The 72,089-nt window shown below is 38.7% G+C and overlaps 2 protein-coding genes across 3 annotated transcripts in view; one reads left to right on the top strand and one right to left on the bottom strand.

Annotated features, from left to right (window-relative positions):
* myl4 (myosin, light chain 4, alkali; atrial, embryonic) overlaps positions 1-8,282 on the bottom strand; it is a 10,397-nt gene extending 2,115 nt beyond the window's left edge. The window contains exons 1-2 of one of the 2 annotated variants that reach the window (XM_079827182.1): positions 8,158-8,282; positions 568-834 (exon numbers count right to left, since the gene is read on the bottom strand). In XM_079827182.1, the coding sequence (XP_079683308.1) occupies positions 568-672 (105 nt within the window). In that variant the 5' untranslated portion in view covers positions 673-834; positions 8,158-8,282. Of the gene's footprint in view, positions 1-567; positions 835-3,951; positions 4,353-8,157 lie in introns of those variants that run through there. The other variant, XM_079827181.1, reaches the window with a different exon arrangement.
* A 17,696-nt stretch (positions 8,283-25,978) lies between these two features.
* scn4ab (sodium channel, voltage-gated, type IV, alpha, b) lies at positions 25,979-55,798 on the top strand. Its single transcript, XM_079826938.1, has 25 exons — positions 25,979-26,086; positions 33,357-33,681; positions 33,793-33,913; positions 34,204-34,291; positions 34,830-34,958; positions 37,455-37,546; positions 37,651-37,914; positions 38,095-38,158; positions 38,339-38,480; positions 38,975-39,172; positions 39,280-39,490; positions 39,597-39,835; positions 39,966-40,139; positions 40,719-41,075; positions 42,455-42,802; positions 44,919-45,036; positions 45,829-45,986; positions 46,072-46,245; positions 46,819-46,941; positions 48,720-49,004; positions 49,093-49,146; positions 49,301-49,442; positions 49,526-49,626; positions 49,772-50,042; positions 51,794-55,798. Exons 1-25 carry the CDS (start codon positions 25,989-25,991, stop codon positions 53,029-53,031), a joined length of 5,514 nt encoding a protein of 1,837 aa, XP_079683064.1. The 5' UTR covers positions 25,979-25,988; the 3' UTR covers positions 53,032-55,798.
* The last annotated feature ends 16,291 nt before the right edge of the window (positions 55,799-72,089 follow it).

Raw genomic sequence — 72,089 nt, 5'->3', positions numbered from 1 at the left:
CAGAGGGAATTACAGTGAAACCCCATCCGCTCAAACAAGACGAGGACCGGAATTCTAAGCTATAATATGGGAGACACCAGCGTGGAAGGCCATATGGAGGCTCTTTCAAACTGACCTCAGGCAAGCTTCCACTCTCCAGACCCCATCTCTGACCATCAGGATAGTTAAGTTGCCTATGTGGTCTTCAATCAGTTTGAATAATGTCTTCACATACACACTCAGCTGAGGTGGGATTAAAGTTTGTGTGAAACCTTTTAACCTTATTCATTGGTTTGAGCCATGATATTGTTTAGGGCACATAATATCACATATATAACATGTTTAGACCAATCAATATCTGAATGTTCCCTTTCAGTCGGTCACATTCGATGTTACGCCGATGTCACCAACATACTGGGATCCCAATATGTCGGTTGAAAAAAAAGAAATTAGAAATAAGCTCTGTGTACTTTATTATTATGATTTTAGACAGTTACTTGGTTTTCCCTATGTTTACTCATTATGATCATCTAACACTGACCTGTTAGTAAAAAATTGCAATACAGACAAAACCATAACTGTACGTACCTTGATGCTTTTCGGGTCAAACTGAGGCTCCTTGGGTTTCTCTGGTTCAGGAGGGGGTGCTGGCTTTGCTGCCTCCTTCTTCGGTTCAGCTTTTTTAGGAGCCATTCTTCCACCAAGATGACGAGCAGGAGGGAATGAGAATGAGAATGAACTTTGAGAGGATTTATACCCTCCTCAATGCTTCCCAAATGCATCAAGAGGGTTGGTCCATCCCATCATCATCCTCCAAACAAGGACAGGAAGCTTAAGTGTTCGCAAGCCAAACCCCTAAGACAGATGCATGATGGTATTAGCATGTTAACATTGAGGAGAACCAGTAAACAGTTTATAGTTCATAATTATGCTCTCAAACTTTTCATCTAGAGATTTAACTAGTTAAACAGAGCAGGTTTGGCACACTTTTCTACACTATTTTAAAAATAAAGTTTCTTTATTACATTTACATTTGGCAGACGCTTTTATCCAAAGCGACTTACAATGCACTTATTACAGGGACAATCCCCCTGAAGCAATGAGGAGTAAAGTGCCTTGCTCAAGGATACACTGGTGGTGACCGCTAGGATCGAACCAGCAACCTTCTGCACATTAGAATCTATGTTTCAATGAAGAACCGTTAACCTTTCCATTGCACAAAATTATTCTAATGTTCTTTACCCAAAAAGTTGTTTTAAAGAGTTTGTTTAAACAGGGGTTGCAATAGTCTTTTCTTGCTTATTGTGACATATATCCATGTGAAATGGATTCTCATACAAGAAAAAAAAAAGTGCAGTACTTGATTTTGTCCAGTGGGAATTGAAATGGTTGGATCATTGGGGAAGAGAAGAGATGTCGTTACAGAAGGGGAAGGAAGTTACTTGATTAAATATTACAAGGGCACATGAATTTAAACAAAACGATGTGAAAGATGTGCACGGATAAATCATTTATTTATAATAAGTACTGCAATATTCCATAAAAAAAAGAATGCTACATTTTGATTTCATGGTTTCACTTTAAGAACTGTTCACTTAACGGATCTTTGCAGAACCTAAAATTGATCTTCTATAACATTGTTGGAAAAACCTACTTAAGATTGTATAAAGATCTTGTTTGTCCATGTCTCTGTCCATGTCAATTTTCTTAAAGCTGTTGGTTTACAATTGAGGAGTAGATGGAGGGAATTTCAGAGGGAATTCATTCCCATGGATAAATTTGGACACTTCTTGAAACTTGTCTCATTCACAAAATATACATGTAGATATACACAAATATAAAATATTTTTTTGAGGTAAAGTAATTGGCACGGCCTTCAGCAAAAAAAAAAAAATCCTAAACTCCTGCCATGTGGCTGGTCTGAATTCTCAAATAAACACAGCAATGTTTTGAAAGCCACAGTTTTAAACTTCAGATGAATCAACTTTAAAATGCCTTAGTTGTCTCTGCATATTAACCTGCGATGGGAGAATTTAAAATATTACACACTTCACTTTTAGTTAATCACCAACTACAATGATCAAGTAAATACAACTGAAATAATTCCATAAATCCATTTTCTCCGTTTCATTGGTCTGCCCTCTCTGTCTTTGTGAGTTTCAAGAGATCAATGGAATTATTAAGGATAAACACCTTTTGTCTTGTTTTGCTATGAACAGCAACTGCTTGCCATTCTTGCTTTTTTAACCCCTGATGCCTGTCATTCAGGCGCCTGGAGTAGACACCAGTAACAACAGTTTAAAAGTGGAGAAGCATCCACCTGTTCTCTCAGCCCTCTGAACCTCCTTGGAATATGGACAACAAGAGTGCGTGTAAATATGTTATGGGAAGTTACTTTTAAAATGAATGCATTACAATATTGCGTTACTCCTTAAAAAAAGTAGCTAAATTTTTATAGAAAGTAATGCATTACGTTAATTTTGGGGTACTTTTTCTCAGCTGGGCTGGGCTTGCTTGCTTGTTTTTTAAATAAAAAAATGTATGTACATTTTTTTTTTTTTAGTTATATTTTTTTGCAAATGTAAAAGCCCTTTAGCTTTTTCACCATAAGTGAAATATCAGTCGATAAATGTCAGTCGATAAATGGGAAAAAGTAACTTGCATTACTTATTTGAAAAAGGAATTTAGAGATTTTTGTTGTGAATTTTAAAGTAATGCATTACTTTAGTTGCTTGAAAAAAGTAATCTGATTATGTAAATCACGTTACCTGTAATGTGTTAAATATGCTGCATATGACCGTTCAAAAGTGTAGGTTTGTAAGTTTTTGTAAGAAATCTCTTATGCTCAACAGGGCTGAATTTATTTTACAGTAAAACAGTAATATTGTGAATTATTATTATTATTTAATTGTAAAATATTTTAAAATCTAATTTATTAATGTGATGGTAAAGCTGAATTTTCAGCATTGTTACTGTCACATGACCCTTCAGAAATCATTCTAATATACTGATTTGATGCTCAATAAACATTTCTTTTTTATAAATGTTGAAAACAGGTGTTCTGCTTAATTTGTTTAGGAAATATATATATTTGTGGTACATTTGTTAAGATTCTTTGATTAATAGAAAGTTAAAAAAACAGCATTTATTTTGAATTGAAGAGTCTTTACTATCATTTTAATGCATCCTCGCTGAATAAAAATATACTTTTTTTTAAAAAATACAGAAGTGCAGTATTTGCCATTGTTCACTAATTCTTATTTTGTTCCAGACTGGTATGACTTTCTTTAATCCATGGAACATAACATTTTGAAGAATGTTCATGCTGCTTTTTTTCCCATATGACAAAAGCATACGGTGACGAGAAACTTTAAATGGGCAGAATTATTCTTAATTTTTTATAATATTTGTAATAATTTTATAAAGTTGTTTTTGTTTTGCACAGGGCCCAGCTCAACTTTTCACCCTAAAATCTAAATTGTCATTATTTATTTTCCCTATAAAAAAAGACAAAAAAAAAAAAGTACAAAAGAAGTAGGCCTACTATAAAAGTGTTCCAATATCACATGTACACTATATACCAAGTTGTTTGAAGGTATATGATAGTTTGTGTGAGGAACAAACTGAAATTTAAGGCATTATTCACTGGTACTCAGCTCTCAAATCTCGTTCACCTTTGGTCACAGAAGAAAAAAAAAGAGTAATATGGGTTTGGAACAATGACAGTGAGAAAATGGTGACAATGTTTATTTCAGAAGAAGAAGTTCAAAACATTTAATAAAACTTTCAGGTACCACTTTTTACAATTTAACTGTGTACTAATTTGTGCATGCCCATAACTCCAGTGAAAGCTCAATATAAACATTCAGACGAAGAAAACTCATATACAGAAGGTATACAGAAGTGAATTAAAATCAAATCCAGTTACCGCTTTCTGACCTACAACTGATAAACTGTCTGTCTGAACCTCACCTTCCAGATTAAATGTTCAATCTAAATTCCCCTTCCACGCTCCGTCTGTCAGCTCTGGTGTAAGTCCCAGAATCCTTTAGTCAATCACAGCAGTAGTGGTGTATAGACTCCTATAACTCATCCAGTATGTGTTTGCACCTATGGATCACCACGGTTGTGACACGGGACCCCCTTCTGTTGCTGTGATTTCATCCCCTCTAGGTCTCTCTCTGTGGGATGTCCATCTCCAGACAGAGAGATGCAGGGCTGTTGGGAGTGTCTGGTTTCATGCTGTTAAGCCTCTGTGAACTCTTACGTCATGCGGGCGGTGCACGAACGCGGACGGCCGAAGTATACCCGGGCCTTTACTGACAGCGTAGGAGGACAGAAGTGTTTCCAGGATGTATAGGCCTTTGTGTTACTTCACCAAAGCAATAGAATAGAATAGAAAAAACACTATGATTAATAAAGATACTATAAAATTATCTTCTGTGACAAATCTGGACTTCTGAATCAAATCTCATCATTGGCAGACAAACAGTAGGCTATATGATTCTATTATCTACATATTCTGTCTTTCTGCCTGTACTCCACACGAGGGCAGCATTAACTAATTGTAGAAGCTGCAGTTTGCTGTTGATTATTCAACTGGAGAAAGGTTATTTTAACAGTTGAAAATCTTTAAAACTGGTCAAAAATACAACATTTGTATCACATCATGTGCACAAATTTCATATTTTGCTCTTGATTAGTTTAACTGTAAAAGTAATAAATTAGAAGTCGACATTAGGGACTTGCCTTGTAAGCATTTCAGCACCATAAAATAACAAAATAATACATATACTTTTAAGTGTTTTTAATCACTGTATGTAAACTACATTGGCATAAAACATCGATCGAAAAAGTAATTTCTAACAATTGTATCCCTTATTGCATCTTTAATATTTGCTTTTGTTGTGGGTCACATGAGGGGCTACGGAAAGGGACATGAGATAGGAAGAAAACTGAATTGCGTTCTCTCACAAATGTTTTGCATTCACTAAGTAGTTCACTCTCAAAACTTTTGCAAAAGCATTATATTATATTTTTTTCATCACCATGTCCCTTTAGTGACTCTGTAGGGGTCTGAAAAATCTGTTTTGGAAGTGCATATTTGTTTGCGTACACTCTAAAAAAAAAGGCTCGTAATCATAGGGGAACCTTTTTTAGTGCTATATAGCACCAATTTTGGTGCTTCAGTGGTTCTTCAGCAGTTCTTCAGAGGTGCTATATAGCACCTTAGTCAAAGAACCGCTGAAGAACCTCTGAAGAACCAAAATTGGTGCTATATAGCACTAAAAAAGGTTCCCCTATGATTACGAGCCAAGAACCATTTTTGGTGCAATATAGAACCTTTTTTTTTTTAGAGTGTATGTTGTTTTCTTTCTCTTTAAATAAAAAAAATGCCCCACACTGACTCTTTTCCCTTAACATCCTAACAGCCCTACAATAACAACCTACAATTGTGAAATGTACCCCATTTGGAGCACTGGTAATCCGAATTTTGTAATCTGAAATGGTGTAGGGGAGAGCTGGGCAACAACGCTTTTTGACTTTCTCAGTTTGTGTAAATCCACTTATGGTTCAGAGTATTTATTTTTTCTCACATTAATTGCACACGTCTACTACAATTATGCGGTTTTGTTTCATTAATACAGTGCATACTTTTTCTTGATTTACCCCGAAAGAATGGAAGTGAAATGTGACAACATGCACCATATGTGGGGTACATTGTAACATGTGAGGATCACACTGTAACATGACCAAATGGCAGCTCAAAATGTTACCTGATATAATAAAAAAATATCCAAAACAAATTCAAATATGTTGTCAATAAAATACAATTATTCACTTTTTCAAATAAAATAATGGCATTTTTTAATCATTAAAAATAAACACATTTTTGAGTTTGACAACAAACACACCTCAAAACACAGCTATACAGCATAGTTAAAAAAATAATGAAGCATTCATGAACATTGACTCTCAGTCATTATTCACCTTTTTCTCATGGTTTCTCAACAGAATTCATAAAAGTATAGAATATAATAGCATATTTCTAAGAGGGGCTCATTGTAACGCAGTGTTACAACATGCCCCATCGGAGCAACTGGGATTTAACCCCGGCTTGTGTCTTCTGCTGGTTAGATCATCTCAACTGTTAAATAACAAATATAAGATGACAATAATAAGATTTGTCTTATTTTAAATAAACACCAAAAAAACAGAGATGAAAAATTATGGAGCTCAAATTGTGTATTACTACAAATGGCCAGTAGGTTGAGACGTTGTGTTGCCAGTAGGCTATTTGAGATGCAATGACAGGTGTTGAGACAGGTGAATTGACAGCTTCTGTCTGGCAATAGAGTTCAAGCTCAAGTCTGTTAGTCATATCTGAATATACAAATTAAAATAACTATTTTAGTTTCCTTTATACATTGTAACTTATACCAATCTGATTATATTATATTATATTATATTATATTTTGCATAGCAAAATTCACAGTACGATAAACCTTACTTGTTTTTGACCTCTCAAGTAATATTAAATTAATTCTGAATAGCAATACATCATGTCATGGACTACTTAGTGTCTCTAGTCCATTACTGAGTTTTCATTGTGATTATGAATACAGTATTGTTGTGTATGTCTATTATCTACAAAGCCCTTTTGTAACGGCACAATCCTGAACAGATTTATCTTCTTTCAGAAATTCTCTGGAAATACACACAAGACCAAATGAAGAGAGCGAACAGAGGATCTCGCCCTATGCATGAATGCAGTCTATTCATTTAATTTCCTGTTTTCAACTTCAGATATTCTGAAAACATGACTTAATGCAGTTCATCAGAACATTGCGAAACATTTGAAAATGTGCTTTGTATTTCCAGTGGAGTTTCATCGGTTTCACCAAGAGCCACTTGGCACAAGTGAACAGAACTCTTCTATTCTAAAAGACAAATTCTTTAAAGCCTACATGGTGTAGGCCTATATACTGTACACTCAATTATAGCCCACATATTTGTATTAACACATTACATTGCCTCCACATCAGTTATGGTCAGCATTCATGAGACCTGTTTCTCAAAAGTTTTGATTCCCTTTACGAAAAATAACCATGGTTTTACTATAGTAAAAGTGTAGTAACCATGTTTTTTTGGCTAATTGATTACCATTTATATAACCAGGCCTACCACATGGTTAAACTATGGTTAGAGTAGCAAAACCATGGTTAATTTGTGGTTACCATGGTTTAACTACAATAACCATGTTTTTTGTTTTGTTTTTTGTATGTAGTAAAACCATGCTTCATTTTCATCTCAGTGAGTTGAACCCTTTAAATCTGTTGACCAAATTAATTCGTTCGCTGCCTTTTTGTGTCCTGTGTGAGTCTTTGAATCACTCACTCAACCGAGCATGACCAAAATGTCATCTGTTATTAAAAAATTGCGTGTTTAATTTAAGAGACTGCTGAAAAAAAGTTGCTGAGTTCATTCACGAACGAGATGGCTTATTTGTAAGTTCGTTCACAATGAAAACATTCTGTTCCTCCAAGGGTTCAGACCGGGCTATGGTTCAGACTCAAAACTGCAACTAGTTCCAAGTCAAGGAACGTACAGTAGGTCCTACCAATGAAATGCTTCTATAAAGTCAGCACTTGTTGACAACTTTGTAAGGATTTGTTGGAAACACCGACTTGTTCATGAACAACACCACCAGACACCAGAGAGTCATATTGGCTGTTTACGCACTTCAGGGATTTCATAAATTAACACACTTTCAGAAAGCATTATTGGTTACCTCATATCCAAAACAGCGTGCTCATGGGCAAGGAGAAAATCTACATCATGTCAGGTCATGGTGTTGTTGCAATCATTTGGCAGATTGCCTGTGAAGTAATACGTTTAATTTTAATCCATATATTAAGCAGTGGTTACTTTGTTTAATTAAAGTTATCTAGATGATTTCGTGCATTCAACAACGCAAGAACTGCCGTTTAGAATTTCAAACTTAGAAATGTAGCCTACTCCTGTCAACGTGTTAAGGTGAACGTGACTGTATTATCCATCATCGTGTTTCAAATCTACCGTTAGGTTGGTCATAACCCAATTTTTATCCCTCAGGAGTGTGACAGTTGCGAGAAATTGGCAGAGTGTCACAAGTTTAAGGCGAAGTGATGATCCTACCTGAGGCGTTTCTCAGGTTTCATACAAGACACCCGTGCGTAAGCGACAGCTGCCCCGAGCCTGGACTTTCTCCCAGACCAGCAAAACTTTCAGCGTGGATTTGAACGAACACTAACCTTCGGACCTAGGATACAAGAAAAACCTTTTATCCTTGCTGAGAAAGGTAAAACATCGGCAATTTTGATGGTCTTGTACTGGCAATAGCTTGTATTAAGTCAGTTGGAGTTGAAAGTAGGCTACTCTTGAATGTATTAGCTTGACATTAGAGTTTGAACATAATATAATCTGGTTGCTTTGTGCTTTTATGCAGCATAAACAGTTGAAAAGGCATTTATAGATATTATGTTGGTCCAAAACGTGAACTATAGGCTACATGGGGTGATACTAGCCTACTTTTATGCCTTTATAACATTTTCTACGTATCATTCGTCATGTCAGTTAATTTTTTCTTTCTTTCTATGAAGTACTGAGCATAGCAGTTTCCTCACACAGAGGAAATAGTGGCTTTGGCAGGTGTCTCAGCTGACATTCCTATACAGCTCATCATTACAGACTATTTGATTTGTATCAGAGCCTATAGAGGAGGGCACACACACAGAGTTTGTTATCAATGTACAGAGGCTTTTTGTTAGTGTCAGAGTAAACTATTAATATCTTTGGATTATGCATATGCCGATTCTTGATAAAATAAGCAATTTGAGGAGACAAGCTTGTTTACACTATTGTTTTAAAATAAATGCTGTTCTTTTAAACTTTCTATTCATCAATTAATCCTGAAAATAAATGTATCACAGTTCCAGCACTGCTGTTTTCAACATTGATAACAATAAGAAATGTTTCTTGAGCATCAAATCTGCATATTAGAATGATTTCTGAAGGATCATGTGACACTGAATACTGGAGTAATGATGCTGAAAATTCAGCTTTGCATCACATGAATAATTTTTTTAATATATTCAAATAGAAAACAGTTATTTTACATTGTAATGATATTTCACAGTACTTCTGTTTTTGCTGCATTTTTGATCAAATAATGCAGCCTTGGTGAGCATAAGAGATTTGTTTCAAAATGATTTAAAAAACCATACTGACCCCAAACTTTTGAACAGTAGTGTAGGCCCTATTTATTTTTTTTACGTGAATTTTATTTTTATACATATTATTATTATCCTTTTTTTTGACAGTATAAGTTGAATGTGAAATCAGCTTGACTCAAAAATCTAAAGATGCATTCGCCACTGGATTTCCAAATATACAGAGTTTCCAAATATACAGAATCCAGCTGTAATTTAGTTTAGCCCCTATTTATTTATTTTTTACGTGCAATTTTTTACACATATTTTTTAATTTTACAAATTAAATTACACTGTTTTTTTGTGGGTTTTTTTACATATTATTATTTTATTATTTTATACCTTTTTTTTGGCAGTATACAAGTTGAATTTGAAATCAACTTGACAAAAATCTGAAGGTGCATTCGCCTTTGGATTTTCCAAATATACAGAATGTATATACAGCTGTAAATATATATATAAATATTAACCAAGTGGAAATAGGTCATTAAAATAAATTGCTCTAGAGCAGTGCTTCTCAAAGTGTGGTACGAGTACCGATCCCTTTAGTGGTACGCAGAGGAATCACTAAATTAAATCTTAATTAATGTTAAAACACAATACATTCTAATTTAAATGTTTACTTGAGTAAAGTCTTTTTTTTTTTTACATTTAAGTATAGTACAGTTTTTATTTAACTTTTAGGTACAACACATTTTAATTTAATCATTTTTTTTTTATTCATTATAACTCAATTTTTTCATTTACCTGTACGTAAGCACAGTGCAGTCTTAATGTTCAATGTTAAAGTGGCTGACAACAATAAATATTCTTATTAGGAATAAACTGCCTCGTTTTTTAACTGTGCAGAGCTGTAGCTGAATAGTTAGGCCTACTACGCTACTCTATTTTAATGTTGGTTATTATGGTGGTACTTAGAGAGCTAAATATTTTCTGAAGTGGTTCTTGGTATAAAAAGTTTGAGAACCACTGCTCTAGAGAATGTAAAACTAAGACATTTTTGTTGAGAGTGTTATTAAGAGTTTGTGGTTCTTCACCTATAGAATTACTTCGTTTTGTGTGTTTTTTTTAATGGACAAAGTCTCAAAACCTTTAGAGCTGTAAGCTACTAGGGACCATATGTTACAGTGATTTACCCACGGCCCAGAGATGATGTTGGCCTGACGCTAAGCAAAGTATAGGCTGTTTACTGTTGCCAAGCAACTTGGTGCATGAATATAGAATTCATCTTTTATAGCCAAGCTTTATTTGTGTAGACACTTTGAGATGTTGAACTGCTGACCAGACCTGTATATGCATATACTATCTCTCCCTGCCCTTAGATAAGGTATTGAGACTCAGATTCACATTTCATTTCACTGCATGGCTAAGGCTGTTTCATGTCACTGCAGGATGTCCATGTAAAACAAGTGGCGGGAAGTTCCTTTTGATCTGTCCATTAGAGCCGACATTCTGTCTCCCCTTACGTCTCTCAGCATAGATATTCACCTCCGGAGACATCCGGCACTCTGTACTATGTTTACAGACATGCTGAACTCAGATGGTCTTATGTAGGCCTACATGTGCAAGTGTGTGTGCAGTCAAGCACAAATGTCTGAATATATATTGGAGTGTCAGTGTGAACATGTTAAATTACTGTAAGTGTTTTTAAAAGTAATAAGCAGGTAACCCTAAGGTCGTACCTTTAAACCCCAAAAAGGGATAGTTGTGTTACAGTATCTACTAATATATACTAGTATATACTTACAATACCACCATTTTGTATAGTATTGAAAGCATAATCTCAATTCTTGTCATTTTGACTGTATTCTCAAAATATTTCTACTTTAATCTTGTAATGTTACAACTTTATTCTTAAAACATTATGACTTTTTATGTTTATTTGAATGTGGCTCTAAAATGTGGCTCTTGTCGAATACAGTATGGGCTAGGAGTAATCCTGCGTCACTACTGTCCAATGTTTTTTTTTTATTAATACTTTTATTTAGCAAGGATGCATTATATTGATCAAAAGTGACAGTAAAGACATTTATAATTTAGCAAAAGATTTCTATTTGACATAAATGCTATTCTTTTGAACTTCCTATTCATCGAAGAATCCCAAAAAAAATCTATTACAGTTTCTACAAAAATATTAAGCAGCTAACTTTGCTAACAATAATAAGAAATCTTTCTTGAGCACCAAATCAGGATTGGCCAAATACATTAGAATTAAGTCCGGTGACATAGGACTGCGTGTGACTTTCCAGTTCCTGCTGGATTTCGTCCTCCACATATAAACTTAATAAAGCCTAAACCTCATCGTCGATCCATCTGTCATATTTTTCAAACTCCATTGTTGATTTGAGTAGCAAACAACTCTTACCACACGCACTGCAACAGACTTTTAAAAATGATGGTTGAAATAAAATGCTGCATGAACTCAACATGTTCAGCGCCCAAGTCCCACTCCCGAAAGTTCCTGAACTTTGAAAAACTTTGACATTTTGAGGGGGACATTTTTACCCAGAACTTCATTTAGACCCTGGTTCCTGCAGTCGAAACACACAGAGTACCACCCCAATGTCCCTAGTTCCTGGGGAAAGTTCCTGCGGTGGAAATACGGCTATAGATTGTAATATTGTGCAACTGAACTTGAAAATGCTCATTGGAAACAAAACAAGTGGTCAGGAGTTACAATACATGGAATAAAAACATTTTAAAAGCTAGCCTGCGGTTTTATTGTTTGCTATGGTATTGAAACTAGAGTCAAAAATTGTTGAGTTCCAGTTGTAGTGGCAGGTATTCTGATATCGTAACGACCATACTATGCAAGCATCTGTTAAATGGTCACCTGCTATCTTGCAAGTGAGATGGTGGGCCGTCTGGTCTTTAGGCTGTCGATGGCTTCATCTGCTGCTTTTTGGAAGTGAGAGGATCAAATGCATGCTCTCCAGGCCCTCCATTCCCAGATCAACTACTCTCCTGCTACTCATTGCCAGGCCCCACCAAAGCTTGTAACATCTCTGCCAGGCTTACGCCATAAGTAAGAGAGCAAGACATCTCGGGGGGCCAGGTCACCTCCTGTCCCGCGGGCCTTCATTAGACACACAGATCAGGTTGGAGTCTCTGTCTCGTATTAATACCTGTCAGCAGCCCAAACTCCATTTAAGTCCCGACTCTGCTTCCTAGAAGAGACGCCTGCGCTACCGTCAGACTACAGGCTCGCTGGACCTCTGTGTTGACTCTGAAAGAGTATGGCAGCTTCTCAGGCTTGGTTGTGCATGGGAATGGAAGGTTTGACAACAGATTCATTGTTTAGAGATGTTTCCCTGGTGAAATCGTCCCCTTGGAATTATAAGGTTCTATCTGACGTTTTTGTCAAAATTGAGTTATTCACATATTCTTATTCTGTGACAACTTATTTACATTATGTGATGTTTTTTTTTAAAGTTGTGTACATTTTGGGAATTTTTATTGAAAAACAAAAAGGTTCTATCTACAAAGTCGAACTCTGACTTGGCTCTATAAGGTTCTATCTGCGTGAGCCAATCAGCACTTCGAATGCACAGAAGAGGACCAATCAGGATCAACTTTATAGGTTGTGTCGCCGGCTTTTTCCTTGACAGGAAAGATCGCAGACACACAATATCTGTGAGGATTATGGCACACAATGCAAAGTTTTTAAGAAACCTCAAGATCGACAATTTTATTGACGATCTTGTCAAGGACAGCAGCCCGAATTCCAGGCATCACATATAGTCAGTGAATCATTTTTCAATGATTATTAAACTTTATGAATTAATTTGCTGAAGCATGTCTGTTTTCTTGCAGTTTTTAAAGTCTTAAAATGTCTTAATTTTTACAATATTAAGCCTTAAAGGTCAAATAGTAAAAATTTTAATTGATGGGGTCTTAATTACAACAATAAACGTTAGCATGTTATTTCAGCCATACTGATATCTAGAGAGAAAGACATTTTACCTGGCCCATTTTAGGTGGAATAAAATCCTGCTCAGATGTATTACAGTAGCTGCTTTCTGTCTAAACAAAAGAAAGATGAACAATTTCTGCAATAATGTGTTTAATTACCCACCAAATTGGTACCAAAAATTTACATCTGCACTGGACAAAATATTTAGACCTGCCTAGCTTAATTTGAAATGTCCTAAATACATGGAAGTGCTAAAAATATGAAATAAATGTCATAAGAAAGGATACAATTTTACAATCCAACACATGTTGAGACATTGTTACAACATTATTTTTTATATTTAATGTTCAAATAATGGTTTGGCAGATATAACCTTATAATTCTAAGCGAAAAGTGTTTTTTTAGAATTAGAAGGTTCTATCTGCATTTGACCCATTCCAAAAATCCCCATTTACAATTTTGAGAGGATTTTGATATTGTATATTTAGAATACATTTAGGGTCCCTGTTATTTTCATGTTTGAAAGAAACTTGTTCCCCATATACATTTTCCTATATGTAATGCAAAAACTTTGAAGCTCAATATCTCAAAACTGCTCAGAACGCAGATAGAACCTTATAATTCCAAGGGGACGAAATGTCAGGCCATCGGCTCTGTGATATTTAAAAGATGTCCAGAATTTTATCAGTTTGGGAGCACTAAAGCATGTCAGGGACACTGGGTCATGAGATGACGCCAATAGATGGGCATCTTGAGATTGGGGCACAGGGGCGATGAAGTTTCTCACCTCTGTATTGAATTAGTTTGCCCGTTCAACTCAGACGCATGCCTAGCACAAGGCAGATCATCACTTCCTACGCTGCCCTTCAGCACTGGAAATGTATACCATGATTACTTAATGAAGATGCATTAATGGTATACATTTCCTACTTGGAAGCCTCAGATCTTATGCCCACATATTTTTGCCTCTGCTGACATTGAAGACACATTTATCTGATGGTTATTCATTTGGTTGTCTATGAGATCCCACTCTACATTTATACCACTATGAAAACATCTCCCTGCAAAGTCAGAGGCCAGTTGTGCAAGTACTAATATTTTCTCATTTAAAGCTGCTGTCCGTAACCTTTTTTGTGTTCAAGATTTACAAGAATTATATGTACAACATGAATCCATTTTCCAAATCGTGTTTTTGTCTTACCCTGAATCAATATGGTACACTTATAATAAGTGTTTATATTGGGACTATTTCAGACCGGTCTGGTAGGAACCGCTGCGGAGGAGCACAGTCCCTGCGTGACTCGCCATAGACATAAACAGAGAGAAGTAGCTCCGGCTGCAATGTTCTTCTGCAAGACACCTGCAGTTCTGTTTATTAACCGCTAGCTTTAACACAATTTTTTTAAATGTTATTGTTAATTATGTTATCAGCCTAACATTTTGAGTGAAAAGTTATTTTTCAAAAATGAACATGAATTTAAGAATGCCTTAGTATTTGGTTTGTCCCTCTGCTTTAGTAACAGCAACACTCAAGTTGCATGAACTCCACAAGTTTGTGTAAAACCCATAGGTGTAATTTGCGGGTGGGACATGTCCCCAACACTTTTTCCAGGGTTGATATTGTCCATCTCGTGGCAGGGATAAACCGGAATAAACATACCTAATACAAACAAAACTTCTCCAGTTAACTAGCAGAACATAATTTGGTTTGTTTGTGTCAGTCTTCACACGGACGAGTGCTTTAATCTATCGCTTAATGCCATTGTGGAGACTTTCTTTTTGTTCCAGTGAAATCACAAAACAAAATGCACAAAAAACTGTCACTGCTCTTGATTTACAATCACTGATGATATTAGGTTTTGATGAGGAAAATACATCAAAAGTTTGACCACCAGACCATTAGGGAATACAAGCAAATTTTGTGAATCTGTATTTATTCACATGAAAAATCTCAGCACTAACAATGTACTAAATTAAACATGAGCTCTATATCGATAAATTAAACCCAACGTACTATTGAAATCTGCAATTGTTTTGTACATATAATGATTATAATGTGTAACGATATAAGGATTTCTGAAGGATCATGTGACACTGAAGACTGGAGTAATGATGCTGAAATTTCAGCTTTAGCATCACAGGCATAAATTACATTTTACAATATATTAAAATAGAAAACAGTTGTTTAAAAAACAGCTGTTTTAGTTTGTAAAAAACTGCAGGTCTGTTCATAGTATGTGTACCTGTGCGTCATCATCTGTGACTGTGTAATGGCCGTATGATTGAGATGTTTTGTCCTTTTCGTCATTGGAAAATTAAACTCTGGGTTGTACTAGACCGCACCAATGGATGTAAAGTGATCCCTGCTTGTCACAGCAGTAGAGAGTTTAGCTTTAGAGTTTAGTGTGTTCTTGGCTGCTTGGGTAAGGTCTTGATTCTCATGCTTGCTTGGCTGCTAGAACTGAAATTGGAGAAATACAGTCCCGGTGGGTCTATCAGAATGATAAGCCATTGAGACATTTGAGTGCCTAACCCTGATAACATTTCTGAAGAGACAAGGTTGTGTGTGTGGGGGGGTGGGTGGGTGTACAGGTTAATATTACATTGTGGGGACCAAATGTCCAAATTATGACAAGCAAATGGATTAATCAATGGATTGTGTGTGGGGGCCAGGTAAACTCCACATTATGTGGACAAAATGTCCCCACTAAGTTGACAATATCCAAAATCCTTGTCTGTATGGGGACATGTTTTGGTCCCCATGAGGGAAACAGCTTAGAAATCATACTAAAATGTTTTTTGAAAATGTAAAAAATACAGAAAGTTTTCTGTGATGGGTAGGTTTAGGGTTAGGGGATAGAACAGTCTGTACAGTATAAAAATCATTATGTCTATGGAAAGTCCCCATAAAACATGAAAACACGTGAGTGTGTGTGTGGGTGTGGGTGTGTGTGGCACCAATTAAGTTGTGAAACGAAAACCACATTCTAGAACAGTATGTTATGTTATGTAGTTTTAAGACTAGATAAAAACTGATTTCATAAAAGATGTTCAGCTGGTCAGTGATTCAATATTCTTTTGAAATAATGAATGTTTAAAAACGTTAAAAAAATTAAAACTGTGGTTATTGCAACAAAACTTTGCTGTTTAGAAGATATTTAGAGCTACTGATACAAACGAAGAGCTACCATGTTGGTTTCACTTTATTTTGATGGTCCCTTTAACACATTCTGTTGACTATAAATAACATTGCACCTACATGTCTACTAATTCTCATTAGAGTGTTAGTAGAGTATTAGTAGACTGGTAGGGTTAGGGTTAGAATAAGTTGACATGTACTTGCAAAGTTACTTATAGTCAGTAGAATGTCTGTTGGAGGACCATCACAATAAAGAGTTAGCAGACATTAAGCAGACAGTCTACTGATAATCTAATGAGACTTAGTTGACATGTAGTTGCAAATTTACTTATAGTCAACATAATGTTCAAAAGGGACCATCAAAATAAAGTGTTACCAAGATGTTCATGTTTTGGTGTGTGATTGATGTTTTACCAGCGTTGCCTTGCCACAGAGAAAGATGAGAAATGTAGTGTGGTGTAGTGTAGTTGCATAGGTCTGTCACATCATAAAGCAGCTACATGAGGATGATTTGACATAATCAGAAAGAGCAGAATAGCTGTTGTTAAGGGTGGTTAGTAATGTCAGAGGTCACATGAGTTGAGAGCGGGGATACTGCCATATCCCTAACATTGCTGGAGTCCTTTCTTAGTATCAGTGTAGTGTTAGCAGAATTTGCCTGACGCTGTTGATCTTGAAATGGTTTCGCTTTCCTCATTAAATCAAGAATAGGATTTGAGGACATCGACTATAGATCAGAATACATATGTGGAGTATTTAGCTCCAGCACGTTGCAATCACACAGGGTGAGGACAAGAGGCGATCGGCAAGCGTCAGGGTGTTGAAGTGTGCTGGAGTAGAAGTAAGATATGACGCCATGAGAGAGGAAAAAAAGAAACGAGAACACAATGCATGCATGTGAAAGACAACCAGAAGATAGAGAGTGACATTAGTAAAAGCTGTCTGTCCAAGGCCCTTTAAAACCACGTTATGGCGTCCCTTTATCAGAGCTACGAGTGGTTTTATGACAGGCCACTGATGGATGAACGGTACTGTATTTTATATCTGAGAGACCGGTTGAGGCTGCGTGACCCAGCGGCGGCGGGGTGATGGGCTAGTATAGCGCCCACTTGTAGCTGTGACAAAGTGTTGTCATGAACACTGTTGTAATGCTTGCTCAAAAAAGCTCCCATCGTCATGACTTGAACAAGCGGCGACATTATTCATTGTAAGAACACTCTCTGAACACTGACTGAACTGATTCATAGTAGTCTTTAGTATTGATTTAGTCAGTTGCTTCTCTTTTATTTTCTACTCATCATCCATTAAAGACAGTTTAGTGGCTCTTGGTCCTTGTTTGTTTGCTTTGATGCTATGCTAGTGCACTCTTAAAATGTCTTTCCCTTGACCAAAAATATTAATGATGATGACTCATGATGCACTACACAGACTTTTGTCCAATCACATGCTTTCTATAGTGAGAATGCCCCTCATCCAGCAACTGACTAGCAAGTAGCAAATTCTGGTTAAGATGAAACAAAATCCTTTTGTCAATAATAATAATATAAAAAATACACTACTGTTCAAACGTATGAGGTTGGTAAATTTTAAAGTCTCACCAAGGCTGCATTTATGTGATCAAAAATACAGTAGAAACAGTAATATTGTGAGAAATTATTACAATTTAAAATAACTGTTTTCTATTTTAATACATTTTAAAATATTATTTATTCTTGTGATGCCAAAGCAGAATTTTCTGCATCATTACTCAAGTCTTCATTGTCACATGACCCTTCAGAAATCATTTTAATATGTTGATTTGCTGCTCTTATTATAATCAATGTTAAAAAAAAGAAGTGCTGCTTAATAATTTTCTAGAAACTGTGATACATTTTGGAATCTTAGAAAATTGCGAAGAACAGCATTTATTTGAAATTGATTTTTTTGTAATATTATACATTTGTTTACTATATATATATATATATATATATATATATATATATATATATATATATATATATATATATATATATATATATATATATATATATATATATATATATATATATATATATATATATATATATATATATTTATTTTTATCTTATTGGCCCCAAACTTTTAAACTGTAGCAAATGCCTCCCCCAAACTTCTTGTTTTAATAGTAAATATGTCGACACTGGACAGAAAACAGTGCCCATCTTTTACTTTGCTAACATTAAGGCATGTAAACTGTAAGAGCTGAGTATTTTAACTGATAGAGCAAGGTTTTCACTTAAAAGAAACGAGGACAGCTATTTTAATTGTAATGGTGAACTTTATTGTAGCAATTTTACTACAATACTACAATTTTAGCCATATGTTGTTGCTAAATACATAAATGTAAATGCAGATTTTATTCAGTTTACACTGTCATTCACTGCTATTTTGTTGTTGTTGTTGTTGTTAAAAATAGCCTTGTAGAGGAAACGGATATAATATCTATGCAATTAAACAATTCACTCTGCTAACAGAGTCTTGCAATATTGTTAGTAGACTGCTGCTCCTTTTTGCTTATGTAATATGTCTTATTTGTGAGAGACTGAGAATGTGAGAGGCTCAGAAATATGGTCTGCCGTCAGTCCTCCACATGATACGGTACATCGGCACCTCTCCACAAACATCCTGTTTTGAAACCTCCCCTCTTCCCCCCACTGCCACCTCTCCCGTTGAAATGGTACATGCCTGTGGTTTCCTTCAGTGCCTCTCAAATGATCCTTGCAATGGAGCCAAAGACCTAAAGCCATGCAACTTTGTTTCCGGAACAAAATAGCCTGATGTTACAGTGACACCTGTTTCTTTGAGAGAGTCTTGTTCACCTCGCACTGTAGACTTTCACCCCGTTGCCCTGCTCTGCCCGCCCTCATGTGGCACCACGTCCTGAGTCAGTACAGATCTGTCAATGTGAATGAAGTACTTCATATTTCGTAGGCTACATTTGGTATCTCCTCAACTCATCTATATGTTTTGCTTATCTGCTGTATGTTCATTGAAGTTCTTCTGTGATGCATACAGATGTAGACACATGTAGTTATATGGGCTGATGTTTATGAACAAAAAAAATGCAACTTTAAAAAAATTATTTTTTACGAGACCGTAGTCATTTATTTTAGCTATTTTTCACAGGCACACAATTTACCATTTACCTTATTATAAACATCCATCATAAAAAATATTACAAGTTTAAACTAAGAAAGCATAAAATATACAACATTTAAAATGTCATTATTTATTGGATGAAAATACTTATAATAATATTCATATAAAATATAGTTATTTAAATATTAATATTGAATTTTTTATTTAGTTTAATTAGTTTTATTTGGTAATTTAATATTATTTCATTATTTAATATTGTTTTGTTTACTTTATTAGTTTTATTTATAGTTTTTATTTTATTATGCTTATTTATGTTATTTCCACCCTTTTCCAATTCTTTTTTCCTTACTTGTTTACTAAAGACTTGTGTATATTTATACATTCTTTAAAATGCTAGCTATAAAATTAGCCTAAGCAAAGGAACTGGCAAAACATTTAAAAAAAAAAAGTAATTTCTATGCATCATTTGAAATATGGTGGTAACGAAACTGTGGTGACCATGAAAATGTATGTGACTTTCATAAAAAGTTAAATTGATTGAATTCCAATGTTACATATTATTATAATACATATTATCCAATGTTACAACTTACATATTATCCATTTCCACTTTCCCTGTTTTATTAATTTTTTTCCCCCATCTATCGCTATGCTCAGGTTACATTCGCTCCATCCTAGTGAAGATGGCATTTCGAGCCTTTACACTATGTTGACTAAAATCTAAATGTTGTGTTGAGACCAGTATGTTTCTCCAACAGCTTTTGGAATTGGAAGGCCATGATGTTACACGGCAAAACACTAGATTTTAATACGGACCCAGTTTAGACATGTGCTCTTGTGGCATTGTCAGCACAATGAGGAGTCCATGACTAGTGTAAATCCTCATTGACCCTACACTGGCCCTACATAACTAATGCCTTGTTCTGCCGTGTGAAAACACTTGTTGAACATGTTGCCATGTAGGTCTTCACTCCTGTCTGTTTATTGTTAGGTTGGATGTATCAGACTTTAATGGCCTGTTTGGATTGCGTCTGTGTCAGGGAGGCGCTAGTTCTCAGGTCTCATCTCAGGCCCCCTTGCCTTGCAATATATGGTGCAAAGCGATTCTGCACAAGCTGAAATCGTGTCTCTGACCTGCTGACTGTGACCTCTGGTGGCCCGGTTGGCTGTCACTAAGTCTGGACATTCTGTTATTGACATTCCTTTAGAAGAGATAAAAGGAAACTGCTATATAACACGATTGTCATCTATAAATATATAATTTATATATATATATATATATATATATATATATATATATATATATATATATATATATATATATATATATATATATATATATATATATATATATATATATATATATATATATATATATATATATATATATATATATATATATATATATATATATATATATATATATATATATATATATAAACAATGGCAGTAAATCATTCATAATTTATTGATTCTCCCTAATTCTTCTTTTTAATGTTTTAAAATGTCCTTTCTAAAAAGTACGTCACTTATATAGATTCAGTCTTAGTTGTTATTCAGACGCTGTTGTTGCCCCACTAACTCTCGATCTCTCTTTTGAAAGCGGTGAAAGCGCAAACCCAAGTGTGCGTGATCAGAAGCAGACCAGATTGGCGCAGTGAAGCCCAATAGTTGTGGGAAAATATCAGTCATCATCAATCTCTGGCAGCCTGAGATGAAAAATAACCTGACAGGAGCGTGTTTGGAGGAGGGAACAGTTGAGGTGGCTTGCAGTCCAGTACATGTAACCCAATCTAATGGGTTTACAGTCCCTTCGAAAGCCCTGTCCCAAATGGAGCACTTGATGTGCATTTGCAGTCTTGCAAAGGCCTTCACAGGTCTGAGAAGTCCACTGTAGAACACTGTAGGGTGTCCCATTTGACATTTTAGGTTTCAGAAGGCCAATAGATAGATATAGTGGTGTACAGTTGTGTTCTGAAAATGAGTAGGCTAAGTCCAGATTTATGCTCCAGTTACACTTAATGTTGCAAATAAACATTATTACTCAAACTAACATAAAAGTAACACATTTCAGATTACATCTGTTTTATGTTCAGCTGTTCTTTTTTATAGTCAACTTATTTTTAGATAATCAGTCATCAAAGCTCTGTAAACACTGCAGGTGTCATGGGTTAAATTTAACTAAGCGAATATCTCACTGAAAAACCTTCACAGACCACGTTTTGAAGTCATTTCAGGTGATTTTGACATGACATAAAGTGGGTGAGTTGTTTACTTTTTTAGTTAGTCTACCAATTAACATCATTATTTGTCCATTCAGATGGATGTGGAGTGTGCACGAAAATAAGAGGCCGGATTTATTTCGTGAACAGCCAGTCATATTGCAATGGAAGCATTTCCTTCTTTTTTCTCATTCATTCTCAATTCATTCTACACACACACACACACACACACACACACACACACACACACACACACACACACACACACACACACACACACACACACACACACACACACACACACACACACACACACACACACACACACACACACACACACACTCAAATATACACTATATTGGCAAAAGTATTGGGACACCCCTCCAAATCATTTAATTCAGGTGTTCCAATCACTTCCATGGCCACAGGTGTATAAATCAAGCACCCAGGCATGTAGATGCTTCTATAAACATTTGTGAAAGAATGGGTCGCTCTCAGGAGCTCAGTGAAAGGTACAGTGATAGGTTGCCACCTGTGCAATAAGTCCATTAGTGAAATTTCCACACTACTAAATATTCCACGGTCAACTGTTAGTGGTATTATAACAAAGTGGAAGCAATTGGGAAAAACAGCAACGCAGCCACAAAGTGGTAGGCCACGTCAAATCGCAGAGTCAGCGCATGTTGAGGCGCACAGTGCGCAGAAGTCGCCAACTTTCTGCAGTCAATAACTACAGACCTCCAAGCTTCATGTGGCCTTCAGATTGGCTCAAGAAAAGTGCATAGAGAGCTTCATGGAGTAGGTTTCCATGGCCGAGCAGCTGCACCCAAGCCTTAAATCACCAAGTGCAATGCAAAGCGTCAGATGCAGTGGTGTAGAGCACACCGCCACTGGACTCTAGAGCAGTGGAGACGTGTTCTCTGGGGTGATAAATCACACTTCTCTGTCTGGCAATCCGATGGATGAGTCTGGGTTTGGCTGTTGCCAGGAGAACAGTACTTGCCTGACTGCATTGTGCCAAGTGTAAAGTTTGGTGGAGGGGGGATTATGGTGTGCGGTTGTTTTTCAGGGGTTGGGCTTGGCCCCTTAGTTCCAGTGAAAGGAACTCTTAATGCTTCAGCATACCAAGACATTTTGGACAACTTTGTGGGAACAGTTTAGTGACGGCCCCTTCCTGTTCCAACATGACTGTGCATCAGTGCACAAAGAAAGGTCCATAAAGACATGGATGAGCGACTTAGTGTGGAGTCCTGATCTCAACCTGATAGAACACCTTTGGGATGAATTAGAGCAGAGACTGTTAGCCAGGCCTTCTCCTCCAACATCAGTGCCTGACCTCACAAATGCGCTTCTAGAAGAATGGTCAAAAATTCCCATAAACTCACTTCGAAACCTTGTGGAAAGCCTACCCAGAAGAGTTTAATCTGCTATAGCTGCAAAGGGTGGGCCAACTCCATATTAAACCCTACAGATTAAGAATGGGATGTCATTAAAGTTCATGTGCATGTAAAGGCAGGCGTCCTAAACATTTGGCAATATAGTGTATATATACACACACTAGATAGATAGATAGATAGATAGATAGATAGATAGATAGATAGATAGATAGATAGATAGATAGATAGATAGATAGATAGATAGATAGATAGATAGATAGATAGATAGATAGATAGATAGATAGATAGATAGATAGATAGATAGATAGATAGATAGATAGATAGATAGATAGATAGATAGATAGATAGATAGGATTAGATCTGATTGATTGATTTGATTGATTATTGGGCCTAAGTAAAAAGCCAGAGTGACCTTTGATAAATCATTGAGCAGTGGGCGGGAGGAATTTAGCAGGAGGCGGGACTTGTTTATCGGCACAATGTAAGCGAGAAAACGCACGACAGGAATGAGTGGAGTCACCAGTAACCCGATGCCGTACGGGGTGACGGCCTACAGCAGCTGCTGAGGTACTGCATGAGTCTTCGCCTTCGGTCCCTCCGAACTTCACAGAACAACACTCTAAATCATAACAAATTCATAAAAATTCACTTCAGCACAACCCGAAGAACCCAAACACCTGTTTGCCAGAGGGCGACAGCTACATGAATCACCGGCAGTCATTCCAACCATAATAGGCCTCATTAGAGACTGTAGGTCGTATCACATTCCTGTCAGAACAGGTGAGTCTGTGTTATGTAACAGTGAAATGACCCTGACCAGCGCTTTAAGGAGCAGCATAAACACAGGTCTCAACACCCAGCACATGGATCAGTGGGCAGATTCCAAAGTGTGTCAAACGTGATCCATAAATGTTCTGAGTACATTTAGTGACTAAAAGATTTTGGTATCACAAAACATTGACATTATGTGTTAGTCACACATTGTGCGAAATGTAGGTTTTAATTCTGTTATGAGAATTCTGCATTTTGCAATTATTGAATCAGCATTTTTATTTAATATTTTATATATTTAATATAAAAAAATAGTTTGGGTTATTTTTGATGGGGTTCAATTGCATTTTTTAATATACAGTACAGTAGCCTATTTCACAAAAGTGAGTACACCCCTCACATTTCAGCATCCATTTTAGTATATCTTCTCAAGGGACAATACTATAGAAATTAAACTTGGATATCAGTGTGCTGCTTGTATAGCAGTATAGATGTACTGTCCTCTGAAAATAACTTAACATAAAGCCATTATTGTCAAAGCTGGCAACAAAAGTGAGTACAACCTAAGTGAAAATATCGCCGTCAAACCATGCAAAGCCACATATCCTATTCATCACGTTCATGTTTTTGTTTTAAATCTACACTGCTATACAAGCAGCATACTGACTACTCTAAAATATATCCAAGTTTTATGTTTATAGTATTGTCCTTTGAGAAGATATACTAAAATGGTTTCTGAAATGAGGGGTGTACTCACTTTTGTAAGATACTGTATATTGGTCAGACTTTTGACTTTCAACATAATGACTACGAATGCATAATATGTATAGTGAAATATGGCGATAAATTACAGCCACATGATCATCATGTGGGGTACATTATTTTTAGTTGACCTTACGACCTACCTATTATACAAATAAAATATTTACTCAGACGTTTTTTCTTTATTCATAATACATGGATAATATTTAGTTTCTCTATTCTTTGTTGTATGAAATTCATGTGGAAAGTTTTGTTTATTTAACTGGTAATTTTCTCCTTAATGGTTAAAACTAAGTCCACATTTGTTAAATGATATAGAAAAATAGTTTTCTGCAGTTGCAATTGGTTTAAAATGAAAATCAGTTGTTCATTGAATAGGAATATGATGTTTAGTGTTATTTAAAATGAAAATATGAAATATGAATAGAAATATGTTTTTTTAAGGTAACGTTTTTGTTTTTTTTGTATTGTAATCACTCTCACATTACTATCTAATATCAGATATTGGCTTTAAAATATAAATAATGATTGATATTGACCAAAATGTTTCAAATGCAATCTTTTAGCCTTTATTTCTTGGATCAAGGCAGAAAATAAAGGTGTGCTCAATAAAGTAATCTTTCAAAAATATGATGGCATGAACACTGCAAAAGTGACTTGCTGTAGAGGCAGCCAATCAGATTGGGCCTTGATGTTTTGCTATTTTTGCAGTATTTATCAGATGACATGTCAGTGAGTTATCTGAGATCAAATGCAGTTGAATTATAGAATGTATTTCAAAAATAGTAAATGGGAAGATGCAACAAGGGCTTTTTTGATAAGCAGCTCCCTGCTGGGTGGATTTGGCACCAAATCACAATTTCTGGGAAGTTACCAGTGGTCTTCACTCCATGTACAGTCACTGCCTCGCTAACAAGCCGGTGTGTGGATTCTACAAAAAGACTTGAATAGGGCCACATGAACAGTCATGCAATTTTATTGATTTTTCACATAAAATAACCAAATGATTTGTGTGAACAGGTGCAGAAAAGTAAGCTGTCACATATCATATACTCACATAATAACGATAAATGTTGTTTTGCAATAACACTGTGGTGCAATATTAAAATCAAAACTTTATTAATTATAAATCATTGCCTGATAAATGACACTTGTCAACACTGCGTAGTGTTTCTTCTCATTGTAGTGATCACATTTGACAGTGAGTGTCTGGGGCAAATCTCTTAAAGTGGAAACTTCTTCAAAAGTGGAACTCGCCTTCAATTGAACCTTTGTGTGCTGAATTGTTTTGTTACTCTGAGGGGGCAGGGTCTCATCCTGGTCCAGCTGGACCCAAAAGTAAAAAAGCTGCCAACAAACTTCAGCACACAGTCAGAGTAGCATTCTTCAATTTGTTGAGAGCTTTTAATTGTTCGCTGAAACTGGGACACAGCAGCCATGCCTAAGCAAAATATTAACCTGATGGAGGTTTGGCATAGGAATCGCACTGCTCACCCAAACAGAGCTAAAAACCTCAAACTATGGCCTCGTCAACTGTAAGTTTAAAAACTGTTAAAACTTGTTGGGTTAATATATGTAACTTAATTGCAACAGATGCTAATTTTTGTGTAGCTCAATCATAGTTGTTTGTTGTGACGGTGCTGTGCAAATAAAAGGCAAAGCAAAGGCAAAGATGTACAATTTAGTAAAACGGTGGAATAAAATGCTTTGATTTATGTTTAAATGAAAGTTTTCATTGTTGTCTCAATTCGCACTTTTCTATGTTCTGAGAAGAAAAAAAACTACAAGTTTGTAAGATTTTATTTATCGTAATTTTGACGTTATATCTCACAATTATCAGAAATAAAGTCACCTCACTATATAGGGTTGGATCTACACAGCAAAATAAAAAGATAAACAAATATTTCAGAATTATTTTATATAAAGTTTAAAAGAACAGCAGTTATTTGAAATATACATTTTTAACAATGTAGAAGTCTTTAGTGTCAATTTTATACATTTTGATTAGTTTAATAGACTATATTTATGTATAAAAGTATTAATTTCTTACCAACACAAACTTTTAAAGGGTAGTGTATAAATTGTCACTTTATTTAAATCATTATTTAAACTATTTCCAAATCTCCTGTTCTAATTTGAACTCTGAGGCATACATTTATGTTTGCAGAAAATTAAGATGTTATGACAAATGCTATTTATAAAATAAATTATAATATATTATAAGTAGTGCTGTCAAAATTAACGCATTAACACGTGATTCCTTTTTTTCATCAGTTTAACATGTTAAAAATAAGTGTAACACGTTAATTAAACACAATTAGCACAGCATCCTTTTTTTCCCATCATCCTTTGGCTACACTACACAGCATTCGTTCAACTGCTATTGAAACATTCAAGCGTGATAAGGTGCAAAAAAAGAACTTGGCGTGCTGTATGTGTGACAGACACAGGACTTGTGACGTGTGCACAGCAAGCCACTTCAGACAGTGTGTCGGCTGCATTGACTTCTCTTTCGTGCTTGAACGGACAAAAACACACAAAAGTATGCCAAAAGGCCCACTTTGTCGAGTATCCTTGTGAGCACAGTCTTAAGCCCTATTCACACGTGGTTAGTATTATCTGGGGACGTTGTGTGACTTAGAAATTGCCCCCTCACACACATCTGAATTTCGTGTGCCGCATTCACACGAGATAAGCGAAGCCTGTGATTTACTCAAATTTATTGACTTATCATCTGAATATGATGTCATTTTGGCATATCCCCTGGTTGAGAGTCCAGTTCTATGGTCCGGTTAGATGGATAAAAAAAGAAACAAATATAGTTTTGTACCCTGTGTCATCTAATCATTCTTTTTGTTTCTGATGGTTTTCAGATTTCTCTTTCTGCAAATTGTATAGTTGTACAACCTCAAATCAGAAAAAAGTTGGGACAGTATGGAAAACGCAAAAAAAAAGAAAGAAAAAAAAGTGATTTCTAAATTTACTTTGACTTGTATTTCTTTGCAGACAATATGAACACAAAATATTTCATGTTTTGTCTGGTCAACTTCATGTCATTTGTAAATATGCATCCTTTCCTGTCATTCAGACCTGCAACACATTTCAAAAAAAGTTGGGACAGTAAAGCATTTACCACTTTGTAATGTTGCCTTTCCTTTTCACAACACTTAAGTGGATTTAAGTGAAAACTCAAAAGACATTTAGGGACTGAAGACACCAAGTGATGAAGTGTTTCAGGTGTAATTTTGTCCCATTCTTCCTGCAAACAAGTCTTAAGGTGGGCAACAGTACGGGGTCTTCGTTGTCACACATTCTTTATTGGAGACAGGTCGGGACCTGTACCCTCTTCCTCCGCAGCCAGGACTTTGTAATGTGTGCAGAATATGGCTTTGCATTGTCTTGTTGCAATATGCATGGACGTCCCTGGAAAAGATGTCTTCTTGAAGGCAGCATACTATGCTCCAAAATCTCTATGTACTTTTCAGCATTAATGGTGCCTTCACAGAAGTGCAAGTTACCTTTGCCAAGGGCACTGACACAACCCCATACCATGACAGACCTTGGCTTTTGGACTTGTTGCTGGTAACAGTCTGGATGATCCTTTTCTTCTTTGGTCCGGAGCACACGGCGTCCATTCCTCCCAAAAAATACCTGAAATACTGATTCATCTGACCACAGTACACGTTTCCACTGTGTGATGGTCCATCCCAGATGCCTCCGAGCCCAGAGAAGTCGACGGCGCTTCTGGACACTGTTAACATAGGGCTTCCTTTTGGCACAGTACAGTTTTAACTGGCATTTGTGGATGTAACTACGTATTGTGGTACTTGACAAAGGTTTGCCAAAGTAATCCTGAGCCCATGTGGTGATATCGCTTATAGATGAATGACGATTCTTGATGCAGTGCCGCCTGAGGGATCGGAGATCAAGGTTGTTCAGCTTAGGCTTGCGCCCTTGTCCTTTACGCACTGAAATTCCTCCAGATTCCTTGAATCTTTTAATTATGTTATGCACTGTTGAATGTGAAATATCCAAATCTCTTCCTATCTTTCTTTGAGGAACATTGTTTTTAAACATTTCAATAATTTTCTCCTCCTCCATGGACTGCCACCTTAACGTGGTGGAGGGGTTTGAGTACCCGAATGACCCTAGGAGCTATGTTGTCCGGGGCTATATGCCCCTGGTAGGGTCTCCCAAGGCAAACAGGTCCTAGGTGACGGGTCAGACTAAGAGCAGTTCACAAACCCCTTATGATGACAAAAAGAAGGAGGACCGTGACGTCGCCCGGTATGGCGCAGCCGGGGCCCCACCCTGGAGCCAGGCCTGGGGTTGGGGCTCGTATGCGAGCGCCTGGTGGCCGGGCCTTCCCCCACGGGGTCCGGCCGGGCTCAGCCCGAAGGAGCGACGTGGGGACACCTTCCCGTGGGCCCACCACTCACGGGAGGGACCGTAAGGGGCCGGTGCAAAGCGAATCGGGCAGCAGTCGAAGGCGGGGGCCTAGACGACCCGATCCCTGGACACGGAAACTGGCTCTTGGGACATGGAATGTCACCTCGCTGGCGGGGAAAGAGCCTGAGCTTGTGCGTGAGGTTGAGAGGTTCCGACTAGAGATAGTCGGAATCACCTCCACGCATGGCTTGGGCTCCGGAACCACACTCCTCGAGAGGGGATGGACTCTTTACCACTCTGGAGTTGCCCATGGTGAGAGGCGGCGGGCTGGTGTGGGTTTGCTTATAGCCCCCCAGCTCTGCTGCCATGTGTTGGAGTTTACCCCGGTGAGCGAGAGGGTCGTTTCCCTGCGGCTTCGGCTCGGGGATAGGTCTCTCACTGTCGTTTGTGCCTATGGGCCGAACGGCAGTGCGGAGTACCCGGCCTTCTTGGTGTCCCTGGGAGGGGTGCTGGAAAGTGCTCCGACTGGGGACTCCGTCGTTCTACTGGGGGACTTCAACGCCCACGTGGGCAATGACAGTGAAACCTGGAGGGGCGTGATTGGGAGGAACGGCCCCCCTGATCTGAACCCGAGTGGTGTTCAGTTATTGGACTTCTGTGCTAGTTACAGTTTGTCCATAACGAACACCATGTTTAAGCATAAGGGTGTCCATCAGTGCACATGGCACCAGGACACCCTAGGTCGTAGGTCAATGATCGACTTTGTGGTCGTTTCATCTGATCTGCGGCCGTATGTCTTGGACACTCGGGTGAAGAGAGGGGCGGAGCTGTCAACTGATCACCACCTGGTGGTGAGTTGGATCCGATGGCGGGGGAGGAAGCTGGATAGACTCGGTAGACCCAAACGTACTGTGAGGGTCTGCTGGGAACGTTTGGCCGAGTCTCCTGTCAGAGAGATCTTCAACTCCTGCCTCCGGCAGAGCTTCGACCGGATCCCGAGGGAGGCTGGAGATATTGAGTCCGAGTGGACCATGTTCTCCACCTCCATTGTCAAAGCGGCTGCTCGGAGCTGTGGACGCAAGGTCTCCGGTGCCTGTCGAGGCGGCAATCCCCGAACCCGGTGGTGGACACCGGAAGTAAGGGATGCCGTCAAGCTGAAGAAGGAGTCCTATCGGGCCTGGCTGGCTTGTGGGACTCCTGAGGCAGCTGACAGGTACCGACAGGCTAAACGGACTGCAGCCCGGGTGGTCGTGGAGGCAAAAACTCGGGCCTGGGAGGAGTTCGGTGAGGCCATGGAAAAAGACTATCGGCTGGCCTCGAAGAGATTCTGGCAAACCGTCCGGCGCCTCAGGAGGGGGAAGCAGTGCCCTACCAACGCTGTTTACAGTGGCGATGGGCGGCTGTTGACCTCGACTGGGGATGTTGTCGGACGGTGGAAGGAATACTTCGAGGATCTCCTCAATCCCGCCGTCACGTCTTCCATTGAGGAAGCAGAGGCTGGGGGCTCAGAGGAGGACTCGTCCATCACCCGGGCTGAAGTCACCGAGGTGGTCAAGAAACTCCTCGGTGGCAAGGCACCGGGGGTGGATGAGATCTGCCCTGAGTACCTCAAGTCTCTGGATGTTGTGGGGCTGTCTTGGCTGACACGCCTCTGCAGCATCGCGTGGCGGTCGGGGACAGTGCCTCTGGGATGGCAGACCGGGGTGGTGGTCCCTCTTTTTAAGAAGGGGGACCGGAGGGTGTGTTCCAACTATAGGGGGATCACACTTCTCAGCCTCCCCGGGAAAGTCTATGCCAGGGTACTGGAGAGGAGAATCCGGCCGATAGTGGAACCTCGGATTCAGGAGGAACAGTGTGGTTTTCGTCCTGGTCGCGGAACACTGGACCAGCTCTATACCCTCTACAGGGTGCTGGAGGGTTCATGGGAGTTTGCCCAACCAGTCCACATTTGTTTTGTGGATTTGGAGAAGGCATTCGACTGTGTCCCTCGCGGCGTCCTGTGGAGGGTGCTGGGGGAATATGGGGTCCGGGGTCCTTTGCTGAGGGCTGTCCGGTCCCTGTATGACCGAAGCAGGAGTTTGGTCCGCATTGCCGGCAGTAAGTCAGACTTGTTCCCGGTGCATGTTGGACTCCGGCAGGGCTGCCCTTTGTCGCCGGTTCTGTTCATAATTTTTATGGACAGAATTTCTAGGCGCAGCCAAGGGCCGGAGGGTGTCAGGTTTGGGGACCACACGGTTTCGTCTCTGCTCTTTGCGGATGACGTTGTCGTGTTGGCCCCTTCTAACCAGGACCTTCAGCATGCATTGGGACGGTTTGCAGCCGAGTGTGAAGCGGCTGGGATGGGGATCAGCACCTCCAAATCCGAGGCCATGGTCCTCAGTCGGAAAAGGGTGGCTTGCCCACTCCAGGTTGGTGGAGAGTTCCTGCCCCAAGTGGAGGAGTTTAAGTATCTAGGGGTCTTGTTCACGAGTGAGGGGAGGATGGAACGGGAGATTGACAGACGGATCGGTGCAGCTTCTGCAGTAATGCGGTCGATGTACCGGTCTGTCGTGGTGAAGAAAGAGCTAAGCCGTAAGGCGAAGCTCTCGATTTACCGGTCAATCTACGTTCCTACTCTCACCTATGGTCATGAGCTTTGGGTCATGACCGAAAGGACAAGATCCCGGATACAGGCGGCCGAAATGAGCTTTCTCCGCAGGGTGGCTGGGCGCTCCCTTAGAGATAGGGTGAGGAGCTCAGTCACTCGGGAGGAACTCGGAGTAGAGCCGCTGCTCCTCCACATCGAGAGGGGACAGCTGAGGTGGCTCGGGCATCTGTTCCGGATGCCTCCTGAACGCCTTCCCGGGAAGGTGTTTCGGGCATGTCCAACCGGGAGGAGGCCCCGGGGAAGACCGAGGACACGCTGGAGGGACTATGTCTCCCGGCTGGCCTTGGAACGCCTCGGTGTCCCCCCGGAAGAGCTAGAGGAAGTGTCTAGGGAGAGGGAAGTCTGGGCATCTCGGCTTAGACTGCTGCCCCCGCGACCCGGCCCCGGATAAGCGGAAGAAGATGGATGGATGGATGGAATAATTTTCTCACGTATTTGTTGGCAAACTGGCGATCCTCGGCCCATCTTTGCTCCTAAAGGATTAGACCTTTCTTGGATGCTGCTTTTGTACCAAATCATAATTACAATCACCTGTTGACATCACCTGTTTCAAATCACATCATTATTTAACCATTTTACCTCATTACTAGCCCTAAATTGCTCCTGTCCCAACTTTTTTTGAAATGTGTTGCAGGTCTGAATGACAGGAAAGCATATTTACAAATGACATGAAGTTGACCAGACAAAACATGAAATATTTTGTGTTCATATTGTCTGCAATGAAATACAAGTCAAAGTAAATTTAGAAATCACTTCTTTTTTTTTATTTTTTTTGCGTTTTCCATACTGTCCCAACTTTTTCTGATTTGGGGTTGTATGATATATACCCAAATACTATCTAAAAACCCAAAATACTATCAAAACACTCCAACACAGCCTCCATTCTTCGCGAAAGATGGATATAAGGAGACAAACACCTTGCACAGGAGACAAAAACCTTGAAAAAAGAATATGTGACCCTGCCAAATCACAGAGATGCCGATTTGCATGGAACTAATATTATCACATGACCTCTGTGTTCGGCGAAATATGGTTGCGGGGGAATTTTTACTTTACAAATTACAAACATGGCTGATTTTCACGGGATTAATATCACAGACAACCTCCGCAATCATTAGAAATTACTAGAGGTCACCAGGTAATACTAATCCCATGTGAATGAGTTTTAAAAAAGTCCTAAATGACCATAAAGAGTTGTGTGAAAATGGGATGCATGTTAGATCCTCGTCATTTGCTTCAGATCTTAAAGTGACAGCAGCCTAATATTCCTGCTGCTGTCTGTGATTCATATAAATCAAAGTAGCTTTTGTAGCTTTAATAAGAATTCGTCTATATTTAAGCAGTGAAGACTGTGAAGTGTTTGATAACTTTATTCAATTTCTGTATATTTCCTACCTGTTAGATCAGGTATTTATGTGGTTTTTTATGTTGTTTCAACATTAATTTGGAGATTAACAGTGAAATTATTACAAAATAAAAATATATTAAAAACATTAATGTTAGGTGCGATTAATTACTTAGTTAATTAGGTAATTGTTTTAATCGATTGACAGCACTAATTATAAGTTGTAATTTCATAACTTCCTTTTTTAATTGATAGAAATTGAATTAATTGTTGAATGCTTGACTGAATATGAATGACTGAATATGAATAATGTTGTACAAAAAATTAAGGTTGATTCAAATATTTCATGTGATGAAATTTTTTTTTACTAATGTAACACAAACTTTTCCTTTTTTTAATGAACCAACTTTCTCTAACCCTGCAGAGCACAACTGAGAGACCCCGAAGTGGTGGCAGCCCTCGTTCAGCAGAATGTCAAGATGGCACGCCTACTCCCTCCCGCAGGCACCGATGTGTTCCACCCTTTCACTTTGGAGTCGCTCGCCGAGATCGAGCGGCGGATGGCAGAAGAAGCCGCCGAGCAGGAACAGATGAAGGCCCAGAATGTCGAGGTGGCTGAAGAAGATCTGCCCAAACCCACCAGTGATTTGGAAGCAGGAAAGGCCCTCCCGTTCATCTATGGAGACCCTCCACCAAAGCTCCTCAATGTTCCTATTGAAGAGTTGGATCCATTCTACAAAGCACAAAAAGTCAGTGGCAAAGGCAAAATATAGTGATATCAAGAAATATTTACAAGTCTGTAAATAATAGAATAAAAGTTACTCAACAATAGGTGTTCTGTCCCTTTTTCTGTTTTTCAGACTTTCATCGTGGTCACCAAAGGGAAAACAATATTCAGATTCAATGCTGAACCTGCCTGTTACATTCTAACTCCCTTCAGCCCTGTTCGACGAGTAGCCATAAGAATACTCATACATTCATATCCTTCATATTCAATATAACCCATGGAAATAGTCATTTTATATATATATATATATATATATATATATATATATATATATATATATATATATATATATATATATATATATATATATGTGTGTGCTGTATATATGTGTGCTGTATATATGTGTGTGTGTGTGTGTGTGTGTGTTTTTTCTCCATCTATTCTTCGATTTCCATATGTATTAAGTTAACATCTGTAATGCTCAGAGTTTTCGTTCAATTTAGAGGAACAAATCATTCCAAGTTCTCCTTTACTCACAACAAATTGTTTAGCATGTTCATCATGTTAACCATCTTGTCAAACTGTGTGTTCATGACGTTGAGCGACCCTCCACCCTGGAGCAAAACAGTAGAGTAAGAGTTGCACCATATCTTCAAAATCTATCCCAACATTCCTCAAATACACAACCCCACCAATGACACATCATATCTATCTGTCTATCTATCTGTATCTCTGTCTGTCTGTCATTCTTTTGTTCTACCCGTCTGTTTGTCAAATTAGTTATATAATCTTTGTTGAGCATTAGTTAATTCTACATTTTATTTAAATTGCAGTTCTGCATCCTGTTTGGTTCCTCAATTCAAATTTAATTTACAATCAGGAATTGGAATTTAAAGATAGAGTAGGCAATGTTTTTCATAAACACTTTTTGTTATACTGGTTGAAACTCACTTCACATCCTGATAGCAGTCAATAATAGAACTGGTCTAAATATACAAAAATGTACATATATCTTCTGTTGAAGTCTCAGGACCAAAACATTTCCGTCCAATCACTGCATTCGGTCCGAATGCAATGATAGGATGTCCTGCCTGCCTGTCAACATATGTATTTCCATACCTCTGCATTTATAGACCTTGATTGTTTATTGTGCAATTTGGATCTTTGTAGGTACGTTTTCACTGGAATCTATACCTTTGAGGCATTGGTAAAGGTGCTGTCCAGAGGCTTCTGCATTGGTGATTTCACATTCCTACGAGACCCGTGGAATTGGCTGGATTTCATGGTCATCAGCATGGCGTAAGTATGACCCTGAATGTAAAATCAGTGGCTAAACAAGCCAATGCAATGATAGAATTGACTTGATTTATTGATGAATGAGAAAAAGGTGTGTTAAATCCAAAGTGTTGCATTATACATCCTTCAATTAGCGCTGTGGTTAAATGCAAATTGATTGTTCAGAAGAGGACTGGAACCGTTTACAGCGGTATTTTTAACAGTAGTTTCCGTAATCAGATGCCATTCCAAATAGTCAGCATAGCATCCGTTTTTGCTTAGTCAGGGTATGTGGCACGAGTTCTGGCAACTACATTAGACACAGAAGCATTGTGAAAATACCCACTCAGATGTGAGCGGTCAAAGGTCAGTGTGTTTACAGTATCACCAAAAGTGTAATGAGGCTGCCTGCAGGGCCTAGTCCTCTGTAGACAGTCCTCTTCAGCTTCTCCATACGCCTCCCTAAGGTCCACCCTCACCTCCTTTTACAATCACAGTCTGGCTGAATGAAAATGTTTATCCACTTGTAAAGCGAGATCACTTACCAGGCCTATTTTTAGCAGCTTCACACTTTGGCCCTCCTCAGAACACTAAAATGCTGCGGTCTGATTGTAGTTCTGAAAGTGTACAAGAACTTTTGAGGTCCCGATACTGTCTTGATAGACAGTTATTATTCCCTCTGCTGTCATCCATAATATTCCTTGGTACTAATACCTAAAAGTATTTTATATGTATATAGGTAAGGATACATAGTCTCAGAAAAACGGAATAAATGTTATTCCTGATGTCTAGTTAAGTGAATCCTAAATACATAAAGTGAATTAAAGTATGAATGTTTTAGCTTCCTATTGCAGCTATTTTTGTTTTTAGATTTACATTACATTTATGCATTTGCCAGCTTTTATCCAAAGCGACATACAGTTTAATTCTTTCCCTGGGAATTGAACAATTTGCAATGTTAGTGACAAGCTCTACTGTTTGAGCTACATAAATCAGGAGTATTTTAAAACGACACATTTCATCAATGCTTATTTCTCTCAGTACTTTCTCACAGTACGTTAGTAATTGTATAATGTGTTTCTCATAGCTCCTGTACTACTTTTACATGAATTCAGTCGCCTGAAGTTCACAGACATCATAATTCAATGCTGTGATCCAACAGGCATCTCACTTGCTATTGGTCCTATACACATAATGATGCCATTTGCCTTCTGTGATCGACTGTTGCACTCAAGCTAAAAATAGTCCACACTGAACCTATCTCTTACCCCAGCAATTTCAACACTCCTCTGAAGACTCTACAAAACTGACTCTACAAAAACATGCTTTAAGAAAGGTCACGTCGATAAAAGAGATTTTAATGTACACTTTCTTGAGCCACAAATACTCCAACAGGAACATTAAAACGTTTGTACTTATTTTCAAGGATTTATCCACCAAAAAAGAGTTTCTGATGAATGAATGATAATGGGTGGGGTGATAGTTCAAGGCACAAAAAAGTGAATTTTTGTTACTTGTTAAATGTAATTAATTGAATGAGCTAATACAACACACTAACACGTGAACATTTTGAACACATTAACATGTAAACTTAATATCAAAGCAGAAAGTATACTTAATCAATATGCATTGGGATGTTATTGCCCAAGACCAGATGTATTAAAAATAGCATTGTACGTTGATTTAATTGCATAGGCTATTTGATTTAGTGCTAAATATTTAATTGTCCTTTTTTCATTATTTTTCATTATTAGGGGGAAAAAACTAATATTCGATCTTTGGTAAAAAGTCAAAATTGTAATTAAAAATGTATTAAAATAGTATTATGTGGTAATATTTAAAACTATTAAAGGTACAATATGTAATTTTCGTCGCTAGAGGTCGTTATTCAAAACAAAGGTGTAGCTTGATGATGCCTTGATTTGGCGGAATCATGGGAGTTGTTGTCTTCACCTCTACAGCCAGTGGAAAAGAATCCGACGGGACTCTGGCAGAAATCATGTTCATGGATGAGCTAATGTATTAAAGATTTATTAACATTATTGTAGTATGAAACAGGGTGAGGCTGAAAGCCGTTTGAGCGGAACAAGGCCGCTTGTAGCACACTGTACTTGTAGAACAGCTATAGAGTGTTCAGCTATATAGACAGTTTTCTGTCTATAAATGTATCCAAACAGTTGCTCACTTCTCTAATAAAACCCATAATTTATTAAAGCGTCTTTGGCGTTTCCATGGTTTCTACAACAACAACAAAAGTCGGAAATCATGGCTAATTTGGGGCGACGCACGGACATGGTTTGTGTCCTGGTTAAAATTGTTTATTTATCTAGATTTCTTGTAACATATGTGGAAACATTTGGGATAATGTAAGTACGCAAGTCAACAAAATATATAACATTGTTCTAGTGGTTTTTGGATATTTTAATTTTAAAAGTTTAGTTTATGCATATAGTGCCAATGGTATAGTTGTGAGGTTTTTAAATAATAGGCGTTGCAAGTGTCTTTTCACTTCATCCACAGGTACCTCACAGAGTTTGTGGACTTGGGGAATGTATCTGCTCTGAGGACTTTCCGTGTTCTCCGTGCCCTGAAAACAATTACTGTAATTCCAGGTAAATACAGCATGTAATTTAACATGGCAACTCACTTGAAATTAAATTGTTGTGTACAGTTTGGGAATGCATCAGCCGAGATTTTGTTTAACTGTGAATTCCAGGTCTAAAAACCATTGTTGGCGCCCTGATTCAGTCGGTGAAGAAACTGGCGGATGTCATGATCCTCACCGTCTTCTGTCTCAGCGTGTTTGCTCTCATTGGCCTGCAACTGTTCATGGGAAATTTGCGGCAAAAATGTGTCAAATGGCCTCCACTTGACTGGAGTGACAGCAACCTTACCATGCTTTTCAATCACACAGAAGTCAATGGCACTGAAGTACAGTGGAACAGCACTTTCAACTACAAGGAATATATTGAAAGTCAAGGTGACTTCGCAACACATTACTGATGTAATAAATCACAAATGTAGCCTGCAATTGTTGCACACCGTAGGAATTATTACTAATGGGTTTGGAAACAGATGTTGCTCAAAATGAATTAGAACTTGTCATGTACTGCAGTTTCAGTCACTTTTAAGTAAACAGATCTCCATTCCCTTTCCATAGAAAACTACTACTATTTACCTGACCAATTGGATCCATTAATCTGTGGGAACAGCTCTGATGCAGGGTATATTTTTCAAATATTATATTTGCCTTCTTAATTATTTTAAGAATCAACTTTGAACTTTTAAATGGTGTTGTGCATTACCAACAGGGAGAAATGTCAAATAATTGGATTCAAACTTTATTCAGAGCAGACTTAATATATATTTATATTAAAGGACCTGTTTACTGTTGCTGTTCACAGGAAGTGCCCCGAGGGGTACATATGCCTGAAAGCTGGCCAAAACCCAAATTATGGATACACTAGTTATGACACCTTTGCATGGGCTTTCTTAGCCCTTTTCCGGCTAATGACTCAAGACTTCTGGGAGAACTTGTTCCAGTTGGTGGGTATATGCATCCTGTTAAAGTCACATTGTTCCTCACCTTCTTGCATGTGATAATACTATGCCAATAAATAGTTAATAGGGTTAGCAAAATCAATCCATTACAAAAGCCTAAAATTGTACAATTGCAATTAATTAATGACAAATTAATGTGAAGTGAATGCTTGTTTTAGGTGCAGTACTGTTAATTACTTTATATTCAACACGGCTATATTAAACACATGTTTAAAATAAATGTTGTTCTTTTGAACTTAGAAAAAAATCTTTGTCAAAAATATGTCATGGTTTCCACAAAAATATTAAGCTTTGGTTAAAATAAGACACTTTTTTTCAAAAATGTAAACAATGATTACCAACCCCAAAACTTTAAATGCATGTCAGTGTTTCATAGAATCAACCATTTAGTTTTTTATGCTTGTGACCAAGAGTATAAATGAAGCATAAAAAGCCATATGTGCACAAAAAAGCACTGACAAGTGTCTTAAATGTTTCAGACGCTCCGTGCAGCAGGGAAGACGTACATGATCTTCTTTGTTATCATCATCTTCTTGGGTTCGTTTTACCTCATCAATCTGATTCTGGCTGTGGTGGCCATGGCGTATGCTGAACAGAATGAAGCCACCATTGCAGAAGCTAAAGAAAAGGAGGAAGAGTATGCAAACATCCTGGAACAGCTCAAGAAACAAGCTGAGGTTTGTCATGCGATAACAGAGCAGCTTAGCCTGAGCATTGGATCATTTGTTTAAAAAAAAAAAAAAGTGAGTTCTGATTTTATCTGATGTTTTTATTTGACAAACAGCAGAAGAACATGCTGGTAAATGGCAGCAAGACATCACTATCCAGCAAAAAGAAAGGTGTTGATGAAGAAATGCAGAGCGATTATGATGGGATCACACTGAAACCCCTTTCGAAATCGAATGGATCCAAAGGCAGCATGAATTACTTAGAAGCCCCTGACTCACAGATGAGAAAAGCGAGTGCAGTGAACGCTAAAGACAACACATTAGATGGTAAGTGTAAATGGTGAGTTCCAGAACAACTAAAGAAAACAAATCATATATCATCATATACAAATCATATATATATATATATACGTATATATACTTTAATTAACAGAGCTGGAGGATAATCAAAGGCCATGTCCTCCCTGCTGGTACAAGTTTGCTGACATATTCCTAAAATGGAATTGCTGTGTGCCATGGGTGAAATTTAAGAAGTTTGTCTGCCTAATTGTAATGGACCCTTTTGTGGATCTGGGCATCACCATCTGCATTGTGCTCAACACAATGTTCATGGCTATGGAGCACTATCCCATGACTCCCGAATTTGAAGAGATATTGTCAGTGGGAAACTTGGTAAGTACATCTACATATCAATGTTAAATGTATATTGAAAACTTATACTGTATATTTTTGGAGAATATGTTTTGCCAGCATCCCAAAGCTGATGGCTTCCTTGTGTCATGTTGTGTTCTTTCCCATGCAGGTTTTCACTGGTATCTTCACAGCAGAGATGGTGCTAAAACTTATTGCACTGGACCCATATTATTACTTTCAGGTTGGCTGGAACATTTTTGACAGCATAATTGTGACCATTAGCCTGGTGGAGTTGGGCTTAGCCGATGTTGAAGGCTTGTCTGTGCTAAGGTCCTTCCGTCTGGTAGGTGAAACTTGATTGAATGGCCAGCTATCAAAAGGGTAGTTAACATAAAAGTTACAATTCTGTCATCATTTACTCACCCTCATGTTGATACAAGACTTTGTTCAGAGCAACTGGAAGTATATGGGGGGGGGGGGCACCATAAAAGCAAAATAAATTAGTCCATGTGACGCATTAACTGAATCACCATTCACTTTCATTGAATGGAAAAGAGCAGCTTATACACTGCTTTAAATAACTCATTTTGTGTTCATTCTAAGAAATAAAGTAATACAGGTTTTTTTTTTTAAAAGTGATAATTTTGTAATATGGTATTATTGTAGTATTGTAGTACAGCAATATTGTGAATTATTATTGCATTACTGCTATTTTGATTTTAATTTAAAATGTAATTTATTGATATCATGCAAAGCTACATTTTCAGCATCATTTCTCCAGTCTTCAGTGTCATCCAATGATCCTTCAGAAGTCATTATAATATGCTGATTTGCTGGCAGATTTGTTGTTTTTACTGAAGTTGCAATGTTCAGAATTTCAGGACTAAACTCTCTTTTCAAATCATGACCCTGTTGGTTGCAGATGCGTGTGTTCAAGCTGGCAAAGTCTTGGCCAACCCTAAACATGCTGATAAAGATCATCGGTAATTCTGTGGGTGCTCTTGGAAACCTGACACTTGTCCTGGCCATTATTGTCTTCATCTTTGCTGTGGTGGGGATGCAGCTTTTCGGAAAGAGCTACAAGGATTGTGTGTGTAAGATCTCAGCGGATTGTGAGCTCCCTCGCTGGCACATGACAGATTTCTTTCACTCATTCCTGATCATCTTTCGTATTCTATGTGGGGAATGGATTGAAACAATGTGGGACTGCATGGAGGTGGCTGGTCAAGGCATGTGCATCGTCGTCTTCATGATGGTCATGGTTATAGGAAACCTAGTGGTGAGTAGATTAACTCTATCTTTGATCGATAGTAGATAGATAGAGAGAGAGAGAGAGAGAGAGAGAGAGAGAGAGAGAGAGAGAGAGAGAGAGAGAGAGAGAGATATTGATAAAGACCATGCAGTTTGAACTTGAGGTTAATTTTATTTACTCCACATTTATACAAGTGTCAAATGGCCACCAGTGGGATTTCCGTTATGATTATTCATAGACCAAAGGGCTTATCTAATGAGGTAACAAAAGTTGGGTGCAAAACCCAGAGGGACAACTTGCAATGGCTTTTCGTTTTGTTGCATTTAAAACTGATTTGAGTGCAGCCTTTGATACTTCAAATCATGTAATTTTAATAGAATGCATCAATGGTGTAGCCCTGAAGTGGTTTTCTTCTTATCTGCAGGACAGAACATACTCTGTTAAAATCTGAAACTATGAGGAACCCCCCAACTATCACACACATGTTGAGCACAAGAATGCAGTGGTCTCTTCATTGCAACTCGATTTCTGCACACTAACAAAAGGTTTCATCATAACTAACAGAGCAAACACAATGTAAATAACTCAGTCACTGATAAACTCGCTGTTTGATTGACTGATGCATTCACATTGTTGAAAATAAATCAAATAACCATATTCCTAGCATTAGCACCTTTTGGAAGGTAATGTTATTTGTAGTCCATCCTGTATCGCTCTTCTCTCCTCGTCATCTCACTAACACACAAGTGGGTGGGGCCAAAGTTGTGAGCATTGATTTACTTCTGCAGAGGCAGTCTTTCACCCATAGGCACATTCCGCAATGAATCGTTCTCTGGGCTTGGTAACAATAAAAGCTATTTTTGGACTATGTTTTCAGTTCTGAAACCTACAGGGTATTCTATACAGGATAGTATGATGACCTCTTATGTCAAAAACTCAAGGAAAATTTGATTTCAATGGTTTTGAAAGTGCTTTATAAATAAAAGTTGAGTTGTGAATCCCAAGAAGCCTGCATTGTATAAAAAAAAACTATACCTATTTGGAAAATCTTTCACATTTCATGCAGTAGATTCTAATAAGAGATATGAGGTGACAGAAGACACACACACAAAAAGATGGACCTGGTCTAGTTAGTGTTGTTTTTGGCTTCAAAAGGCAGCTGAGATTACTTAAAGATAGCCCTTATATTTAAAATAACTTTAAAATGATGCATAAAATAATGCTTTCTATTGCAATGTATTATACATTTTTCAGTCACCTATTTGAGATATCCAAGAAGTGAAATATTTTCATACTATTGCATTCTTGAATCGCCTCATAGGCCACATATCCCAATCCTGCTGCACAATTATGTCATTGTATTCCATATTTTAGCATCATTACAGTTTCTCATTCTCTCCTTGAAGGTGTTGAATCTCTTCCTGGCTTTGCTGCTCAGCTCCTTCAGCGGGGACAACCTGGCAGCGTCTGATGATGATGGGGAGATGAATAATCTGCAGATTGCTGTTTCTAGAATTACGAGAGGCATTGACTGGGCAAAGGCCTTCATTATCGAACATGCAAGACAGTGTCTGGGCCTGAAGCCAAATGAAGAGGGTGCGAACGCAGACGAAGAGGGAGATTCTAAAATGGCCACCATGAATTCCAGTATGTCAGTTATCAAAGTGCCTATAGCCAATGGTGAATCGGATTATGATGATGGCAACAGCTCTTCTGAGGATGAAGACAAAGAAGGCGTCGATAAAAATCCTAAAGTGAGTTTTGTTCAGTGAAAAATTCTGATAGTTGTGTTCTTAAAATCTGATGTGAAAGTTCAGTCAAAGGCAAAACCAGTCGCCAGAGTGTCATTGACATCCGTCCATCAACACCTTTTGACACCAACACATGTGTCCCAAATACTGACACCTGCAAAGTCCATCTGGAGCCCCATGGGTCATCTTGTTTAGAGAGTATGTCTAAGGAATTGCAGGGACCATGTGACTCTGTGACGGGGCGTGGGAAAGAGCACCAGCACAGCATGATTAGTTACCTCGCTGAACAACGTCCTGAAGAAGAACCGGCATAAAGCACATCCATGCCTAACAAACTTCTAAAATGATCCCTATCTGCACTACATCCCAATGCGCTGTAAAATGTATGTCTTACAAATTCAAGTCATACATTTTATTTCATATTTGTTTAATTTAAGCACGCTGACCCTAATTCATTAGGCAACTGCTTGTTGGCATGCCACTGGATCAGGTAACACGGTTCATATGTCATGCCCTCTGTGTCGCACGGCCCTGCATTTCACATCCAGCTATGAATCACAGACAGGGAACTCGAACGCAAAGTTGTATTTAAGTCTCGTGTGAACAATCGAATAAGATCCGTAGTCAAATCATAGCTGTAAGGTAACTGAAAACATGATCTAATGTTAGTTTTTTTTCTTAATAAAGCCTATCTTGGAACTTTTAGTCACATGAATTATTTAATAACACATCTGCCAGATTGTCCCTTGCTGGGTTGAATGTTTTTGCATTGTTTTTTTTATTATGTTCCTATAACTTGTGGTTTTGTGTCAAACTGGATAAGATATCAAATAATGACATGTTTGCTTTAGTTGAAAGTTGAAATGTCTTTGATTTGCTCTTTGAGTCTCTTTCGCACAATTCAGCCAGACTTCCACTCATGCGCATGCAAATGCAGGAGACATGAAACGCAAACAAATTCCACAAAAAGTGTGGTGAACTCAGATCACAGGAAGATGTTTGAGCAACAGATGAACAGTATGGCACAGTGTGACCTCTTAGCTGAATTAAAAGAACGCAAACTTCAAATCTGCAGGATTCCTGTAGGTCAAACAGTATAGCATGTCGCTAACAATGCCAATGTCATGGGTTTAAATCCCAGAGAATGCATTTACTGATCAATTGTATACCTACAAATTCAATGTAAGTCGCTTTGAATAAAAGCATCTGCCAAATGACGTCATATTACAACAATCCGTAGAGAGTTTGCATGGTCAAAGTCTAATGTGAGTGCAGCTTTACTCGTCGAATCCAATTTTTACTCGATTTGGGCACTTGGAGGCAAGTTTGAACCTCCCTCGAGCTGTTTAAAGGGGTGGTAAAACACATTCTTTCGAAGGCTTGATTGTGTTTGTGGAGTGCACTGTAACATGTGTTCATGCTTCGTTTATAAAAAATTGCATTATTTTTCAAATATTTGACCTTTATTCTACACTGCTCTGTCCCTCCTTGTAAAAACGGTCTGATGGTTTCCGGGTTCTATGAAGCCAGTCCCTCAAAAATACGCAATGGGCTCAGATTGGTTAGCTGGCCCAGTGTGTTGTGATTCGCTAAACGCCTAGTGCACGTTTGTCGGAAATGTCACGCCCCTTACCTTTACCGGTAGACTGTGCTTTGGTAGTATTAGAAACAATGTCGGCATTGCGGCAACAACACTCCAGCCTACTAACTATACCACAGCAACTATTCCCGCGGCGATACAAAATGGCCTCGCCCCCCTTATTTCATATTCTCGGAGGAGGGGTTTATGTAAATATTGGGGCTGGTGATGTCAGCAACCCTGGAGGAATGTGTAGTAGTCCCTAGCGGCCGTTTGCTGTAGTCCTTAGAAATTGATTTCTTTAAAAGCAAATATCTCCCTTTGCTTTAAACTTTGAACGTTGTAACTTTGCAGATGTCGTTTATGCTCAAACCGCAACATTACACAGTAGCTAAAGTTAGAATAGTGAAATCGTGGTTTACCACCCCTTTAAGACACCGGTTTCCAGATAAGCAGAGGATATTGATTTGTTTGTAAAAGTTGTAAAAGTTATATTCATTCTAGAGACAGTATTCACCTGCAGTGTTTTCATCTGTACAGAAGAAAGATGGAGATGAATCGTCAACCTGCAGCACAGTGGACAAAGCTCCTGAGGTATCAGATGTAGTAGAGGTGGAAGAAGAGGACTCCACCATCCCTGAGGACTGCTACACAGAGAGTGAGACATGAACAATGACTATGCATAGTATTGAGCAGTGTTGGGGGGTAACGCATTACAAGTAATGTCGATTTATGTAATCAGATTACTTTTTGCAAGTAACGACGAGTAAACCCAGCAAGTAAAAGCCATCATTTCACCGTCTCCGTTAACTATAGACCCGATATAGTCTGGCTATAACCCACTTCTAGCCAATATAACCTTGAATTAGGTTACATGTAGTGATTACAAGGTGTTTGATTTCATTACTTTGACATGTTCATGTTCTAGAACTAGTCTATTCTTGGGATATGGTTAGACGTCTATAAAATTTTCACTGACAGTCCAAATTTTGCCTTGTTTTAGCCTAGACGTCAGGGCTGTGTTTGAACGGCTATTAGATGTCTTTTAAACACAATATTGCTTGCACTTCAAATAAGTACCGCAGGTTATTTTGTTTTTACCTGTCCTGTCCCCATGCGAAATCGGAAGTAAGAACAGTAGCAAAAAAAGACAGGTTGACAGTGAATGTGCATGTCCTTCAGCCTGAGGCTTATTCATTTCACTTTTGGTGTGAAAGGGCCTTTACATTTGCCAAAAACATATATATATTTTGGTGAAAAGGTGAAAAAAAAGCTAAGCAAAAGGAATGCAATACATTCCATTCCATAAACAGTAACTATGTAAGGCAATTAGTTACTTTTTTATGAAGTAACGGAATATTGTAATGCATACTTTTGAAAGTAACTTTCCCCAGCACTGGTATTGAGTTATATTCTTGTCATCAACATTTTTGTTTGTCTGCGTTCCCAGACTGCATCAGGCGATGTCCTTTCTTGATCCTTGACGACGTTACCCAGGGTAAAGGGAAGGCATGGTGGAACCTCCGTAAAACCTGCTTCGCTATTGTGGAGCACAGCTATTTTGAAACCTTCATCATCTTCATGATTCTCCTCAGCAGTGGAGCTTTGGTCAGTCAATCAACAAACCATTGTTTTTGTATAACCAGAGCCCACTGAATTAATATTGTTTTCATATGTATGTTTTTTTTACCAGGCATTTGAGGACATATACATTGAACAACGGAGAATGATTAAAATCATCCTTGAATATGCAGATCAGGTCTTCACCTATGTGTTTGTCATTGAAATGCTTCTGAAATGGGTAGCCTATGGTTTCAAGGTCTATTTCACAAACGCATGGTGTTGGCTGGACTTTCTCATCGTTGATGTAAGTATTAGTTCATCCCACTTCAACAGAAAATTTCATATTCAAATTACAAATAAAATTCACATCCTTGAGTCATATTTGACTCACCCTGAAAGCCATTATAAATGAATAAATGTCCAGTTACCCTACAGGGTAACACTTTACTTGAAGGGGTGTGCATAAGACTGACATGACACCTTCATTATCATGACATGACACATGTCATGAATATGAAGGAGTTTTTATGCATGTTTATGACAACTGTCATTTAGTGTCATTTACTCAATTATGTCATTTTTAATGCAAAGATGACATTATTTGAGATCATGACAACCTGACATTACCAAGACAACCTAACCTGTCATAACCATGACATAGCAGATTAATTTACTGCATTTACTGAAAATGGATCAGGTAATTCTCAACATAGTTTTGGTAAGTAATAAAGACAACATTAGGGTTAATTCAATATTTTGAGAATTGGGGCTTCAAGATGTGTTATTGATGTGAATATAATATACTAATACTAATATACCAGTAATATACTTTATACATACACTTTGTAATACTTTATTTTAATTATTATTTCTGCAGGTGTCCCTGATCAGCTTGACTGCAAATATCTTAGGCTACTCTGAACTGGGGGCCATTAAGTCTCTCAGGACTTTGAGAGCGCTACGACCTCTTCGAGCTCTCTCCAGGTTTGAAGGAATGAGGGTAAGTGTGTGTGTAGTAGGTTTTCTGCTGTGCACCCTCAGCTTAACATCATTCATTAATTAGCAATCAGTAATATTATTAGTTCTGCTTATCCTCACATTTCTTAGTTACATTTTATTTTACAGTATGTGCACTTTCAATGTTCTTACAGTGTACTTACCCAAAACACTGCTGAGTAATGTAAGGTAACAAATAACAACATGGGATAGGGTTAGGTTTAGGGGTAGGTTCAGGGTTATTACCCAGTGTACATGCGAAAAAGGACCGTAAAAAAAGTGCTCCCTATTTCTTCTTGTTTATTCTCCTCTTATTCATAGCTTACATATTCGGGGCTCATATGATTGCCTGTATGTAATATGCATCATCAATAAGGTGTATTCTGAATTTGATCTTTTAAAGGTGTCCTATTATACCCTTTTACGAAGTCTTGATTTTGTTTTTGGGGTATACTAGAATATGCTTTCATGCATGATTGTTCAAAAAACCTCTGTCCCCAGTCTGGCACGAACGCGCCATTTCGATGAAGCCCCTCCTTTTGAAATACGAAATGTGCTATGATTGGTTAGCTGGCCCACTGTGTTGTGGTGTTGTGATTGGCACCACTTAGCACGTGATATAACTCTACTCAGATATAAAATAATAAGGATGATTTAGACTTAAGAATGTAGAAAAAAACCCCAAGAGGATCGTGCAGAACGGATTTCATGCACAGACTTTACAAGCACAGATTTCACAGGTCGTTTCAGAGTGGTATGTTTTTGTTCATTTTCTTATTTATTTTAGATACAGAGTTATACACCATTTAATCATGATACTTGTTGGAAAACTATGGAAATACAAACAATAATCAATCACAAAACCATAGTTTATTTTCCTAAGGGGCGGTGAACAGTCTCACAAAAGCTACAGTAAACACTATATCAACACTAATGTTGGCTAGCAGGCGAGCGGAGGCAAAGCTCTGCCCTTTGTTTACATCATAGCAACAACATAAAACTTATAATTGGAACTGTGAATGGAAAACGCAACTAGAAATAATAAGACATACTTACCAGTTGTAATCCACAAACAACAGATTGTCCCGACAAAGTGGGAACTGCTCCATTTCAGGAGAAGCTTTTTGCATAGCCGGCATTGTGGTTCTGGAAGCTGTTCTCCGTAAAATGTGCAGCACACAGATAAACGTTGGGGTTAAAATGTTCAGAAACAGTTTAAAATACATTTTAACCACTGTAAGTTTATCAGCCTTAGGAAGATCAAACAAATGAGTTTTGGAAACGGTGTGGAAAAAACACTGTCTTCTCTAATGCAGCTCAACTAGGCCTCATCCCATTTTTGTGCATATTCCGTGGGCAGAGATTATTTAAATGAGTAACATTGTGACTTCACAAGATCCGGAAAAAACGCAATGGAGTCGTTCGTTGGACAATAGTTATTGGAAAGAAAAAATATCTCCCTTTGGAGTGGACTTTGAGCTTTGTAACTGTGCAGATCTTTTTAATGCTCAAACAGCAACATTACACACTAACTAAAGTTGAAAAAGTGAAAAGTATAATAGGACCCCTTTAATGTTGCTTTAACAAATAAGCCACTTTTCACGTAAAGCGTTTTAGAATGATTGAAATTCTACAGCAAGTGCTGTATATGGATCACAAGTGCCCAAAACTGATGCTGATGATTATCAATGTTAAAAAAAACATAAAGTTGGCTATTCAATCCTAGTGAAAGTTAAGGGTTTAAGGTTGGGTTTCAGGCTCTCACGCTGTCAATGTGCATAGGTGGTGGTGAATGCCCTGGTTGGGGCCATCCCCTCTATCTTCAACGTTCTCCTGGTGTGCCTAATCTTTTGGCTCATCTTCAGCATCATGGGAGTCAACCTTTTTTCTGGAAAGTTCTATTACTGCTTCAACCAAACATCCGAGACATATTTCCTCCCCACTGAGGTCAACAATAAGTCTGAATGCCTGGAGCTCGCTCAGAATTCAGATTCAGATGTGCGATGGAAGATTATGAAGGTCACCTTTGATAACGTAGGCATGGGCTACCTCTCCTTACTGCAAGTGGTGAGCATTGATATTAGTCGTCAAACCGTAAACAGAAGTGCACTGACCTGCTATGTCAAATACACTTAAAAATACACTTTGTTTCCAGGCAACATTTAAAGGATGGATGGACATCATGTATGCTGCTGTGGATTCCCGTGGCGTAATGTTGATTTTAACCTTTAACTAAGACAATAAGAGAATCATGACTAGTTGGTACAAGTGTGCTATCTCAAATTGTTGACACAAATGAGTCTTATGAAGTTATTGTTTTCCTACAATATGTGTGTGATTCCTTAACATTGTTTTCTATGCAGGTTGAAATGCAGCCGGAGTATGAGTCAAACCTCTACATGTACATTTACTTTGTGATCTTCATCATTTTTGGCTCTTTCTTCACCCTCAATCTATTCATTGGTGTCATCATTGACAATTTCAACCAACAAAAGGCAAAGATAAGTGTCCGCAGTGGGTCTTCTTCATCTGTAGCGACACTAAAACACTTTATGCCCTGGAATAATTGTCTCTGTGCCTATACTTAGGAGGAACAGACATCTTCATGACAGAAGAGCAGAAAAAATACTACAATGCCATGAAGAAACTTGGCTCCAAAAAGCCACAGAAACCAATTCCAAGGCCTACGGTAATATATATTTTAACTTTTTCCTCAGATGAGTCCTTGATACTTGAATCTGATACGTTATTATTTTAAAGTACTAACTGCATCTTCTCCTCCTTGGGATGCTCTTTTCCCATATATGCTGCCTGGTTATATCTGATGTTTGAAGAACTGCTTCCAAGGCTTGGTATTCGACCTGGTCACCAAGCAATTCTTTGACATCTTCATTATGGTGCTGATCTGCCTGAACATGGTGACCATGATGGTGGAGACAGATGACCAGACTTCGGAGAAGGAAAATATTCTGTTCTTGATTAACTTCATCTTCATCGTGCTCTTCACCGGGGAGTGCATTCTCAAGATCATTGCCCTGCGCTATCACTACTTCTCCATTGGGTGGAACATTTTTGATTTTGTGGTGGTCATTCTTTCAATCATGGGTAAGGCTGCTTTATTAACAGTAATCACTAAGAAATCAAGTAGAAAAATGTTAATGGTCAATGACAGGATGCAATATTCTTTCATTTAAATTCAAACAGAATTCATCTTCTATGATTTTCTATGATGAGCTTTTTTTTATTACTTGTAATGTCATATTGAAGACAAAAGGAATTAAAAAATTAAAAAATTAAAACTTTAGTAGGCAATTTGGCATAATTATTATTAGAACTTACACTTTGAACGTTTCAACAAAACTGCTTTACTGCTTATTAATATTTGAAAAATACTAAATTTTCAAAATTTGAAAAAACTAAAAAGGGTTAAAACAGTAAATGATATAGAGAAGACATGACTATGTGGAGGTCTGTAAGTCTGTAAGTTCAGATTGTAAAATATTGTGGTGTAACGTAAACTTATATATACAGTAGCATGAAAAAGTATGTGAACTGCTTGCAAAATCTGTGAAAATGGGAACAATTTTAACTAAATAAGTGGGATCATACAAAATGCATATTATTTTTTATTTAGTACTGTCCTGAATAAGATATTTTACATACAAATTTTTTACATAGTCCACAAGACAAAAAAATAGCTGAATATATTCAAATAACCCTGATAAAAAGTTTATGAACCATTGCTTCTCAGTGCTGTGTGTCGTTCCCTGGATGATCCACGGCTGTTTTTTTGTTTTGTGATGGTTGTTCACAAGTCCCTTGTTTGTCCTGAGCAGTTAAACTGCCCAATGTTCTTCAGAAAAATCCTCCAGGTCCTGCACATTCTTCAGTTTTCCAGCCTCTTTTTCATATTTGAACCCTCTCCAGCAATGACTGTATGATTTTAAGATCCATCTTTTCACACTGAGGACAATTGAGGGACTCAAACACAACTACTAAAAAAGGTTCAAACATTCACTGATGCTCCAGAAGGAAACACAATGCATTAAGAGCCTGGGGGTGAAAACTTTTGAACAGGGTGAAGATGTCCAAATTTTCTTATTTTGTTTAAATATAATTTTCATTTAGTACTGCCCTTCAGAAGCAACAGAAGATACTTGCATGTTTCCCGGAAGACAAATTAAGTACAATTTACTTTGATTTTCAAATTCAATATAGGTTTTCAGCCCCCGGCTCTTAATGAATTGTGTTTCCCTCTGGAGCATCAGTGAATGTTTGAACCTGTGGATTTTTCTGAAGAACATTGGGCAGTTTAACTGCTCAGGACAAACAAGGGACTCGTGAACAACCATCACAAAACAAAAAAACAGCCGTGGATGTTTTGTCTTGTGGACTATATGTAAACATTTTTTATGTAAAATATCTTATTCAGGACAGTACTAAATAAAAAATAACATGCATTTTGTATGATCTCTCTTATTTAGTTAAAATTATTCCCATTTTCACAGATTCTGCAAGCGGTTCACATACTTTTTCATGCCACTGTATATATATATATATATATATATATATATATATATATATATATATATACAATTTTTTTTTTTTTTACTTTTTAAAGTTTTATCAAAATATTACACACAAGTGCATATTTAGAGTGTAGGTAAATATGGTATTACTTTTGACTTGGTTTACAATTGAATGTTTTTGAAAATCATATAAAATCAACATGAAATTAAGGAGTACCTTTTACTTAGCACTAGATTAGATCATTGTAGATTAGATCAAATAATTATCTAATTGATTATAATTTACCATAATATTTCCTTGTCGTCCAATTCTTTGTCGTTTCGCAGGTCTTTTGCTGGCAGACCTCATCGAGAAGTACTTTGTGTCACCTACGCTGTTTCGCGTCATCCGACTGGCCAGAATTGGCCGCGTCCTTCGTCTCATCCGGGGTGCGAAAGGAATCAGGACGTTATTGTTTGCGCTGATGATGTCACTTCCTGCCCTCTTCAACATTGGCCTCCTTTTATTCTTAATCATGTTCATTTTCTCCATATTCGGCATGTCCAACTTTGGGTACGTGAAAAAAGAAGCAGGCATCGATGACATGTTTAATTTCGAGACCTTCGGGAACAGTATCATATGCTTGTTCATGATCACGACGTCCGCCGGCTGGGATGGACTGTTGTCGCCTATTCTCAACAATCCACCAGATTGCGACCCGTACGTGGAGAACCCGGGAACGTCTGTCCGAGGAAACTGTGGGAACCCCGCAGTGGGCATTGTCTTCTTCTGCAGCTACATTGTCATGTCGTTCCTCGTCGTGGTCAACATGTACATAGCCATTATCCTGGAAAACTTCAATGTAGCGACGGAAGAAAGCGGCGACCCCTTGTGCGAGGACGACTTCGAGATGTTCTATGAAACCTGGGAGAAATTTGACCCGTCTGCTTCTCAGTTCATCGATTACAGTAGACTGTCTGAGTTCTGCGACACGCTGAAAGACCCCCTGAGAATCCCGAAACCGAACACATTGAAGTTAATCACAATGGACCTTCCCATGGTCCCTGGTGATAAGATCCACTGCCTGGACATCCTCCTGGCCCTCACTACAGAGGTGCTGGGTGATTCAGGCCAGATGGATGCCATGAAAGCAACTATGGAGGAGAAGTTCATGGCGAACAACCCCTCGAAGGTTTCGTATGAGCCCATCACCAGCACTCTCAGACGTAAGCAAGAAGAAGTGGCCGCTTCGACCATTCAAAAAGCCTACCGCACGCACATCCTCAAACGCTGCCTCAAACACGCCTCGTTTATGTACAGAGAGAAGACAGACTCAAAGAGACAAGACGAAGAGGCTCCGGAGAACTTGGGGATGATCGCTAAGAAAATGGGGCATCTTTATGGAGATCAGGCCATTGAGGACAGCCAACCTGTGGGTTTCTCTTTCTCTCAATGTGGGAAAACACAGCACGAGGCTAAGCGTCCCCCGGTGAAGGTTCAGAGCGACGTGGTCTTGCACTCCGCCCCTTTTTCCGTTCCTGACTCCTCAACCACTGTAGAAGAATTGAGAGAGTCCATTGTGTAGCATGTTCAAGCCATGGTGTACACTCAACCTTTGGAAAGCCCAAAAATACTGAGACCCTTCAGGACTGAGTTATACTTCGACACACAACAGCCAGTATGTAAGAAAATTCATGGCGAAGATTCTTTGCGAATGGCTAAGAGTTGTAATCAATATTATCGATTGCTCCTCTCACTCAGTACCGACCTTGAGTAGACGATAAACTGTTTGTCTAATGGCACTGGAAATGATTGGGCTCTTAGTGCAGACATTAAGTGAAGTGACAACAAGAAAAATTGTCAATGGTAATGATTACTAATCATTCAAAACTAATTTAGAGGAATAACAGGAAAGGAAACCCCATGACTTTCCATGATAGCCAGAACAGACTTGGCCTAAAGTAAATCCTGTTTTAAGAGAATATGACAGATCATTTTTGTAGTATGACTTAAATTGCCTTTAACAATTAACACATATTTGAGATATAGTTTTTTACTGACTTTTAACGGTAGCATTCAAAATATACATTGTTCTGATTTTGCACTAACAGTTAAATAAAATGAACACAGGCAATTTGAATCAAGTATATTAGTCTTAATTCACTGTAGTTCACTGTAAAGACATGTAATATTATGTACATTTGTCTTTGTACCGACTTTACTAACAGCAGTACATATGGTTATTGACTCGGGTAGGATTTGAAACCTTAAAGGGATAGTTCACCCAAAAACGAAAATTTTATGTTTTTCTGCTTACCCCCAAGGCATCCAAGGTGTAGGTGTCTTCGTTTCTTCAGTAGAACACAAATGAAGATTTTTAACTCCAACCGTTGTTGGAGTTTTCTCCCAGGTTTCACCAAAACAGCAGCCGGGTCATAGATATATACATAGATGCCTCATTAGTGCCTGCGTGGATCGCTCGAATGAGGATTCTATGTATATATATCTATGACCTGGCTGCTGTTTTGACCTCACTCACAGGAAGTGATGGCGGTCTGAAGAGCTGATGACATTCGTCTGATATGAGTTGAAATAATAGCATAAATACCGTTCGGTTTCTCGAAGAAACCGATCGTTTTGTGTCTTTAGGCATCAATGTGTCGTCACGAGCCGCGGGGTTTCATTTGAAGTTGTCTGTCCATGTTTTTTTACTCTAATAGAATTAGACCCCATTGAAATGCATTATATGACTGATACACAGCAACGGTTGGAGTTAAAAATCCTCATATGGTTCTACTGAAGAAACGAAAACACCTACATCTTGGATGCCTTGGGGGTAAGCAGAAAAACATCAAATTTACGTTTTTGGGTGAACTATCCCTTTAAATCATATAAAAGTAGAATCTCTAGTTTTCCCAACTACAAAAATATATCTGTAATATTAAATGAACCCAGGCTAACTCAGACCAGAACATACTGAAATATGGATTCTGTAATGTTTAACTTGACTAATGAGCCTTTTTTGTGTGGAGGGTGTACTTGCAACTTGTTAATTGCAGGTATATAGAGTCTGTGAAATCCTTGGCTTATGTATGTAGGTCATTTTTACTTTATTTTGAGCCAGATGTGCAACTGTGTCCTGAATGTCAGGTTGTCCAGTGTAATACAGAGTATATTACAGAGAATATTCTGTTGAAGTTAAACTATGCTTTGAACAGGGCATTGAATGTTGGAAAAACAACATGTATGAATGGATGTATCAGGGTCAGAAAGAAAACAAAAACTAGCCAGCTTAACATATTGCATCCTACTTTTTATTAGCATTCTGTGGAGACTGTCTGTCTATATGATGTTCTATGGACACAGTTTGCTATAATGCCTCCAGAGAGTCAGACTCAACAAGACTGACCAAATGTGCCTTCTCAGACTGTCAGCATCCCTATCATGCTTTACTGTACCTATATTCATCCAGAATTTAAAGTCACTCGCTCAAATGTGTTGTCATTTTGATGATTCACGTTTAATTGCAAAGTTAACAATCTATCTTTTTCTCACATAACTGATTTGACAGCATTTAAAATATGACAGTTGGCAAAAATTGGCTGCCAGGTAAAGAGGTTTAAATGTCTTTTCATTTGCTTGTCGTTTCACATCTTTTTTTTTTAATTGAGTTGGTGAAACATTTTGTACTTTTTAGGATAGATTTCATGTAATTAAACATGCACTGGGTATTGAAGCTATAAAATTAAGCCCCCAAGCTGAAAGTGTTAGAATAAGCACTTAAATAAGCATGAAGCTTCGGTTGCTTTCAAACTCTTTCTTTATGGCATTTCTATCACTTTTTTTTTATTTGTGAAATGCAAACCAACAGTGAGGATGATAAACAGAGATGAGGACTAAGGTCAAATTCAACCTACAATTCAGTTTGTTCATGCAGCAATAACGGGACAGTGATTAAAATAGGAATGTACATAAGTGGAATAACTGAATGCTTTTCAGAAAAAAACTTTTAGCATTGATTTTATTAATTAAACTAAGACAAATGAATAATAATAGACTATGAATCAGTCCCCACTTCTTAATGTTTTGCATCGATAAAACCTTGTTGATTTATTGTTTAAATCACAATTAAGAAAATTTAGTTGAATATATATTTTTTTAGATGGTCGATAATGTTCTACTTACAAGTACTAACACGCAGTTTACTGAATGTATTGACACCTCACAGAATCTGTCACTTGCTGAATGCATGTTATGGAAAATGAAACATTTTTAAAGTACTGAAATATTTGTACATTTTATTGTATATTTTATCTCTGTTTACATGACTGAAATAAACTCTTGTTTTTTTTTGAGTCTTTGAGTTTTTATTATGTTCTAACAATATGCAATGACAAAAAGTTTTCATTTGTCTCAGTGATATTTGTTTTAATCTTATTAGTGTTTTATTAAATGCAGTTAAGAGACAGTAAAGTTAAGAATTACATTACCAAAAACTGAATATAAAAAAAAAAGTTTTACTTTTTTTATTGCAAATTGTCCATCTGATATGGCAAACATGCGCCACGCTTTGTTCAAGATACTTTTTATTTATAGTACTGAGCTGACTTTAAACAGCAATGGTTTATCAATATATTATTTTATCTTTACAGACAGGGGGGAAAAAATCATTTGGAAAGTCTTACTGCAGGACACACTTTAGGTTTGTTGAAATTAATAAACGAAATATACAAGGTATATCTTGTACACACATTCAAACCTATACACACAAGAACACATGCCGCTCTCTGGATGTAGTAGAACTACTGCGGCATCCCCTGGATCACAGCTGCCCAAGTTCCGTGCATACAAATCAGGTCAGGGGTCAGCTGTGAAGCGTGACCTCAGGACAGACGGTCAGTGCATCTCTTTCACTCTGATGAGTGGAAGCCGAGTGGTGTTAATATGCTCATTCATTCTCACTGGCGTCTGAGTGACACTCTCAGTGCTGAGGGTGTATTACTCGAGAGAATATTCTTGAAATGAACTCTTATAATTTATAATATCAATAAAACTAGGGCCTGGTTTCACAGACAGGGCTCAGATTAAGCCAGGATTAGGCCTTAGAGCCATTAAGACATTTAAGTAGCTTTTATAAACATGCCTTAGAAGAAGAAAAAAAACATTACTGGTGTGCATCTTGAGACAAAACAATGGTACTGATATATTTTAAAATATCTCAGTGCAAGTTGCTTTCAGTTAAAACAGCTCAAACATGCATTTTAGTCTGGGACTAGTTTAAGCCTTGCCTGTGAAACGGGGAGTAGGTGTTTTAAATGAGTTAAAGTTTTCATATTTTCTAAATATTCATACACACATATATTATTTTTATTTATTTATTATTATTTGTCCACCAAATGCACTTGTTTTCCTATAACTTTTTTTAAATAGTCAAAATCTGAATACATTTGTCATTTTTATTTATATTATATTATAGATTATTTTTATTTTATATTATATTGTATTTATATATTTTTTATTAATTAATAAAAAAAATATTGTTTATTATTTATTTAAATTATACATTTATTTATTTGTTTATTTATTTATTATGGCTGTTTATTGATAGAAACATGCAGGAAATTATTATGGAGAAAAGAATACCACAAAACAGGCTAGAACCAATTGGTCTGGACCATGTGCACAGAAGTCACAAATCCGACTTATGTAAGGTAATTGTTCACAACAAACATGCAGGAGTTGTTTCATCAACTGTATAAATACATTACATAGTGCTTAACACTGTCAGGACGGCACACTTGACCTGAACAACCTTTGTTTGCTACTTTTATAGGGTGGACGGGAATGTGAAAGGCCTTTATGTAAGCTAAGGAAGCACTGGAGAAGCTTGTCCCATCAACGAGTGGTGCCTCCAAAGCAAAGAAGCCGCAGCTGCCGGAGAGATGCAACATGAGAACTCTAGAACTGTGATGAGCAGCTTGTGGAACCGGAGAGTGGGTGGGATGGAGTCAGTGCATTCCAGGGTAGATGTGTAACATTGCCCCCCTTTGAAACAAGAGTTGACGAGAAGTGGGAACAAGGTGGAGTTTGATTTAAAGGAAGAGAGTTTACTGAGCACAGCTTATACAAGTCTCTAAATCGTTTAAGGAATCAGAAAGGCAGGTCGTGTCTTTGTGCAGAAAAGTTATGGCTGCAAGTGCATCAGTGATGTCAAAAGTTTACAACCAAATGGTCAAAGGTCAATGTGAACATGTAACAAGTGGCGTCAGGGGCAGGTGCCTCTTCTTTGCCTAAGGGTTGTCAAGTCAAGTGTGTCACACACATAGGCTAATGGTGATTGTCTGATTGTGAGACCAAATGTAAGGGTTAAAAAGGGATACAGAGTAAAGAAAGGATGATAACACAGATCCGTCCAGTCGGCAGTGAAAAGCAGAAGCTTTTCGGTCGGTAGAGAGTATAGAACTTGTCATTTAAATGTCTCCGGTATGTAAAGCTGTCTTCTTGAATATGGGATAATAGCAGCATTGTAAGCATTCTCTTTGAGAACTTTAATGCTTTGATCAACATTTCAAGGGGCTTAAAGTGCTATTCAACTCAGAAATAGAATAAGCTATATCCTGTAAATGTGCAAGACTTCCAATTCATTAGCCACTAACGGACTGTTTTTGTACAACTAAAATAACTTGAAGTAGCTTTAAAACATGAAATACCCTTCAAGCTCAAATATAATTGTGAATACATCTTCTTTAAAAAGAATTGAATTGCGCCTTCTTGTGGCTACAAATGAAATGACAAACAAAATCTTGTAATATTAGTAATTATTTAGGCAACTTATTTTCATACAAATTATATATAGATATATGGTATATAAATTTACACACACACACACACACACACACACACACACACACACACACACACACACACACACACACACACACACACACACACACACACACACACACACACACACACACACACACACACACACACACATATATTCACTATATTGCCAAAAATATTGGGACACCCCTCCAAATCATTGAATTCAGGTGTTCCAATCACTTCCATGGCCACAGGTGTATAAAATCAAGCACTAGGCAGACGCTTCTACAAACATTTGTGAAAGAATGGGTCGCTCTCAGGAGCTCAGTGAATTCAAGTGTGGTACCGTGATAGGTTGCGCACCTGTGCAATTCATAATTTCCTCACTACTAAATATTCCACGGTCAACTGTTAGTGGTATTACAACAAAGTGGGAGTAATTCGGAAAAACAGCAACTCAGCCACGAAGTGGTAGGCCACGTCAAATCACAGAGCAGGGTCAGCGCATGTTGAGGCGCACAGTTCGCAGAAGTCGCCAACTTTCTGCAGAGTCAATAGTCAACTTCATGTGGCCTTCAGATTCGCTCCAGAACAATGCGTAGAGAGCTTCATCATGTGGGTTTTCATGGACGAGCAACTGCATCCAAGCCTTACATCACCAAGTGCAATACAAAGAGTCAGATGCAGTGGTGTAGTGCACGCCGCCACTGGACTCTAGAGCAGTGGAGACGTGTTCTTGAGTCCTGACCTCATGGGATGACATTAAAGTTCATGTGCATGTAGAGTCAGACGTCCCAAAACTTTTGGCACTACGGTGTATATATTTATGGTGTTTTAAAATGGGGAGAGGTTTTTTATATATATCAAATGTAAATGTATGCCCCTGTTGCACTTAATTTTCCTGGTTAAATAAACATTACATAAAAAAGAGAGATTAAATACAATTCTATTTTGTATGTTTACACTAACAATGAAATGTTCTATTTATTAAAACCAAGTATAAATTTCATTCATTCTCAATTACCCACTATGAAACTCACCGCACGCTTTGGGGGGTCTGATAAAAGTCAATTGAACTGTTGGACAGTGTTACTTTTTAATAAATTGTGATTTTCCACTTTTTAATGTCATGTTTTGTAATATTTGTGTTATTTTATTTTTGTAATATCGATTATGTTCTCATCCAGTTTTTTTGAGGAGACACTGCCTCCCTTGGCTCCTCGGAGGAAATGCCCCTGATACATTGTGATATTTAGTTGATATTTAGAGGAAGGATGCTGTTCTTAGTTGCACCTGGCAGGGCTTTCTTCAGGGAGTATTGGTTTCCCACACTTGACTGACAGACAGGTGCCAAGTTCAGGCAGTAGACAGTCATCAGAATGCCCAGTAAAACAGCTGAGGCATCATGGGGGATTTATCTCTGGCACCTGCTTCCATTCCGATTGTAACCACAGGGTGGAAGTAAGTTACAGTCTTCGAATGCTTGTGGTGCCAGTCAGTTCTGTTCTGTCCTTGTAGATGTTTTCCTGACAAGCTGATCTGAGACCAGAATCTGTAAAAAAAAAAGAGGATTTGTTTGGTAAACCAAATGCAAAACAAAAACAAAAACAAAAAAACAACAACTCAGAGCTCAAGGAAACAGGGCATAACTACTCATTATCTTAAATGGAAGAAGAGGAATGATATTACTTGAATGCTGTGTGAATTTCAGTGGAGTCATATTTCACTCCAAAATCAAAAGAAAATATATAGCCCTATATTTTGCATAAAAAAATGAAGCCTATTTTAGGATATGGTGAAATTAGTTTTATGATAATTAAAGACATTTCCCTCCAGAATTTTCATTTGTTTACTTCAACAAAATAGTACTCCTATTACTTTAACCTCACTCTTATTACTGCAATTAAAATGAACCATGTCTCAATTAATTAAAATACAAATTGCATGACAAAAATTGTAGTAATATAATCTGACTACTTTTGGATTACTTTTAGATTACTTTTGACCTAACTTGTTATTACATTGATTTGAGTATAATCTTGAACCATATTGATATAAAAATACAAAGAGAAAGAAAATATATATTTGTTTCCAACATGAAGTGCATTAAAACCCAAACTGTTTTTTTGTGATACTGAACTGCAGGGGTTTGCGAGTTTAATGAAAAGCTGTTAAGTAATTAAATCATTTAAAACAATTATTAAAATAAATATTTTTAAAATGTAAAAATAAATACAACAATAAAACACTACTAAAAAATATTTTAAAATATTTTATTTGTAATTAATAATATAATCTAATTACAAGTACATCATTTTTGGAATCTGATTACATAATCCAGATTACATGCATATAAACCCAGCTCTGTTTATAAATACTACTAAAATGATTTAAACTTGTACTTTACAAATGTGCTTTATAAAATTAAAGTAATAGCCTACTATACATTAAATTAGACAGTTGAGGTGGAGGGGTATTAAAATCAGCATGAAATCTAAGTTGCCACAGTCTTTTCTTCCTTATTGTGACGTAAAGTGAAACAGCTTCTTGAACAAGAAAAAATTGTAGGGCGGGACTTGATTTTGCCTATCAAGAATTGTTTGGGTTTTGCTATTGCTTTGATGTCATGTGAGCGACAGCTTGCCCCGCCCTCATGCCAGTAAACACATCATCAGAGAAGAGATGATGCTGCGAAAGGAAGGGAAAGTTATTTTGATTAAAGATTACAAGGGCACATTCATTTAAAAAAGAAATCATTCATAATAAATACTGAAATCTTCCATAAAAAAATAAGAAGTCAACTTTGATTTCATGGCAACTTTAAATGTGCCTATTGTCATAAACATAAAAAAAAAAAACAGGATTCATTATCTTTAGGCAGTTTTTTTCTTTATAGTTTTTTTTTTATTATTATTTTATTTCCTTTGATTTGGGAGAAAAATATGACCCATATGTTATTTGACAGCTTTTTGAGATTCACCATTTACTATTTTCAATATTGGTCATATCCAGGACACGCTGCTACTCTTTGGACCCTATACCACTAACCTATAGTGACAGGCAAAACATGAGGGTCAGGTAACAGATTATATTCTGTTTTTCCCGAAAAGGGATTAAACTATTAATGTCACACTGACATTTCGCAACCCCAATACTGCTGAATATTACACACTGGACAACATCACGTCTGAATAGGAAAATCCTCCCACATCCCCACAGTGACAACAAACAATATGACCTGATTCACTCTCATAATTATTGACAACGTGTCCTTTCGGAAGGAGATGACACCATTTACAGTTTACCAGTGTTGGGGAGTAACTAGTTACATGCAAGATTCCGTAATTTAATTACAAAATAAAAGTAACTGTAATCATTTACAGTTACTAAGAAAAAAATGTGTAATTAAATTGCAGTTACTTATGAAAATGTTAATGATTACAAAGGGGGTTACATCTAAATATTTTCTGTAAAAAGCTAGGATATGTTAAATAATATTAATTTGTTGCTTTGCCTGTTTTTGATGTGCATTTAAAGGGCGTTTAATAAAGTTATGCTTTTGATTGGCTCTCTTGTTTGAATTTTCAGCACATCACATCTGCCAATTACATCAATCCACAAAAAAATGCTCTAAAACGTTAAGTCAAATCTAGGCACATATTGCTATTTATTACGTTGTGTGTGTGTGTATACATATATATAAAGGATGTTTATTGTCACCCAATGAATCATTGCATCTCAGTGAAATTTGTTGCCATAAGCCACTAATTGTAACCTAAATTTAATTTGCATTTATAATAAACAAAACAAAAATTAATTTTACATAAAATTACATAAATCCACATTGCCACTGAAAGCTGAAAGTTGCCACCCTGGCGCATAATAAAAATGTGTTCTAGTGCTGGAAAACAGAAAATTAATCAAAAGTAATCAGTTACATTACTTTAATAAAGTAATCGAAATAGTTACACTACACCATTTTAAATAGGGTAACTTGTAACCTATTATATTTCCAAATGTAACTGAGTTTACTAACGCCGCATTCACACGGGGCTTCAGCGTCAACGCTTGACGGAGGGCGCGGCTGAAGCTTGGTGCTGACGCGACCGTCATAGTGACAACAGCTAATCACATTACTTGCCGCTTGGACCACAACACAACACAAAAAAGCGCCTTTTTTGACAGCTAGTCTGTGAGACTATTTTGTGTATGAAAACTGATCACTTTAATATTTGATTCCTCATTTGGCTGGGGGATAGCGCCTATTTGAACCACACATGATATGATATGTTGCCTGTCATTCAATGATAAACAGAGTACATGGACAGAATACAAGCATGATACATTCCAGATTCTCCAACCGTCTCTGCCACCTCCTTCCAGGCCTGGTCTCTCCAGTTTGTGTCCCGGTATGTAAATAATGATTGGTAGTAAAGGACCGGGTGATTACCCACCGGAATTATTAGCTTTTCCTCCATTTTAGATCGTTCTTCACTCTTCATTCACTGGTGTTTTAAACGAACGCGATTGGCTAGCGTCTGCTCTAGGATATTTGCATAGGGTGATCTGATTGGATGACGCCTGCGTTGGCGCTTGAAAAGTTGAGAAATCTTCAACTTTTGCCGCTTGCAACACGAGTGAAGCGACGCAACGGAACCCACAATTCAGTTCGTCAACGCATGACGTCACCCATTCAAAGTAAACGAGAAGCGTTGACGCCGACGCCCCGTGTGAATGCGGCGTAAGGACTGTATTGCACGGACTAGCTGTGCTCGCACTGGTGTGTCGGTCAGAACACAGTAGGCAGGAATTGGAAATAACAATCTTTATTGAAGTCCAGCATTAATAATCAGCACAATAAACGGCACAGTCAGACCACAGGGCATTGCGTGGAATTTACTTATCAGACATGGTACACTCACTAATCATAGGGGAACCACTTTAAGTGCTGTATAGCACCAAATCTTGGTGCTTCAGTTGTTCTTCAGCAGTTCTTCACCGGTTCTTTAAATGACTGAGGTGCTATATAGCACCACTACCATATGCAGAACCTGTTAAGATATGGTGCTATATAGCACCAAAAGTGGCTCCCCTATGATTACGAGCCAAGAACCACTTTTAGTGCCATATAGCACCAACTTTAAGCACAACTTAAATATATCCACTTTGACCATGAACGTTAAATTCCGTTCACATGCTGGAGAAACCCAAGTGTACCTAGAGTGGTCGACTCATCAGGAACTGAAATTAAAGTGACTGACGTAAATGTAAAAACGTCTCGGGTTACGACTGTAACCCTTGTTCCCCGAGAAGGGAACGAGACACTGCGTCGTTGAGTGACAACGCTCTGGGAACGCCCACAGCGTTACGCATCTGAAGTATGAATGAAATCAAGCCAATCTGATTGGTGGTGCGTCATGACGTAGTAGATGACGGCATACCCGGAAGATACAAAGGGACGCTGATGCATACACACAACAGCACTTGCGATGAAGCAAGCGCTCTGCCCGTGATAGGTGTGGCGACGAGACACAGTGTCTCGTTCCCTTCTCGGGGAACAAGGGTTACAGTCGTAACCCGAGACGTTCCCCTTCGAGAGAACTTGCACTGCGTCGTCGAGTGACAACACTCTGGGAACGTTAATACCCACTAGGCCACACCGAAATCACACCCGTCCCAGTGTGAAGCTGGAACACAGGCACACTTAGGACGCGAGCACTCTAGCACCAGGCGTCACCGGGAGCGCCGTCAGGTGGGGAGGAGGATGGAAAGCCTGAAGAACCAAGACCCCCGGTCTAGGGTGTAAGATGGCCTTAACTCCGCCAGGGGCAAACTCCAGGCAAGTCGGCGTAACAGCCAAGGCCTGGAGATCCCCTACTCTCCTAAGAGAGGTAATAGCGAGGAGAAAGGCCACCTTAAGGGTGAGGTTCTTCGGCTCAGCCGACTCCAGTGTCTCGAAGGGGGCCTCAGCCAACCCTTCAAGTACCACCGCCAGGTCCCAGGTTGGGACTCTGGAACGAGCCGCAGGCCTCATCCTCCGAGCCCCACGGAGGAACTGTACAACCAAGTGGTGCTTCCCCAAGGGTCCATCACCTAGAAACATGGTCTGAATGATAGGCTGAATATGTAACTCCTCAAAGTCAGATCATATTTTATTTAATTCCTCAGACTTAAATGCAGCCCTAATCATCAGACGATACTGTTTTATCGTATTTATACGGACTCGTAAACCACACGTTGCCTCAGCAACGTGGCTCGAGCCATTATAATACAATTGGCTTTCATCCCTCGGGAAAAACTCCTCAGAATTCCTCAGAACTCCTCTGATTCCTCAGAATCAGACAGCTCACGCATCGGGTCCTCCACCCCAGGGGAAGAAGCCGCAGCGCGGGCTTCCACACGGGGAAGGAGAACAATGGAACTGTCAAACAGGGAAGGAGAAGATGCCTCAGCACTCTCAAGTTCCCTTGACAGACCCATCCGCGAGTTCCATGATTGATCAACCGTGCTGTCGTTTTTTTTTTTTTTTTTTGACTGACACGGAACAAGCCACGGAGTTCACGAGCCCTGAGAAATGCTTGTGAACAACGTTGGTAGACAAACAACACCAAATAAGACTGACAAAACACAGAGCGCTCAGCTGAAGAGCAAAAGCTGTTGTGTGTATGCATCAGCGTCCCTTTGTATCTTCCGGGTATGCCGTCATCTACTACGTCATGACGCACCACCAATCAGATTCAGAGGCTTGATTTCATTCATAATTCAGATGCGTAACGCTGTGGGCGTTCCCAGAGTTTTGTCACTCGACGACGCAGTGCGAGTTCCCTCGAAGGGGAACAACTGTTCTGATTGGTTGTTACTTCACAACATAGCCGCCCCCAAATATGTTGAACATTTTTGGCACTTGATGAAACATTAGGAGGGGTCTTAGTCATTTTCATAATCTGCAAGGGCAGGAAGCGGGATTAGTTTCGCAACTGGCCAAGTGTATATTTTATTTTTCACTTGGATGACCATATGATCCAGGAAAGGTCTTAACTACTTTGCCGACCAACCACATAGCATGTGGGAGTTGTGGGTCTAAAAGCATGGCAATAATTCCCTGGGAAATGTCACTCGTATCTTTATGCCATTTATGACGAGCTTGGAGTGTTGGTAAATAGTGGCAAATAAAGCTTGACCAAAATTGATCAGTTAGCACCTGGCTTTGCCTCCATCTTCGCCGCCCCATGAGCTCTGTAGCTGGATATACAACTGGTGGTAATGAACTATCAGGCCGCTCCATGAGCAGGAAATTGGGCGTGACTGGGTCAAAGTCAGCTACATTGGAAGAAGTGTACCCAAGAGGTTCACTATTCAGGATCCCTTCCACTTCAATAAGCACGGTCAGGAGCACTTCCTCAGTTACTGTCTGTGAGCCGATGATGGTGCGAAGGGCACTTTTTACAGAGCGAATCTCTCATTCCCAGGCACCCCTGAAGTGTGGGGCACTCATGGGTTGAAATGGAAAGATATTTTCTGCTTGGCCAGATGCTGCTGCAGTTGAGGGCTGAGGAATGCAAAGGCCTCTTGAAGTTCTCTTTCCCCACCATGAAAATTTGTGCCATGGTCTGAGAATAATTCCCAAGGTTTACAATGTCGGGCTACAAACCTCCGCAGGGCCATTAGGAAAGAATCCGTATCTATTGAGGTAATCAGGTCAAGGTGAATACATCTTGTTGTGAGGCACTTAAAGATTATCCCCATCTCTTCTCACAGCATCTACGAATTTTGATCTGAAATGGTCCAAAATAGTCCATGCCCATACTATAGAAAGGTGGTTTCTGAAGTCTCAGTCTGGCTAGTGGAAGATCTGCCCTTTTTGGAATGACTTCACGTCCTCTCAGTACCCAAAAGTTTCGCCGTATTTCCACAAATACTCTTTATGGCCCAGGGTGGCAGAGCTTGTCATCATAATCCTTTATTAGTAGTTTAGTGACTGTGTGATAAGGATCTAGCACTATAGGGTGGATCACAGATGACTCCATACCTTCTGCACGACGGAGATGACCACCAACTCTGATAACCTGGTAAGACTCATCATATTCTGGGGCTAAGGTTAACAGCCGACTGGTTGGGGGTATTGGTCTCTTTGCTTTGAGCAGTCGGTACTCCTCAGGGAAACTATCAATTTGTGATTTCCTGAAGAGGAGCATTTCTGCATCCTGGTAATTTGCGGCAGAGGGGTTTTCATTGGGTTTATGAATTTGAACCGTTGCTTCCATGAGGTCACTCAAGGAAGTATAGTTGGCTGGGTCAGGAATGTTAGGGGCAGTAGTTTCTGTGAGTAATCCACAGAAAATTCCCTTTCGCTGTTCATCTTTATCAATGGGAGCTTGTATAGGAGGAGTAACTGGCCATTCTGGTTTGGGTCTGAGCAAGTATGATGCCCTTGGCTCCACCTGTTGGGTACTGATAGCTCTGCAAGAGTTCTACCTCGGGTAAGGTCATCAGCTGGGTTACTGTGTGAGTCTACATACCTCCAGGTACATTCACTAGTTAGTTCCTGGATCTCTGCAATCCTCATCCCAACAAATACTTTAAATCTGCAGGATTCCGAAGTTATCCATGCAAGGACAGTTGTGGAGTCTGTGGCCAATACTCTATAGATGTGACGCAGAGTACATTGGTCAGGCTTTACATGGCGGGTTTTGTAACCGAATGTGTCCGACTGACAGTGCCATTTCAAACCTAAAGTGGATTCCTGGGTGCCACTTCGGTCTTGGGACAACCACAGCTCAGTGCTGTCAGATCGCGCTTCAGTTGGCAAATGCTGAATCACACTAGGCACACTGCTTGCCCACTGACGGAGTTGGAAACCTCCAGTGGCAAGGAGTCCACTTGGTCTATCCACTAGTTGTTTGGCCTCTTGCTGTGATGGAAGACTCCGCAGGCAATTATCCACATAGAATGTGGATCTGACATCATCACCAGGTTCACTGTGGTCACTGACATGCCGCTGCAGCGCATAAATGGCACAACATGGGCTGCAAGTTGTACCAAAGGGCAGCACCTGCCACTCAAATATGTCCGGAGGCCTGTTTCTGTCCAGATCACGCCACACAAAGCGAAGGAGATGTTTATCTTTAGGTAGAAGGTGGACCTGGTGAAACATCCCCTGATGTCACCACTCACTGCTACAGTATGTTCACGGAAGCATAGAAGGATGCCTAGCAAGGATGGGCCTAGGGCTGGACCAGGCAGCAGGTAGTCATTCAAAACTTGGCCTTGATACTTAAAAGAGCAGTTAAAAACTACACGGTTCTTGCCATTATGCCGAACAAGATGGTGAGGTAGGAACCATGACTCATCCTTTTTGCTGATTTCATGGGGGGAAAGTTTTACAGCATAGCCAGCAACTTCCAGCTTCTTTATCTCTTCCTTATATGCAGCAGCTTTGACTAGATTCCTTTCAAGGTACCTTTCAGGTGTTCCTTAAATTAGGTAGCACTGCTTCCATTGAGGCCTGAAGAAATGGCATGTCTTCCTTGCGCAGTAAGGGGGTGGCATATCAATCCACTTCATCAACTGATACTCTGGTGGTCTGAGTTTGGAGAAGGTGTATAGCTTCTCGGTCTTGCTTTGATCGTGATACTGACCTCTCTGATTTGATTGGAATGACATCAGCCTGCCGAAATCTTTCCACATTTTTTAGTGAAGGGCTAAAAGTGGCGTGTAAAAACTGCTGAGCGCTACCTCCAGTACTCGAGCCGTGCCTTGCAGAGCCCATCCTAGTCATGTCTTAACAGCTGCTGGGCCCCCTGGTGGGCCAAGGTGAACTGGCTCTATTGGGGTAATGAGATGAGGATGGTCAGCTCCGATTAACAGCAATGGACAAGTCTTATGAATGGGCTGGAGTGGGAGACCATTCAAATGGTTGTATTTCTGCTGTAAGGTCGCCACAGGATATGAGTGCTAGGTTTAAGGGTTCATCTGTGAAGGCATTCTGGATTTTATAACTTTTGTGTGGCTGAGAGGGTGTTGAAATTCTGAATGACACTGTTGAACCTTTGAGTGTAGTAAGATCACCTGATGCCTGATGGTTCTTAAGGCGAGACACGGCAGGTGAAAACATCGTTTTTTCATGCAGTGGTCAATTTTTAGATTTTGGGCCAGTTTGCTCCCTTAACATGTAAGCTTTCATGTCAAAATAAAAAAAATGTCAACATTACACATTAAGTTGGTTATTTCATTATATTTTGTCACCGTGCGCCTTTAGATTTCTACCCGAAATCATCAGAAGTTATTCTAGCGCGATCTCTCGTGCCGTCTCCATTCACAGAAACATGTCATGCTTGGTCTCATTATAAAGCTCGCAGTCTCACACACAGCACTGTCTAATCCAAATATGGATATTTCCTTTGTAGAACTAACCAACCGCGAAAGTTTGCAGCCGAACACCACATCTGATTGGTCGATGTGAATTTCTCACGCGCTGCCGCTTGCTTGTGTATTCTCCACCTGAGAGAAAGTGCAGACAACGCTGAAATCGGCTCATAAACGCTCACAGAAAAGACCAAGTAGCAAGAGCAAGTAAAAAGAAAGTAAACAACAACAGATTAGACGACGAAACCCCGTCAGAATTAGATTCAAATAGTTATAGATGGACATATGCAACAAACAGGGACAGTTCGTCTGCAGTTTTTGTGACTGGTGTTTGTTAAGGTAGTTCTCTTAAGGTAGTTCTCTAATAGCTATTGCTATTAATAATTTATTCATTTATCAATTTCCACGTGTTTTAAATATTATACACTACTGATATTAATTAACTGAATATATATTTTGTTTGTAGGTTGGGGGTTTTATAGAAATGTATGCAGTTATACAGTATAAAACTTTAAAGGCCGTTTTCTCAGAATTAGTTTTTTCTCACACTCAGAGTCAGATATATCCACTTCAAGAGCACCTACAAGTACCAACTTTAGCAGTCTTATGCTGAACTATATTCTGAAGGCTTTTACAGAGGGATTTGTTGATATATCATTCCTATCCTGAGTTATAGGTCCTTTAACTCCAAAAAACATGGCGAAAATTGATTTTTTAAGGCTATTGTCAGTATTCTCTAATTTACTAAAGCACAAAATAAGATATCCAGAATCCCCTCTGTAAAAGCCCTCTCATCTAACATGTCAACAAATAGAACCAAGAATTTTAAACATGGTCCTTTCCAATTTCCAGATTTTGTTTTTGGAAAAGTATGCAAATGAGCGTATATTTAAGTATATAAGGCCTCATTTGCATATTAAAACATTAATTTACACAAAACTTGTAATACATTTTTTTCTTATGTTTATGCCAGTAATAAACTGGAGAAGTGTTCACAGTGATATCTTGTAATTAAAAAAAAATCCCTATTCACCTGTAGTGTCTCGCCTTAAGGTTAAGTCCTCAGCCAGTCCTAGCATTGTGACTGCTGATGACAGGAGGATGGTGCGCTCAGATTCATCATCAAGCACTGCACAGGTGTCCAAACACTGCCCGTTATGCTGCAAGACTGCCCTAACCACCTTCAAAATGACTCGTTTAGAACTTGGAGGTCTGTCCAAATGTAGTAGTTTTGTGGTAGAGCTCACCAGACATGTACCCTCATTTGCTGTCTTGATGTTGACGTTGTGTAGGATCTGTAAGTGTTTGCCATTACACCTGTGGCAGGGCTTCTTCAAAGTACATTGTGCAGATCGATGCGAGCGTGCGCACTTCCAGCATCTGTTGTTTGTCTTTATCCAGTCTGTGATTTGGTCTTTAGTGAGTTGGAATGTGGTGCACTGGCTCAGATAATGGTCTCTGTTATCACAGTTGGGACAGAACGCATTGCTCTTCTCAAATTTATTTGCTGGTTGCCGTACCATCTCAGCTGAAGTTGGCTGATCTGCACCATGCAGGATTGTGGCTGGTCTGGGTTTGAATCTGGGTTCTCTGCTTAAGTCAACTTTGTGTCTGACTCTGTCTCTCTGGGCTTTGTTTCCCCCAAAGCTATCATGGTCTTGACACCATGACTCAAACTTCAGCCACTTTGCCAAATCAATGAGTGTGTACTCAGTACCAGGTTCACTGCTGATGCTCCTTCTAAAGGCTGCACGTAGCTCTGGAGGTCATTTAGTGAGAAGTTGCGTCACATGGGAACCACAGCGTAGTTCAACCTCTCCCTCTGACCCCAAAGTTTTGAGGAGGCAGGATATCTGGGGAGTCCATAACAACTGATATCTTGTTTAAAGCCAGTTGATGAGGACGGCCATATCTCTCAGTTATATGTATATGGGGTAAGCGAGTTCAAGTACGAGTCTGCTATCAGGCGTGCCTCCACGAGTTTCAAGTGATCAATGAGCACCTGATATTTAAACAGTTCAGGTGCATCCTCTGGCAACAAGTTACCCAAAGCTAACTTTGTCCGGGTAAATTCACCTGGGTCTCGATGGATGAAGTCGGGTTTGGTCGCCTGTGGACCCGTATAAGTTGTCTCCTGTCTAGTTGAACTGGACTGCCATGCCACTGGGTGTGCTGGTGGCCCATAAGGTTGAGAATGGGAAGAAACAGTAGGCATTAGAGGAGTAGAGGTTGTAAATATTGGTTTCAACTGCCGTGAGACCTGTTGGTTTCTAAAGGGGTCAAGCATGTTTGAAGGAACACGAGTCACTCCATCACTACCAAAGTCTGGGTAATGACTCCAGGCTGGGGATTGAACAATGTAAGCCTCAATACCTGTAGCCTCAAGATATTCTTTACTATATGGGGTAGGAAGTCTGCGTGGGGCTGGAACCGGATGGGCTCGAGGGTCTGGTCTAGGAATAGGTTGCTCTGATTCTCTGTAGACAGTTCTAGGTGAGGGTAATGGAGGTGTTGGGGCTAATGGCTGTGCTTTAGGAAGTGGAGAAGCTGAACTTGGTTAGTTTCTCATTAGCATTTCTTGTATACCTTTCTGGATATCCAACAGTTGTCTAATTTCCTCCTTCATTGTTTGCTGGGCTTGACGAAGCTGTCTGTTCTCTCTTTCAAGGTCATGCAATCTTTCCTTGGATTCTCAAGGATTCTGTGGTAAATACCCCTCTCTTTCTCTATCTCCACTGATCTTTGATGAGATACCAGGGCTCTCCTTCTGGGTCTCCTGCATCTAACGAATCAGGCGTTTGGCTGCCAGGCTCCTCGTATGTACTTTGGTGGCTGAAATCGTGCCGTTGTGCCATCCTTCAATCTCTGCGCTGATAATCTTCTCGCCCATGTGACTGCTGTGCCGTTAGAGAAGCTCTAGTTTGATTCGGATACTGAACTTCAAATTCTTCCAAATAGGCTGGATGGCGGACCGAACGTTTAGGACGTGCACCTTCAGTCTGATATTCATCCATTCTGGTCCAGTGTAAGCACAATGATCCGGCTTGAAGGACCAATTTGTAACTGAGTTTACTAAGGACTGTATTGCACTGGTTTAGACTAGCTGTGCTCGCACTGGTGTGTCGGTCAGAACACAGTAGGCAGGAATCGGAAATAACAGTCTTTAATGAAGTCCAGCATTAATAATCAGCACAATAAACGGTACAGTCAGACCACAGGGCATTGCGTGGAATTATCTTATCAGACATGGTATCTGAGGGAGTATGTTGTGTGGTATGGTATCATTGACGCACAATTTAAACATGTCCACTTTGACCATGAACGTTCAGTTCACATGCTGGAGAAACCCAAGTGGTAGAGTGGTCGACTCATCAGGAACTGAAATGAAAGTGACTGACGTAAATGTAACAACAACTGATCTGATTGGTTGTTACTTCACAACACCAAAGTAAC

The sequence above is a fragment of the Gobio gobio genome (assembly GCF_949357685.1).
Source record: "Gobio gobio genome assembly, chromosome: 1".
Lineage (NCBI taxonomy): Eukaryota > Metazoa > Chordata > Actinopteri > Cypriniformes > Gobionidae > Gobio > Gobio gobio.
The sequence above is the reverse complement of the archived record's forward strand: the minus strand, read 5'-3'. Positions and strand labels throughout refer to the sequence as shown.

Excerpts from the sequence above, each read along its gene's own strand:
- scn4ab (XM_079826938.1), top strand. The coding sequence starts at position 25,989 with ATGCCTAAGCAAAATATTAACCTGATGGAGGTTTGGCATAGGAATCGC. Across the intron at positions 26,087-33,356 it reads AAACTATGGCCTCGTCAACT|AGCACAACTGAGAGACCCCG; the intron begins GTAAGTTTAAAA and ends CTAACCCTGCAG. Across the intron at positions 33,914-34,203 it reads AAGAATACTCATACATTCAT|TGTTTAGCATGTTCATCATG; the intron begins ATCCTTCATATT and ends CTCACAACAAAT.